At 37.8% G+C, this 72,089-nt stretch overlaps 2 protein-coding genes across 2 annotated transcripts; both read right to left on the minus strand.

Annotated features, from left to right (window-relative positions):
• Window positions 1-40,051: 40,051 nt before the first annotated feature.
• Window positions 40,052-43,281, minus strand: LOC145035550 (uncharacterized). The gene is made up of 3 exons (XM_078984076.1): window positions 42,315-43,281; window positions 41,177-41,832; window positions 40,052-40,660 (listed from the first exon to the last, which is right to left on the minus strand). The coding sequence occupies exons 1-3, from the start codon at window positions 43,279-43,281 to the stop codon at window positions 40,052-40,054; spliced, it is 2,232 nt and encodes a 743-aa protein (XP_078840202.1).
• A 17,450-nt stretch (window positions 43,282-60,731) lies between these two features.
• On the minus strand, window positions 60,732-62,781 carry LOC145036593 (zinc finger protein CONSTANS-LIKE 16-like). The gene is made up of 2 exons (XM_078985055.1): window positions 61,566-62,781; window positions 60,732-61,123 (listed from the first exon to the last, which is right to left on the minus strand). The coding sequence occupies exons 1-2, from the start codon at window positions 62,643-62,645 to the stop codon at window positions 60,869-60,871; spliced, it is 1,335 nt and encodes a 444-aa protein (XP_078841181.1). The 5' UTR covers window positions 62,646-62,781; the 3' UTR covers window positions 60,732-60,868.
• Window positions 62,782-72,089: the final 9,308 nt, after the last annotated feature.

Consider the following 72,089-nt stretch of genomic DNA (forward strand, 5'->3'; position numbering starts at 1 on the left):
GAGGCTAGACCAATAAATGGAATTTGTGAACTAAACCTAGATGACACCTTAAACAATAAGTCCTGTAAACACCAAAAGGCTCAAACCAGATTTGAACCAAACATATCTATGGCATTATCGCCTGAGACACATAAACAAGTAAAACATATCTCAACTCCAAAAGAGTGGAGTTTTGGGGGTAAATGACATAGAGTCATTTGACATATGAGAATCTTTTTTATGTGGCAAGATGAAAAAATCCCCTTTGTTTGGTACAAGTGAAAGGGAAAGTGCTTTATTAGGCATCATACACACCGATGTATGTGGACCTTTTAAAACAATGTATAGATATTGGGAGAGATATTATATCACCTTCACTGATGACTATAGTCGTTTTGGCTATGTGTATTTGACGAAACATAAATATGAAGCATTTGAAAAGTTTAAATTGTTTCAAAGTGATGTTGAAAATCAACTCGACAAAAAATCAAAATCCTTCCTTCGGATAGAGGAAATGAGTACTTGAGCCAAGAGTTCCAAGACCATCTACGGAGTCGTGGGATTATCTCACAACTCACTCCACCTAGAACACCACAAATTAATGGTGTTTCTGAGAGGAGAAATCGAACCTTACTTGATATGGTTCGATCTATGATGAGTTAAAGTACCCTTCCTTTATCTTTTTGGAGTTATGATTTACTCACCGGAGTTCGTATCTTGAATATGGCAACAACTAAGAAGGTAGAGGAAACACCTTATGAGATATGGTATGGAAGACCTCCATCCTTATCTTATATGAAAATTTGGGGATGCGAAGCTTATGTTAGACAAGAGACTTCCATCAAAATTGAGCCTACATCTACCAAATGCATCTTTGTAGGATATCCTAAAGATTGTTTAGGATATTACTTCTACATCCCTAGTGAGAATAAGATATTTATTTCATGAAAAGTTGAATTCTTATAAAGCAAGTTTCTAATGGATGAGGCAAGCGGGAGGTGTGTGGAACTTGAAGAAGATCAAGAACCTCAACCCGATGCATCTTTAGTTGGCACTAGTATTGAACAAGAGGTTGCTAAAGATGAAGAGATCATCATCCTTCAACCTACTGAAACACAAGGCGTTTGCAGATCTGGTAGAATTCGTCATCAACCTGAGAGATATGGATTTCTCATTGACGAGTGCTTCATAATGACGAATGCTGATGATCCGATCAGCTACCATTATGCAATAACCGATCCCGAATCAACCAAATGGCCTGAAGCCATGAACGCTAAGATGCAATCCATGATAGAAAATCAAGTATGGGACTTGGTTGACCTTCTCCCAATAGCACGATTGTTGGAAGTAAGTGGGTCTTCAAGAAAAAGATTGACATGGATGGCAACTTACACACATTCAAAGAAAAATTGGTTGTTAAAGGATTCACTCAAACTCATGGGGTTGATTATGATGAAACCTTTTCACCACTCTCTATGATTAAATCAATTAGGATACTATTTGCCATAGCTGCATATTATGACTATGAGATATGGAAAATGGATGTCAAAACCACTTTTCTGAATAGACACTTGGAAGAAGATGTCTATATGGATCAACATGAAGGTTTTGTCGACCAAAAGCAAGCATCTCATAACTAGAATCATCATTTTGATGATGAAATCATAAAGTGTGGTTTTATTAGAAATGAAGATGAATCTTGTGTTTACATGAAAACTAGTGGGAGCTCAGTGACATTTTTGGTCCTATATGTGGATGAAATATTAATCATCAGAAATCATATTCCAACTTTACAAGCTGTAAAATATTAGCTAGGAAAGTGTTTCTCAATGAAAGACCTAGGTGAGGCACAATACATTCTTTGAATCAAAATCTATAGAGATAGATCACAACAATTAATAGGTCTAAGCCAAGGTACATATATTGAGAAAGTATTGAAACGGTTAAATATGGAAAACTCTAAGAGAGGATTTGTACCCATGGCACATGGCACTGTACTAAGTTCATCTCAATGTCCTAGCACAAAGGCTGAGCTAGACAAGATGAAAGATATTCCATATGATTCTGCAATTAGATCCATCATGTATGCTATGAATTGTACAAGACCTGATCTTGCTTATGCTATGAGCATGGTAAGCAAGTTCCAACAAAATCCAGGGGAGAGTCATTGGAGAGCTGTGAAGAACATCCTAAAGTATTTACGAATAACTAAGGAATTTTTCCTCATCTATGGAGGCATGGAAGAAAGCTTAAGTGTAAAGTGCTACACTAATGCTTCCTTCACAACTGATCGAGATGATTGCTGATAGCTTCATTTTATTTACTTATTTTTATAGTTTATTTTAGTACATTTCATTCGCATTTTAGTTAACTTTCATGCATATTTTCCCTTTTGTTATTTTTATGACCATTTCGGGGTACTTTCTAGTTTCTTGAGCATTATTGCAGATTTTCTTGGAAACTAGCGGGGCGGCACTCTTGCGAGGCGATTGGGCTTGAAGGGAATTGGAGATTTCATGCTTGATGGCTATGAAGGTGATTCATGGGGTGGACTTGTCAATTGCTTGAAGGCTTGGAAGAATTGAGCTTTAAATTTGAAAGATGCGGGGGAACATTCAAGCGTATGAAAATTATTAATCGGGCGAGTTCACGAGCTTTGGAGGATTTAGAGAGGTCAAATTGGGCTTTAAATGAAGAAAAACTTGAAGAAAATGGGCTAGGAGGTGATTGGATTCGATCTGGGCTAGTGGGATATGCTTTAGAGGCCCAAAATCTCAAAGGAGCCCATGTCAGGTACCACCCGCGCAACCCACCCGCGCAGCAGCACGCGGGTCGCGCAAGGCCCTGCAGGGGCAATTTCGGAAATCCTTCTTTTGAGCTATTTGAGGAAGGTTGGTGCCCATCTTTTGCATACTCTTGAACCCCCGATTTTTGAAGATTCTCTCTGGAGTTTTGGGGACTTTTGAAGGCCAAGAACCCTTGAAGAACATCATATTTTTACCTCTTGATTCTTGCTTAATGTTTGGTACAAATTTCTCTAACCTTGTTTCTTTGTGTTTAGCCATGCTTGGCTAAACTAATCTTGGTTGACTTTTGTTCAATCCTTTGAACTTTTGTTGAATGTTGAAGAGTCCATGAACATGTTCTTGAATCCGTATGGAAATGTTTTGTGTTTTAACATCTTATCATTACTTGTATGTTTTAGTTCATGAGTTTAAATGTGTTTGTGGTGATTAGTTGGCTAATTTCTTGATTAAGTAAAGGATCCTCAAATTAGCAAGCAACAAATGATTTTTGTGTTGATTTTACTTCACACAATCATAAAAACATTTCCTCCAACATGGTGGTGAAAGTATTTGACCCCTCTTGGATTTGGTGACTTTTTGGTTCTTAATGCTAGTTGACTTTCACTAATTACATGCTATTTGGAATTAGTGACTTTGACTAAGGAAATTGTTATGAGCTTCTCTAGCCATTTCAACAATTAAGAAAAGTCTAGGTAATCTCAAGCTCCTTGGATTACTATAGCCAAATTGAGGATTTAAAACAAGTATTGCACCATTGAATTCTAATGATATGTTCATCAAAAGTCAAAGTGAGAAAACTTTAAGTCAACCATCTTTCCCTTATTGATTTTACATCAAATTCTTATTTTTGTTGCAATTGTCTATTTAAATCATAGTTAATTCTAGTTTGTTTCAAGTATTTCAAAACATCAAAACCCCCATTTTTAATTTATTGTCATATTCCAAGTATTTTACAAAGAGATTTTTCATAGAGTTATCAAATTGAACCAGTCTCCGTGGATTCGATCCCTTTACCACTATACACTATTTTAGTGTGTAATATTTAGGGTTATTATTTGTGTTGGCCTCGACAACCACCAAATTTTTGGCGCCGTTGCCGGGGATTGGTTTATTTTTAATCAATTTGTTTCTCTATGCCTAGATCTCATTGTGCAGGTACTCAAATTTAAATTCTTGAAATTAAAAAAAAAAAAAAAAGAAGTATGGTTCGGAGATGAACACTCCTTGCACCGAAGAGCGACTTTCTGAGCTAGCTCAGTTAGTTATGATGATTGAAAGTGACCAAAGTGTGCAGCCCACACCTCTTCTTTGCGATTTTTGTGCCCAAAATGGACATCATTCCGACATGTGTTCATATTTACAAGGAGAATGGGGAGACGTGCAAGAGAAGGGAAGCTACTATTTGTCAAACCAATCGAGTTATGATCAACCTCAACATGATCAATGGTGGGACAACAACCAAGTTTGGGGAAATAACCATTACCAAAATCCATACCAAACATGGGGAAATAACCAATATCAACCAACTCCACTGTTCCTGGAACCCTATCCTTACCCTCCTCAACAAACTGAAACGCCAAGCATGTCCTTAGAGGACATTGTGAAAAGCATTGCCACTTCTACCCAAATTTTCCAAGAAACAACTCAAGCTAGCCTCAAAAGCTTAGAGCAACAAATAACACAAATTGCTCAATCATTGAGTATAGTGGAAGCTCAACACAAATTACCATCTGAAGAGAGCCCATGTCATAACGCATGTTGCATTCCTTTGAAAGATGAGAAAACTTTTGATGGCTCAAGAGTGTTATATGAAGAAGAGGAAGAAGAAGTAGAAGTGGAAGAAGTTGTCAAAGAGGAAGAAGAAATTGAGAATGTTGTCAATGAAACTATAAACGAAGTAATAAGGGTTAACGAAAGAGAGATTGAGCCACCCACTACCAATGAGAAACTAACTCTAGTGGTAGAACAACCACAAGATCCGGAAACGATAAATCTGCCGGACCCTTCAAAGGATACCTATCCCGAGAAAGAAGACGCCCAACCGGTCACCTACTCAACCACCATGTCAAAGAGGGAAGAGTTGGTCACCTTACTAAAAAAGTACAAGAAAGAATATGGTTGGATGATTGCTATTATCAAAGGTCTGAGTCCGGTATGGTTCTCCCGTAAAAAGAAATTCAAATACAAGAAAAGAGTCCCAATGGAGGTGCGGAAATTAAAAAATGTCGACACGGGGAAAACTTACAAGGTTAATGGACATCGATTGAAGCCATTCAATGAATTTTTTGATTCAAATGTCCAAGATGTTGTCCATTTGGACCCCCCAAAGTGTTAAAGTGAAGTTTGGAGGCGTCTCGCCAAAGACGTTAAAGAAGGGCATTTTTGGAAAGCATTGTGTTTTCGTGTTTTTAATTTGAATAAATGAGTTTGGAAGATATTTTTGGGATTCAAAAGAGTTGTTTTTGAAGAAATCAAGAGTTTCTAGGTGTTTGGGGCCTTCCAAAGCAAGAACGGGTGAAAAACGAAGAAAAATGAAGCAAAAATGAAGATCAGGATCAGGGGGTTGCGCGACCCGCGTGATGTTGCGCGGGTGGGTTGCGCGGCCAGGTGTGATGAAGCGACATTGGCCCAAGACTTAACTGCAAGGTCTGCGCGACCCGCGTGCTACACTGCGCGACCCGCGCACTGTGCTGGGCAATTTGGGCTATTTTTGGCTATTATTTGACCAGGTGTTGACCAAAGGTTTTAATGAGTTGACCTTTTGACTTTTCTTGACCAACATTGACCGAAATTGACCCTTTTTGACCCATAGATTAAAATGTTCAGCTTCTCTTCTTCTTCATTTAATCATCTTGACCTCCTACTCCATTCCTCTCATATAACCTTCCAGCACCCACCTCGCTTGAAAATTCAAGATTGGGGGAGTTCTACCGGTCGTAATTTCACGAAAACACCGCCACAGGCATTTCCCGCCGCCCGACCCCCCGATCTAGGTCCTTTCTGCCCTTTCCTTAAGCATTGAGGACAATGCTTGTTCTTAAGCTTGGGGTGGGGCATTTCCCTTTTTTTTTCTTACTCTTTTTCATGCATTTTTAGTTAGGTTGCATAACATATTAGTTTAAGTTAATTTGCATTCATTTTTTTTTATTTTATTAAATTTTAAAAAGATTTTATTTTCTTCTTTTCTACTTTTTATTTTTTGCATAACATTTAGCTTAAGACATTAGCATTCATGCATTTTTGTTGTCTGTTTATTCTCACCTCTCTTGGATGCCATGGAACAGGTTCATAGTTATTGTATCATTATTGGTCCAGGATCTTGTTGCTATCTCACCCATCGAACCGGGACCACTAGCTGCAGTTTGGGATTTCATACTTGGGATCAGATGCTAGTAGCTTAAAGGGGTAAGTGATCATGGACAGGTAGTTTTCATGAAGAATTATGCATACAATACTAACAACTGTAGGATATACTATAGCAATGGGTGTTCTTAGCCTTGCGGTCACTACCGCGGAGAGGATCACACTTGATCATGTTTGAACTGTTAGGATGAAGCATTGGTGCTTGTCCCCGAGTAGAATCCATATCCGGTCTCTTTACATCACCATATCTTTTTGCGATTTTCTTAGAATTTAGAGTCTTTTAGTCCACATTTGGACATCTTCATTATCTTTGAAAAACCACAAGTTTGAAAAGGAGCCTACATTACATCTTTATGCTCCACACATGGTCATTTCCACACTTAGGCCATTCGGATTATATCATTACCCTTTCGGTTCCACCTACACACCTTTGGGAACCAAATTTTGAGTCAAAGGGTTTTATCATTACAAATCACAAAAAAAAAAAATACAAAAAAAAACATACAAAAAAAAACAAAAAAAAAAAAACAAAATGAAGCATGCAAATTTTCAGTCGCAACTATCTTAGATAGGTGGCCGGTTCAATTATTGAACAAATTTCCCAACATCTTGGTCACCCGACGTTTGATATTCATTTATATAGATTTGTTTTATGGTATATAGATCGAGTTATATTTTTTTTTCTTTCTCACAAATTGGTGATGTTGGAGAGACTGTCGAGTCGGATACTACGGGAGGTTTGGGCCAACACTAAGTGAACTGATTCCTACAACGGTGCCCGAGCGATTAAACCTAGTTACACATGAGAGAAACCGGCAAACGGGAGATCAGAGTGTACACTTAAAGAAGAGCTCCACACGAGCCCATCCAGTTGCTTTCTCCCTACTACAGATGCTCTTCATTGTATACATGTTCCATTGAGGCTGCGACTGCTCATCCCTCCTTACTCACCTAAAGGAGTTGTCCTGGCTGTGGTTTATGGTTCCATTGTCATCGGATGAAAAAGTTGTGAGATAGCAACGAAATCAATTCTGACCATGTTGACTAACGTCGAACAGGTTCCACGGTTCTATCCATTCTTTTTATTTCTAGGGTAGTTCATCCCAAGTTCATTTAGTCTTGTCTTACTTGAGGACAAGTAAGGTTTAAGCTTGGGGTGATTTGATAGCTTCATTTTATTTACTTATTTTTATAGTTTATTTTAGTACATTTCATTCGCATTTTAGTTAACTTTCATGCATATTTTCCCTTTTGTTATTTTTATGACCATTTCGGGGTACTTTCTAGTTTCTTGAGCATTATTGCAGATTTTCTTGGAAACTAGCGGGGCGGCACTCTTGCGAGGAGATTGGGTTTGAAGGGAATTGGAGATTTCATGCTTGATGGCTATGAAGGTGATTCATGGGGTGGACTTGTCAATTGCTTGAAGGCTTGGAAGAATTGAGCTTTAAATTTGAAAGATGCGGGGGAACATTCAAGCGTATGAAAATTATTAATCGGGCGAGTTCACGAGCTTTGGAGGATTTAGAGAGGTCAAATTGGGCTTTAAATGAAGAAAAACTTGAAGAAAATGGGCTAGGAGGTGATTGGATTCGATCTGGGCTAGTGGGATATGCTTTAGAGGCCCAAAATCTCAAAGGAGCCCATGTCAGGTACCACCCGCGCAACCCACCCGCGCAGCAGCACGCGGGTCGCACAAGGCCCTGCAGGGGCAATTTCGGAAATCCTTCTTTTGAGCTATTTGAGGAAGGTTGGTGCCCATCTTTTGCATACTCTTGAACCCCCGATTTTTGAAGATTCTCTCTGGAGTTTTGGGGACTTTTGAAGGCCAAGAACCCTTGAAGAACATCATATTTTTACCTCTTGATTCTTGCTTAATGTTTGGTACAAATTTCTCTAACCTTGTTTCTTTGTGTTTAGCCATGCTTGGCTAAACTAATCTTGGTTGACTTTTGTTCAATCCTTTGAACTTTTGTTGAATGTTGAAGAGTCCATGAACATGTTCTTGAATCCGTATGGAAATGTTTTGTGTTTTAACATCTTATCATTACTTGTATGTTTTAGTTCATGAGTTTAAATGTGTTTGTGGTGATTAGTTGGCTAATTTCTTGATTAAGTAAAGGATCCTCAAATTAGCAAGCAACAAATGATTTTTGTGTTGATTTTACTTCACACAATCATAAAAACATTTCCTCCAACATGGTGGTGAAAGCATTTGACCCCTCTTGGATTTGGTGACTTTTTGGTTCTTAATGCTAGTTGACTTTCACTAATTACATGCTATTTGGAATTAGTGACTTTGACTAAGGAAATTGTTATGAGCTTCTCTAGCCATTTCAACAATTAAGAAAAGTCTAGGTAATCTCAAGCTCCTTGGATTACTATAGCCAAAGTGAGGATTTAAAACAAGTATTGCACCATTGAATTCTAATGATATGTTCATCAAAAGTCAAAGTGAGAAAACTTTAAGTCAACCATCTTTCCCTTATTGATTTTACATCAAATTCTTATTTTTGTTGCAATTGTCTATTTAAATCATAGTTAATTCTAGTTTGTTTCAAGTATTTCAAAACATCAAAACCCCCATTTTTAATTTATTGTCATATTCCAAGTATTTTACAAAGAGATTTTTCATAGAGTTATCAAATTGAACCAGTCTCCGTGGATTCGATCCCTTTACCACTATACACTATTTTAGTGTGTAATATTTAGGGTTATTATTTGTGTTGGCCTCGACAACCACCAATTGCAAATTGCAATCAGAATATGTGTTCATTATCGATGAGGGTACGGTATCTTGGAAATTCTCCAAGCAAATTGTTGTTCAACAATCCCCTATAGAGTCAGAATACATTGCTGCTTCTAAACCTACACAAGAGGTTCCCTGGATGAAGAAATTCATTGGGGATCTAGGGGTAGTCCCTACCATTTAGGACCCTCTAGACGTTTTATGTGAAAATGAGGGTGCTATTGCTTTGGCAAAAGAACCCCAAGCACACAAGAAGACCAGACATATTAGCCTTAGATTCAACTTCATCCAATATAAAGTTGAATAAGGAGAAATTAGTATTCACAAAGTTCACACTGATCAAAATTCTTTCACGAAGCCTCTTCCTCAAGCAAATTTGAGGGACATGCTTGAGGAATAGGACTTCGCTATTCTAGTGATTGGATTTGATCTATGTATTAGTATTGAATATTGGAACATTATATAACATAATCTATTGTAATGACTATGATATATATGGCATATGATCTTTTCATTAAATATTTATTGTGTTCTTTATTATCATGTTTGATCCTTGAGTGAATTTATTCACTTTAAAACTCCATAGTCAGTTGTTATTGTGGGAGAAATAATGAAATAAGACTAATATGAAATAGGATGGTTGACAAAGCATAGTAACCAGTTTCATAGATACTTACTAGAGAGTAAATATTGGAGTGACCCATTCAAGATCACTTCATGGATCGTTGTCATGAATTATACTTGATAAAAGGTAGTATATGTATATCCTTAACACCTAAGATACATATTTGGGACTTGAGTATGGGGAACGTTATGCTTTGATGTAGTCAAAAGCTGTTCTTTTATTAGGCAGTTATAAAAGCTATTATCAAGTGTGATGTAAACCATGCAAGAGGCGTATGTACTCAAAATGAGATGATTTTTCCTCTTATTCGTTGAGAGTTAGCCATATAAGGCTTGATGTACAGTTGAACACTTAAATGAGATTGACTGCGATCCATATCTCATATTCAACATGATGTCTGTAGCATTATATCATATGTTGTTGGGGGCAGTGAAATGTTGCTAGGCATTCACCACTGTCCATATCACTTTGATACGAGTCTTACGCAAGTAGGAGATTGAAATATCTAATATGCTTAAGAGTCATATTAAAATGATATTGCTAAATAACATATGATCCTAAGGGTCACACTAACAACTTGATACAAATGATTATTTATTAGAAATTGAGTTTAATAAATATTCATAAACTCTTATACTAGTTGCGAAAATATTTATTTCAAGGAAATAATTATTTTACAATACAAGTAACATATTATTTAATATGGTATGAGTATAATATGTCATGTACATCTTTTTGGACTTAATAAGCCTTTTGTCTTTTAGCAAGAAGACAAAGTTTAAAGTCTATAAATATAAACTCTTTATTTGTCTTTTCCTTCTTGGAAATATGGGATAAAGAGAAAAGGCATTTGCATTGGTATAATGAAAAAGAATCAAATCTAGGGTGATATGTTCATGACATAGGGGGACAAAGTTGTCTAAAAGTACTTAATGGTTAATGACTCTTGGACCATAATTCCATATAAATAAGAGGTGAGTGTTCTCATTTTTCTCCACCTTTCTTTCCTTGGTGTAGGACACTTCTTCCCTCTCCATATTCTTTCTAAAGTCTTGAATTTTGAAGATTTTGTTGCTTGCATTCTCTATTTAAGTCATAATCTTGCTTTGGCTTAAAAGCTTAAGAGTTGTAACTAGCATTACATAAAGTTGTCACATTGTTGGTGTCTAAAGGGTTCATCCTTACTCCATCAACTTCCAAGCCTTTCCTAGAGGACTCACAGTGCTTCAAAGGTTGCTACCACTTTTTCCTTCTATGGTTGCGTTTTAAATCTTTCCTTTACTTACAAGATACTCCTTGGTGAGTGATAAAATGTTTATGTTATTTTGTAAAACTCAAGTCTTCTATATACCATTATTTATAGTTTTTTAAACTAGTTTTTTAAATAAAACCCAACAAATTTAACATAAGAATGTATATGATGCTTATGAAGTCTCGAAATTACTTAACAAAGTCTAAGAATAGTACTTGAAGATACAAACCCCTTTAAAGCTTGGAAGCTGACTTCTTGAGAGGAAATGGAGTTTTTACAGTAAGTGAAACAAAATTGGTGGTGTTTAAGGGAATGATTTCGGCCTTAATAAGGGAAGGAAATGATGTGAAGTTTAATTGGTAATCTGTTGGGTAATACATGGATATTTGGTTGTTAATTGCATGGGATACTGTTAACTTATTGGAAATGGGTGAAGTATCCTATCATTAAGTCAACTATCCTTATTCTTTCCTTCTCCATACCAAAATCTCTTAGAAAAGGAGTCAAATGGGTGTTTTCGGCCATACATGACCGAAATCACCTTGTTCTATTGGTGATTTCGGTCTTACACCCACACTAAGTGTTGTTTTCGGCCTTAAAAGATAATTGGTATGTGTTTTCGGCCTTAGTGGGCTTGTAGGGTGTTGATTTCGGTCTTAATGTTTCCTAGGCATTGTGATTTGGGTCTTAGGTGTCCTTAAGTTGAGATTTCGGCCTCTTCACAACCGAAATACCAAGTTAGTTGGGGTACGAAGCCATAAACTACAAAGTAGTGTTCCTAATTCTATGTTTTGTACCAATTAATTTGCTTGTTAAACCTTTATGTGTTTACTACCATCAATGATTTTCAAAGTATACATAAATACATGTATGTTTTAATCATACCATGATGCCTTCTTGGTTTTCAAATGATTGTTATTGCATCAAAGTTACATAGATATACATTGTGAGTAAACTTACACACAAGACCCCTTAGACTTGTTTGCCCCAAAATTTTCTAGTTGTCACACCACCACCACCTACCTCCAACAACCCCCGCTACAAACAACATCCTCCCACCACCAACCACCACGGCCACCACCCACCCTTACTACTATCACCACCACCACCCCACCCCCATACATCATCCACCTACCATTCATCACCACTACCAACTACCCACCACCCCTACGACCATCCACCACCACTACTTATCACCCACCACTGCCACCGATTAACCACCTACCATCACTAGTAGTTATCACCACCAAACAAGACCCTCCACCACCACCTGCCACAACCATTCTTATCACCGTATGTCACCCCCGCTATCCACCATCACCGCCCACCACCACCCACAACCGTTATCCACCATCCACCACCTACCATCTATGATTCCTATCAACCACCACCATCCACCATCCTACCCGTTACCACAACCCACCCACCCATCACCACCCATTTCCAATACTACTCACCACTCACTACCAAGAACCACCACCTCTATATGTGATTAAATACACGAGAACAAAAATATTAAATCAAGAAAGATAAAAGGTATCTTGTCCATATCAATCAAATGCGCTTATATATATATATATATATATATATATATATATATATATATATATAATCGCATGAGATTAAATACAACAACTATTGAGTCGAGAAATCGAAAATGAAACTTGACCATGTAAATCATATGTGGTTATATATATATATATATATATATATATATATATATATATATATATATATATATATATAATCACATGTGAGCATCCATCTACATATGATTTATGTGGGGAAAAAAATTCATTTTTGCAGTTTCGATTTAATAGTTATGCTCATGTACTTAATCTGTAACATCCCACTTTATTAATTCATTAATTAATAAAGTTGTACTCAGTTCGATTTAATAGTTGTGCTCAGTTCGATTTCATTTTTATTAAGGTAAAGCTTCCCACTTTATTAATTCATTAATTAAGAAAACCAATTATTCCAAATTACATTTATTAAAATCAGAGTATTGTAGAAACGTGGAATCTTTAATGTTGCTGATGAGTGTGTACAGTCCTGCCTTCGCCTTCCAGCAATAATCGATGCTATCTGAAACCATAAACAACTGGGTAAGCTTAAAGCATGGTGATTTGGGAAATCTCTAGAAAAGTCCTAAAAAGTGATTTGGGAAATCTCTAGAAAAGTCCTAAAATTTTGGTCCAGATTATGAAAAAGTCCCAAACTAAATTCTATTTATAGAAAAGCACAAAATACCGGTTAAAACTTCAAAAAACCCTTTTCGGCCGATTTTGCTGGTATTCTGTATTTTTCATTAGTTTGCTCAAAATATTGGGACTTTTCTAAAAATTACATAATAACCAAAATATTCGGACTTTTTTTTGGAAATTACCATGAAATTAATGGATATTATTATTACCAAATCATTTATAAACATAAAAAATATTTTTATTATAAAAAAGGAAATACATTTGTTGCTAATTTCTAGGAATAAATTGGTGGTCTAAGTACTTTATTGCTTCCTAACCACTCAAACTGTCTACGCTCTTCCTATGCATTGTTGTGAGTATGATGGTGAGATTAATTTAGATAGCATTCCTCTAATGTTGGTGTCCCTCTTATGTTGTTTAACCTAACTACAAACCAACATTTATACCTTACATGTTAACAACCATCAACTAACACACATCTATAAAATGTGAAAAGTGAACCGTGAATGATAATTTATATGGAAACAAGTGAAGGGTTATTATCTATTTAAATTGTCATTCAAAATATACTTTTCACTCTCGATAGATGTGTGTAATTTTATGGTTGTTACCGGGTAATGTTTGGAGGTTAGGTGATAGTTAGGTTAAAGAACATAATGAAAGATCTATATGTTCGTGTAATGATATTTTCTAATAACACGTGATCATATAGCATCATGCCTAATAGTAAGTAGACACTTATTGATTATGTATTAATAAATATTATCAACTATTGTATTGATCACGCCTAACAGAGTACTTCTCACTATGACATCCACAACGACACATAGGAAGAACATACAGACTTTGAAGTGGTCAACAAACAATAGAGAAGTACATAGTCAACCATTATATTCCTAGAAATTAGTAACAAATGTATTTCATTTATTTATAATTAAAAAAATTAAGTTTATAAATGATTTGTTAATAATAATATCCATTAATTCCATAGTGATTTTCAAAAAAGTCTCAATATTTTGGTTATCGGGTAATTTTCAAAAAATCCTAACATTTTGAGCAAACTAACGAAAAAGGACAGAATACTAGCTAAATCTCGAAACCGGCCGAAAAGGGTTTTTTCGAAGTTTTTGCCGGTATTCTGTGCTTTTCTGTTAAGAAAAATTAGTTCGGGACTTTTTCATAAATTAGACTAAAATTTTAGGAATTTTCTGGAGATTTCCCTAGTGAGTTTCCCCCAAAATACGATCATATAAACAAATCACATATACAATCAATCATTTCAGGTCCACTCAACTATCGGGTTAGAATACCCTAGGCCCAGTCAACCTCCAGGTCCAGTCATCCTTTGGATGGAATACGCTAGGTTGGGATACCAATATACAATAGGTCCAATCAAACATCGAGCTGGAATACCCAAGGTTTGTTATCCTACTGACTAAATCACACCTCTCTGCCCGAGCCTCCGTGCCTATGACTTATAGCCGACCCACACCGGGTATCTTGTGCTACCGCATAAACCAGGACCGCCTCAGTCCAAACCGAACACAATATGTCAACATATAAACAATCAGGATCACGTAGGCACATAATACAGGCAAACAACAATAATACATATCATTACTGCCTACTAATCCTCTCAGCTAACCCCTATAGAATGGTAGCCATAAGTAACCAGAGGAGATATAGCCACCCGAACAGATGGTCCTACTTTAGAGCCACAACCAAACAAGGAACATGCAAGAGAGCCTAGACCAAGAGTTCTCAGGCTATCCTGCACCACCACTGACAGTCCCTAAGGGCACTCCATAGATGATAACCAACAAGCATAGATAACATACAGTTCTACATGTTATTACCATAAAACAACATACTCTATACCAAGAAACAAATGTAACTGATCACTACAACATAACAACATACTCGATACCAAAAAACAAATCTAACAGATCACTATAGCATATCTGCATACTTAATACCAGAACATAGATCTAACATATCACCACAACATAGCAGCATACTAAATATCAACGATCCAAGGAATGCATGGCCGTATATACTCAGAGGTGATATAGTCACCTCGACAGGTGACCATACTCTAGAACCACAACCAAACAAGGAACAGGTAAAAGAGCTAAGATCAAGAGTCCTCAGTCTATCCTACATTATATATAGTCCTTAGGTAACCCCTCTACTAACAGATAACCAAAACTAGTGGGCTGGCATTGGTGCCTTCGATCCACGAGTATAGTGAGGCTAAACTCACCTTGATATGCGTATAGATAACCATTGTACTAATGAAGAACTCTAACAGCTTCAACTCACTTCCAAACACTTACAGGAAGATACTTGAGTCAATACCCGATCACAGATCATAGTTACTTGCAACAGTGACGACCTCACATGAAATGATGATTAGGGATAAGTAAGAAGACTTAACCCATTAAGGACTTAATTGCCTAAGGTTAGGACTAATTATGGTTTGACTTAGTCATTCTCGTGTGTAATAATTATCCAATCCATAGTCCAAATAGGCGCTCGATTATTGTGTAAAATAGAGCTTCTTGATTATAGGATTTTTCACATAAAATGATAACTAGGGTTGGTGTTCCACACTTAACCCCATAAGGACATCATCCATTAAGTCAAATATTTCATTAAGTTGATTGTACGGGCATTATTAATTATTATTTAACTTTCATTAATAGTTTTAATATGGGTCCCTACCAACTCCAAAATTAGGGTTTCATGACATTAGGGTTTTCTAAACCCTAATTAGGGGTTCCTCCTAAAATTGGATTATTAGTTAATTATATATATATATATATATATATATATATATATATATATATATATTAGCTGATCACTCCACATAGAGGGACCAGCTAGGGTTTGAGATTGGAGTTCTCCGACAACAGGGTTTTCCTTCTCCTTGATTTCGTCGACCAATCTTACTCCTCCTGTTTCTTCCTCTCACTCTCCTCCTACCACCCCAGATGCCCCTCGACCTTCGGATTCCCAGTCCATTAGTGCCCATCCTATGGTTACTTGTAGTAAATGGGGCATCCATAAACTTGTTGATCGTCTCAATATTCATTTTCAAACCATATCTTGCTTTCCTATTCCTTGAAACTACTCTCAACTGTAACTCCCTATTTGAAATTACTTGGTTGGAGGCTCAGAAACCAAAGGCGTATGGGAGATTTGGTATTTTGTGGATCCCAGGATTTATTTGAAAGGTTTTAGGCTTGGAGGTGTCGAGGGGAGCGTAGGGCTTCTCGTCACTTTCTCGTGAATATAAAGTTCATCGGAAATGGACTTGGAATAAAGGATCTTTGACACTTTGTATTTATTGGTGATTTTTTCCCCAAATGGAAAATTAGTGACAAGATGATCCCATGCGTGCAAGGTGGCTAGCTCGATAGTACGCCCAACGTTGATGGAGTAAATGATCGCGGGTGATTGGATACGTACGCCCAGAGTCATAAAACCCTAATTTTTAGGGGGTGACAATATATAAAGAACATTACACCCTCAAGGGTCAGCCTCCTTATCATCCTTTAACCACTCTTCGAAACCCTAACCCTAATAGTGAGACTGTCAGCTTTTAAGGCCATCTGGGAGTGTATTTTGGTGTTTTTGAAGAGGAGTGATCATCTTGGAGTATCATTGATCAAGGAAGAGCTTTTGGATCCAAGTTCTCCAGCTCATTTTCCAGTCTTAAAAGGTATAAAGTTTCTACCTTGTTTTCTCATAGCTTGGGATCCAGATTAGGGCTTGTTTGGTGTTTTTATGAGCAACTCCAGAGCTTAGAGAGAGTAAATCGGAGGTCCTTTGGTCTATATACTTCATACAAAGGCAACCTTCATGAGTATTCTAACCTCATGCATGGATCAAAACCCTTGGAAAGGTCTTAATGGGTTGTTGGGAGCATATGGAGCATGCAAAGTCATAAAGTTGCCAACTTTATGCCTTAAGACGTCTTAATGAACCTAGATCTGAAGGTTGATGTTGAAATCCTGAGTATTAAACACTTAATGGAAAAGTAGCTTAACAGTGGAGTACGCTTGGCATACATGCAAGTACGCGCCGCGTACACTACATCCAATTAGTACGCTTAGTGTACATAAGAGTACGCGCCACGTACTCATCAGTTTTGGGCCTGTAGTGTTTTAGGCCTCGGGTTTGGCCAAGTAATGGAATTTTGTCTTTGGGCTTCAGTGGGCCATCATTAGTCACATGTTTTGGGCCAGGACTATGTTTAGGCTTAGGGTAAGACCCATTAAAGGGATTGGGCCCAATTGAGCAAGTTAGGCCAATGGTGGACCACTAGTGGGCTTGGAAAGCCTACCAAGTGTTGGGTTTTGATTTGAGGATTGGGCCTTAGTTTAGATCATATTAGGCAAGGGGTAAAATGGTCATTTTACCCTATGCATGGACTAAGGATTATGGTATGGACCCTAGTTGCTAATTGGGTATATTGTTTCCGTATTGATGGTCAGGAAGTGGTCAGGGCAACAACTAAGGATTTCTTTAGGAAGCTTTTACATTCGAGGCGAGTCTTCTCACCATACCAATGGGTCTAAGGCACCAAGGGCGGCCCATTTTATGATAGTCGGTATACTTGTTGTGTAGAGGCGTGTGGCATTTTTTTTCATTGATATGTGGTAGAGATAGCTTTTACAGTTAATGGTAGAGATAACCTGTATGGATAATGGTAGAGATAGCCTGTAAGGCTAATGGCGGAGAAAGCATGTATGACTAATGGTATAGATAGCTTGTATGGCTAAGGGTAAACATAGACTTGTGGCTAATGGAAGATATAGCTTTATAGCTAATTGATATGCGTTATGTGGTATAGGTAGCTTTATGGCTAATTGATATGTGTTATGTGGTAGAGTTAGCTTTGTAGCTGATTGATATGTGTATGTGGTAGAGGTAGCTTTTATAGCTAGCATGTTATGTGGTTTGTGTATTGGGTATGCTCTGGGGAACTCACTAAGCTTCATTCTTACAGGTTTGTTTATGGTTTCAGGTACTTCAGATTCCAAGGGCAAGGTGTGATGGTGTGGCGTGCACTCTCTCACAAACTTTTTGGGACACTCTGATGTTTGGAATAAAAGTTGTATTTGACTTATGTTTTGATAACAATTATAACCGGATTTCTTAATGTATGACATCATGTTTGCTTATTCTAAAATGAAAATTTTACTTTGAAAATTGGGTCGTTACAAGTTGGTATCAGAGCCTTGGTTTGAGGGATCCGGGCATACCCTTGGGTGTGTCAGGACTCAAACTAAGGAAATGGTAAAAACTGTTTTAAAAAAATAACATAAAAACATTTTGAAAGAAAGGAAAAGATGAGAGTGCAATGCACGTGATCAGCTGAGTCGAGTAAGTAATTCCCCAATTTTCTATCCATGTTATTCTCATATTTGAGCCATGTTGATTATATGGAACTTGCTATGTGTATTCTTTTTAAATTTTATATGGTTAGGAGCTTATAGCCTAAGAATGATTTATTTGGCCTTATTTCTTGTTCCTCGTATGGTTGTGGTCCTAGGGTAGAATCTTTTATTTGAAAGTCTATTTGATCCTTTTTCTATGTACAATTTGCATGCGTAAGGGCAACCTATCATGCTTGGATTGAATTATATGGGTAGAGTGGATCTTAGGGCAGCCTGAGATTGATGTATGCAATAGTTTATGGAATATGGTTTGGTTTTGGGATGAATTGGGGTTATCAGGTAGAGCATTGGGGAAAGGTACAGGTTGGTGTGGAAGCTAGTATTGGGCCTGTACTACTGAAAGCAAAAGATTTGTACCTGAACCAATGTTAGATCTAACGACTTCAAGGAGGACCAGTGTGGGGAGATCCCTTTATAGAGATCATGATCATTATGATTTATGATATCTCAATCCAGCATGGTGGTGACACGATTTAGAGCAGGGGGATCAGGATCGGGACCTGGAACTGGGGCAGGACCAAGCAACACTACTGATGTGATTGATGAGAGGCTGCGCGAGCTCATTGCAGCCGAGGTTACCAGGGGCATCCTTGATGTTACTCCAGTCATTTTTAGGACGGTCAAGGAGGGCATTATGGAGATCATGGAGGAGAGACTCGGATTATTAAGAGTTGAGATTGCTGCGGGCCAGATTGGGGCCCGAACTCCCTCGTTCCGGGAGTTCAAGGCATGTGGGGCGCCAGAGTTTTTTAGGGCCAGGGACCCCATTGTTAGCCGATGTTGGGTAGTGGATATCGAGAATGCCCAGCATACGATTTCTTGCCCAAATGTGGAAAAGGTGGGATTTACTTCTTGTTTGCTGAGAGACAGGGTCTGAGATTGATGGGGTGAGGTTACGAGTCAAGTGGGAGCAACCGGTGTGGTTGAAATAACCTGGGCCGAGGTTGTTCGGTGATTCGACTTGGAGATTGTACCAACCATTGAGGTGCAATGGCTTGTGAGGAGTTTCATGACCTTCAACAGACCACCGAGACTATGGCGGAGATCACCGACAAGTTTCAAGAACGAGCCTTGTTGATTTCGTAGTATGCTACTGATGAGGAGATGCAAAGGACGAGATATCATTCTATACTGAGGGATGATATCTCGGAGTTTGTGAGCTTTACAGGGTGCAAAACCCTGAACGAGATGGTAGAGAAGGCCCGGGAATGGGATATGGAGTTGAATTTCCGCACCAAGCAGAAGCCAGAGCAGACGCAGGTAGCGAGGGATCAGGCTAAGAAGCCGAAAACCTCAGACATTTCCAACTGGGGTCAGTAAGTTCAGGTTCGGTGTGTCAAGTGCAGTAGGGTGCACGGTGGAGCTTGTCGTATCACAAGCACGGGACGCTATGCATGTGGCCAGTAGGGCCACTTGAGCAGGGACTGCCCCACGAAGGGTTTGATTTGTTTTCACTGCAACCAGACCGGCCATAAGTGGGTCAATTGTCCAAGGTTGCAAGGAGGGGGAGCGGTGGCGGCGCCTGCACCCGCCACGATGAGGATTACCGATGGCCGCCCTTCAAAGGCGGACACTCCAGCGGTGAAGAGTCATGCATTTTAGTTGATCACTGAGGAGGCTCAGGAAGTAATGGACGTTGTGGCCGGTACGTGTCTATTATTCACTGCTCTTTATTATTCATATGTATGATTGGTATGTTATGCTCTTATAAGGACGTTTTTGGTCGATGGTATGTCGGTGCATGTTTTGTTGATTCAGGTGCTACCCAATCGTTCGTGTCTCTTGCGCTTAGCAAGAAGTCTCGTGATGCGTTGGGAACCTTGGTTGCCGCTCGAGGTAGAGATTGTAAATGACCGTGCGTCAAGTGTCTCAAGAGTGGTGTCAGGTCTAGAAGATAGAGTTATTGGCATGGTTGGGATTCAAGAAGTGATACCTGGTTTTCAGTAGTCATGATGTCTGGAAGGGTTATTCATGGAGCTGTAGCCCTGTTAGTCGTCAGCCTTCGGCAGACTGTCAATTAGATGGGAGAGGGTTTGGGAAATCCTTCACTTCTCGTGGTTCGATCGGATCTAGTTAAATCTAAGTGAGAGAGAATCATTCAGATATCCAGGATGGAAGCGAGTGTGAGACGAGGATGTGTTTCACATCCCCATTGGGGGAGGAAAGGCGGTCTTAGGGGGCCAACTAAATATACATGATAGTGAGGGATGGGAGTTCGGGAAAATCCCCAACTTTTAGATCGAATCTTCTTGACGTCATATAGTAGGATTTGGAGGAGGGTACCTGGTTGGGTCCAATCAGTAGTTGAGTTCGGCTGGGAGTGTTGTATGTCCACGGGTGCAGCTGTAGCATTAACGGATTTGTTCCGATGGTTTAGACCAGGGTAGACTAGTTCGGAAGGTCATGGGGAATCCATAGCTTAGGTGGAATTAGGGTAGGTAATGATGATTAGATCGGATTTATGTGGTCGATCCCGGATGTTATGGGATTTCAGAGTGGAATTGGTAGAGATTGTTGAGGCAAGGGTTTGAACCCTGAGTTGCAGGACCTTTTGGATAATTGGTGCAGGATGCAGAAAGGCTACGACTGGGTGGTCCTCATATTTGATCTTTTGGAAACTTGGTGGTTGGACCGGGTGCAAGGCTAGTAATCTCGGAAATCGGCTAAGGATGCCTGATTACCATTCGGGTAAGGGTAATCGGAAGTTATGATGCATAATGGATCCTGAAGGAGTGGCAGAGTATCGGCCCATTTTAGAAAGGCATCGGAATCAGGGTTCGCGTGGATTCAGTTCAGGATTTTGGTTCCGTGAGATGGGATTCGGGAGTGTAAGGATGCCAAGGGCATCATATGCAGTATACCAAGGTAACGAATGGGTATGGTTTGATGGTGGCATAAGCCAACACGATGTACCTCGAGTGGTTCCATCAGTAATGGGACCATGGCATGTTGAATCTAAGAAAAGTCAGATTAAGGGAGGTCGGGTGTGATGTCAGTCTATAGTTGTTCTAGTAGCATTAGTTGTTGTGTCGGATTTAGTAACGACGGGTTGTCAGCTAGTCATGATCGGATAGATCAAGGATTGAAGGAGTCGAGAGAGGAGGCATCGTCAGGGCAGTTATTTTCGGTTGGGGTGTAATTCAGAGGTCATGCGAGACTGTTAAGCGTGTATCTCTGGCTCAGCAATCGGGAAGGTGTTTGGTGTTTCAGAAAGTTGGCAGGAAAGTTGGGACCAGGAAGGTCCCGATCGTTCTTCAGGAAAGCAGTCATATGGCAACAATAGGAATGGGAGTGAATTCAATGATTTGGAGCCTGTGAATAAGATTATGGGTTATTCAGTAGTCGCAATAGTCAGTGACTTTTGTTCTTTAAGAAGCCTCATGGTATCACGGGTGGGAAGTATTCTATCTAGGCCGGTTTCTCGAGGCTTTGGGTTACAAATGTAATAGATGTGATCAGGTTGCAAAGAAATCGTTCATATTCGGATTCTAGAACCCACGAGGGTTAGTTTTGATTGCCTTGGGAAGATTGGAGTATCCCCGGGTTTGTGGATGTGGTAGTCAGGTAGTCTGGTATGTTGGGGATGGTGATGCATGAATTCGAGAATGAAGTCTAGTTTAAGTGGGGGAGAGTTGTAACGCCCTATTTGAAATTACTCGGTTGGGGCCTCGGAAACCAAAGGGGTAGGACGATTCGGTTTTTTATGGGTCCCGGGATTTATCCAAAAGGGTTTAGGCTTGGAGGTGTCGGAAACGGACTTGGAATAAAGGAACTTTGACACTTTGTATTTATTGTTCATTTTAGCCCCTAATGGAAAATTATTGACAAGATGATCCCATGCATGCAAGGTGGCCAACTCGAGAGTACACCCATCGTAATCTTGGGTACACCCAACGTAGAAGGAGTAAATGATCGCGGGTGAATGGATACGTACGCCCATAGTCGCTAAACCCTAATTTTTAGGGTGTGACACTATATAAAGAACATTACACCCTCTAGGGTCAGCCTCCTTCTTATCCTTTAACCCCTCTTCGAAAACTTATCCCTAATAGTGAGAGTGTAAGCTTGTAAGTCCATCTTGGAGTGCATTTTGGTGTTCTTGAAGAGGAGTGATCATCTTGGAGTATCATTGACCAGGGAAGAGCTTTTGGATCCATGTTCGCTAGATCATTTGCAAGACTCAGAAGGTATAAAGTTTCTACCTTGCTATCTTATAACTTGGGGCGTAGATTAGGGCTTGTTTGTTGTTTTTATGAGCTTTTGTACTATCTCTTGGGAGTTGAGCAACTCCAGAGCTTAGAGAGAGTAAATCTGAGGTCCTTTGGTCTATATACTTCATAAAAATGTAACCTTCATGAGTATTCTAACCTCATGCATGGATCAAAACCCTTGGAAAGGTCTTAATGGGTTGCTGGGAGCATATGGAGGATGCAAAGTCATAAAGTTGCCAACTTTATGCCTTAAGACGTCTTAATGAACCTAGATATGAAGTTTGATGTTGAAATCCTAAGTATTAAACACTTAATGGAAAAGTAGCTGAACAGTGGAGTACGCTTGGCGTACATGCAAGTACACGCCGCGTACACTACATCGAGTCAGTACGCTTAGTGTACATAAGAGTACGCCCCGCGTACTCATCAGTTTTGGGCCTGTAATGTTTTAGGCCTCGGGTTGGGCCAAGCAATGGACTTTTGTCTTTGGGCTTCAGTGGGCCATCATTAGTCACATGTTTTGGGCCAGGATTATGTTTAGGCTTAGGGTAAGACCCATTAAAGGGATTGGGCCCAATTGAGCAAGTTAGGCCAGTGGTGGACTGCTAGTGGGCTTGGAAAGCCTACCAAGTGTTGAGTTCTGATTTGAGGATTGGGCCTTAGTTTTGGACCATATTGGGTCAGGGGTAAAATGGTCATTTTACCCCATACATGGAATAAGGATTATGGTATGGGCCCTAGTTGCTAATTGTGTATATTGTTACAGTATTGATGGTCAGGAAGTGGCCAGGGAAACATCTAAGGAGTTCTTCAGGAAGCTTCTGCATTCGAGGTGAGTCTTCTCACCATATCAATGGGTCTAAGGCACCAAGGCTGACCCATTTTATGATAGTCAGTATACTTGTTTTGTAGAGGTGTGTGGCATAGTTGTTCATTGATATGTGGTACAGATAGTTTTTACAGCTAATGGTAGAGATAAAATGTATGGCTAATGGTAGAGATAGCTTGTAAGGCTAATGGTAGAGATAGCATGTATGGCTAATGGTAGAGATAGCATGTATGGATAAGGGTAGAGATAGCCTTGTCGCTAATGGTAGAGATAGCTTTATAGCTAATTGATATGAGTTATGTGGTAGAGGTAGCTTTATAGCTAATTGATATGTGTTATGTCGTAGAGGTATCTATATAGTTCATTGATATGTGTATGTGGTAGAGGTAGTATTTTTCGGTAGCTCTGGAAGATCTTCACAAAAACCTGACTCCTCGCGGGCAGAGCTTCAGCTCGGGAATCTTACTTCTCGGGATCTTCAAGGATTCGGGACTTGCTTTGGGTCTTGGGATTAATACTGGGGCTTCAGGATACTTCTGCACGAAAAACGAGGTAAATGGGAGAGAGAGAGAGAGAGAGAGAAAGAGAAGAGGAATTGAGCAAAGAAACTCGGAAGCCTTGACTCCCTTTTATAGGGTCTGGATCCTCGATTTATGCTGGGTGTAAATCTAGGTACGCTGGGCGTAACCTGGATCAGGCCACTGACTACCCCCATTTGGATAATATCGTATATTTTATAATTAAATTTAATATCGAAATTATTTAATAAATTTCAAAAATTCTTATCTTCCTCATACGAACTCCTTTTTCGACATTCTTTATATCCCCGCGTAGGTGAGACTATGCTCTATAACTTTCGTTTAGACTCTGTCGACTAATTTTGAATTTATTTTTATTATTTATTTTTAGTAGGCCGGGACAGGAAAACTCCGTTATAAATTCATAACTTCTTCATCCGATGTCCATTTTCGCCTATCTTTTTATTGTTTCACTACTATTAACGAGATCTTCGATTCTTGTTTAGATTGTTTCAGCTAAAAACTGCTCGGTCTCAAATCGAGTATTCGGGATGTATACCGCTAACTCGAAACTTAGAAAAATCATAACTTCCTCATACGAAGTCAGATTCGGACGTTCTTTTTATGCACGCTCATGGTTTAATGAACTCTATAACTTTTGTTTAGATCACTAAGGCTAAATATCACTCTAACGTGAATTCACTTTTTACGTCATTCAACGCCGTGCCGGTTCTGTCGCGAAACTTCGACAGGTCATAACTTCTTCGTTATAACTCGGATTTTGGCGTTCTTTATATGTACGGAATCCTTGTAACATATACTACAACTTAGTTAAGATTATTCCTTCAAAATAATCTTCCATAAAAAAGTCATTTTTGACGCTTAACTTCTCTAAATTTACTAGCCCTGATCTACGAGCGTTACAATTATCTCCTCTTTTGGATGATTACGTCCTGGAATCATCAACGAAACAGGGCTTGAACAATGATTCCGTATGTTACCTCTTCATCCTAGGTAATGTAACTTCTATGTTTCCTCGAAAGAGTATTTAAATGTAGGGCTTCTTGACTGCAGACTATGCTCAATCTTGCATCTGCTTTTCGTACTATGTTGTACTTTCAATCATAACCTTCGAGTTACCAAATAAGTCCTTATTGTGGACTCCTTCTTCTTCTTAGAATAAATACATTCCTTTATCTATTGTAACAGACCGATGGGTCGTGCTCCATGACCTCTCATCGCATGATGCAATGCTTACACTCAGGTCTTTTAGAGTTAAATTCCAGAATGAATATACCTTCCTTCATATTCTAATGTGATATAATCACATTTTAGCATGTAGCATTTCTAGCTATAAACTTCATTAACAACGAGCGCGATACATTCGATCGTATTAATTTCAACCTTCTGACTTACGTCAGATGTTACCTAGAACTTGGTTCTCTTAACCACGTAACATATTCACCGTAGTCGGACTTAATTTGATATGACCACTAGGGTCGGAATAACAACCATCTTACTAGTCACTACCGAAACAAGGGTAATGACACACTTGAACAAAACAAAATCAATTACTGGCTTCTTGGTAACCTTGTGACTTTCCCTGATCCAAGTGCGAGTCCTGTGCTTCCGGTAGTATATGCATCTACTACCTTTCACACCTACTCATACTCGTCCCAAGTATTATCTCGTAGTCGACCAAGTCACCATAAAAGAAAATCATACAATCATTCAACACACCAGATAACAAAACTAGGGTTTATATTACTTTCTTAAAACTATTACACAAAAGTTCAAGTTCACCCTATACTATGCCTCTAATAGGCTACACCATAAGTTACTGTTCACATTGCTACTTCATAACTTGATCTTCGGATATAAAATCTTCATTTCTGATTCCTTGCATTGCCATCTGCTTCATCAAGGATCATCTGAAATGCTCTTGCCTTTAGCTTGGGTGGCGCCTCTAGCCTTGTTGCTTGATTTTTCCTTGGGCAGTCTTGCTTGAAGTGCCCCTCTTTGTTACATTTGTAACACACCTTTTTGTTGAAAATACATTCATCGGCGTAGTGCCCATGCTTTCCACACTTGAAACATGTCACCTCCGTGCCACATTTTCCTGAGTGCTTTTTTTTGCACTTATCGCACCACCTTGCCTCATCCCTTCCTCCTCCTCCAGACTTCAAGAATTTTCTTTTCTTATTAGAACCTGAAGTTCCTTCTAACTTTCTCTTCTCACCAACTTCAACCTTACTGGCGGTCCTCCCCTAGATCATATTCTCAACATACTTGGCAGCCCAAATAGCTGCCTCTAGAGTAGGTGTCTGACGCACTGGCACCGCATACTCCTAAGGGAGTTCCTTTGCGTACTGGTCGACTTTTGTCAGTTCTTCTGGGACGATGCACAAAGCAAACTCCATCTTGTCTGTGAAGGCATTAGTGTATTCATCCACTGACATGCTGCCTTTCTTCAATATCAGAAATTTGTTTTACAACTCTAGCAGGTTTTGGGCCGAGCAGAACTTACGCTTGAATTACACTAAGAACTCTGCCCAGGTCAGTTGAGTGGCTCATTAGGGCTTAGGATCTTCCACAGAGTATTCTACCAACGAACAGCCCCACCCCTGAATTGACGTACTACGAAAGTGGTCTGCATCTTGCCTCCGTAACCACATGTCATGAAGGCTAGCTCCATTTCTGATATCCAATCCATAACTCAGATCGGATCCTCCTTTCTAGTGAAGGTCGATGGTTTGCAAGTCAAAAAATCCTTATACTTGCATCCCATTCCATCATTCCTTCCATTCTGGTTGTTTTGCCTAACTATCGATGGGTTGGTTTGACCAACAGATCCACTGAAGTTTCCTCCTTCTGAGTGCCCTTCATTTAATTCAGGCTTTTCCACTTGAATTGACAGTTCTTCACGCTTCTGTTGAAGCAACCGCCTGGTCTCTTCCATGTGACAATCCAACATCATTTGAATCATCATTTGTACACCAGCCATCGTTATTGGCTCGAGTGCAGTAGCTACAACAGGTATTTGTTCAATCACTCTTGGTTGATTCCTGCTTTCATTTGCATTTCCAACTCCACTTCTGGTTCTTACCATTTTTCATCTACACACTGAATATGGTGAATTTAAATCCTCAATCACGATAGATAATTAAGTCATCCTTATCACTCCGAAACGTTTACATGCTAGTTCTAATATCGTAATCAAACACTTAGAATCCTACACACATAATGTTTTCAGATCCGGTTGGCAACAGACCATAGATCCGAATAAATAATATCATATATGGAAAACATATTACATTTAGCACATAAAAGCATTTTAGGCATCATTCCTAAAATATACTAGTGCTCGTGTCAATTTAGGTGTACTACCTAACATATTTTTGACACACTCCTCACGATCATTACTTAGCATTCTAAGTTTAAGTCTAGAAATTTCCTACAAAATTCCTAGTTCGTTTAAACTAATGCTCTGATACCAACTGTGACATCCCCAATTTCTCGGCCAGAAAAGACCGATTTGTTTATGCTTTGTTTTTAAAATCAGAGTAATCTTTTAAAGAAAACAGTTGCGGAATTTGTTCCCAAAATATGATAAAGATTTATCAAAACATTTCTTTAAAGAAATGTATTTTCATTATATAACAAAATCTCGGGATGTCATGTTCCGATACAGACACATAAGCATAAACAGAACTTACATTATTTACACTAAACATTTTACATCTCTTTTAATCTCTCAATGAAATATATCTTTGTATCGATACCTGTGATACAAAGAAAACTGAGTGGCTCAGGCTTGGGAGCCTGGTGAGCATATAGGGTTTTCAACCCACAATAATATAATTATTATATTCAACCATCAAACAATTAACCCAATTACCCATCTCCATTATCTTCTTTATTTCTTAGGATTTTACCCTAAGAATTCAACTACCTGTCATTCATTCATTCCTAAGGATTGGCCTAAGGAATTAGCACAAAATCTATTGCTACATAAGGCGCATCTACCACCATCATCCTTTAAGCGCCTCTGTCAGGATTACGTCATACACTATGAGGCGTGACTGCCAGGTTTATGACATTCTCTTTTAGGCTCATCTACCAACATTATCCTATAAGCGCACCTGCCAGGATTATCCTATAAGCGTATCTGCTAGTATTATAACATTCTCTATTTGGCGCATCTGCCGACATTATCCTATAAGCGCATCTGCCAGGATTACGACATTCACTACTTGGTGCATCTACCGATATTATTCTTAAGCGCATCTTTCATACCTCATCATTTTATCACACACCAACTATCTCATCTACCCATGTTCTACCCAACATATTTGTAGATATAAAATACATATACATTTTAACTCATTTAAAAACTATATAAAACATCCATTCCACACTCATCTCAAATAAACAACAATATATAAACACATAGCACGTATTTTATAACAATTACTTCATATTTAGGTGTTAGAAGAAAGTAACCGCACAGTCACCCAAACATATACTTGATACATTCAAACAATACTTGTATTATACTCGTGTTTATGAAAAGGACTATACACCCACACATATGAAAAACTTTATATTATACACATAGCACGTATTTCATAGCAAATACTTAATATTTATGCGTTAGAAGAAAGTAACCACACACTCAGGTGCTGTTTGTTTTTTCGAAGCGAAAATTCATGAAGTCTGCAGACCACCTCTGCAATCCTCTGTAGCAGAAGAGGTGGAACAAACGGCTGCAGCCTATAATAAGAAGCATGTTTGTTTTTTAACATCTGCAGACTGCTGCGGTAAACTAAAATTTAAATAAACTAATTTTATAAACTGAAATAATTCTCAACATTGAAATTTAATAATTCTAGTCTTAAAACATTGAAATAATAATAACAATAACATGTAAAAAACAAAAATATAAAACTTTTTTTTAAAAAAAAACATTAAAAAATGTAAAAGAAGCTAATAGTTTTATTCTAGAAAACAAAAAACTAATTTAAAAAAAGCATTAAAAAAGAAAATAATAAAAAATTTAAGAAAGTATTGCAAACGTTGTCTACAAAGTTCGTAAAAAATTACACACATTAAAAAAAATGTAACTGAAATTGAAAATATAACGGTAAAAAAAAACAAATTAAAAAAATCGTGGAAATTATAAAAATAAATTGTATCACATCCGTAAATAAAAATTTAAGAAAATCAAAGTTTAAAAAAAAAGAGATTAAAAAAAAAGTTATACAAAAATTCTTAAAAAAACACTTAGAAAAAATGAAAGCTGAAGATGTTAGAAGAGGCAAGTCAAGTGCTGCGCCACGCAGCACACGCGCAGAGGTTTTGTAGTCTGAAGTCTTCCAAAAAACAAACTGCTGCGAGAGGGAAAGTGCTGCGCGTGTGCTGCGCCGCGCAGCAATAAGTGGTTTGAAGAGGTTTTTTTAGAAAAATAAATAGCACCTCACTTGATCAGAAGATGATCGGACAGCACTACGGCTTGTAGAAGTAGTATTCTTCGGTAGATCTGGAAGATTTTCACAAAAACCAGACTCCTCGCGGGCAGAGCTTCGGCTCGGGAATCTTACTTCTCGGTATCTTCAGGGCTTCGGGATTTGCTTCGGGTCTCATGATTAATATCGGGGCTTCGGGATAATTCTTGCACGAAAAACGAAGTAAAACGGGAGAGAGAAGAGGAATTGAGCAAAGAAACTCGGAAGCCTCAACTCCCTTTTATAGGGTTTGGATCCTCGATTTACGTTGGGCGTAAATCTAGGTACGCTGGGCATAACCTGGATCAGGCCGCTAACTCCCCCCCCCCCCCCCCCCCCCGGTTGGATAATATCGGATATTTTATAATTAAATTTAATATCGAAATTATTTAATAAACTTCAGAAATTCATATCTTCCTCATACGAACCCCGTTTTCGACATTCTTTATATCCCCGCGTAGGTGAGACTACGCTCTACGACCTTTGTTTAGACTTCGTCAGCTATTTTTGACTTTATTTTTATTATTTATTTTTAGTAGGCTGGGATAGGAAAACTCCGTTATAAATTCATAACTTCTTTATCCGATGTCTGTTTTCGCCTATCTTTATATCATTTCACTACTATTAACGAGATATTCGATTCTCGTTTAGATTGTTTCGGCTAAAAACCGCTTAGTCTCAAATCGAGTATTCGGGCTGCAAACCGCTAAGTTGAAACTTAGAAAAATCATAACTTCCTCATATGAAGTCAGATTCGGACGTTCTTTTTATGCACACTCATGGTTTAAAGAACTCTACAACTTTCGTTTATATTGCTACGGCTAAATATCAATCTAACGTAAATTCACTTTTTACGTCATTCAGCATCTTGCCGGTTCTGTCGCGAAACTTCGATAGGTCATAACTTCTTCGTTATAACTCGGATATTGGCGTTCTTTATATGTATAGAATCCTTGTAACATATAATACAACTTATCTAAGATTATTCCTTCAAAAATAATCTTCCATCAAAAAGTCATTTTTGACGCTTAACGTCTCTAAATTGACTAACACTGATCTATGGGCGTTACATTGTCACTAGAGGTCATCATTAAATGTTTATAGCTTAAAAAAGATATGCTACAGAGATTGTATCTTGAGTAAAGATGTCTAATTGCAAACTATCTCTTACCCCTTCACAAACTACTGCACAATTTGATGGTACAAGCCCCCGAGTTGAGGATCCGACTCAATATCGCAGTCTCGCAGGTGCTCTTCAATATTTGACATTCACTCGCCCAAACATTTTATATGTTGCTCAACAAGTCTGCATCTACATGAATAACACAAGAGAGCTCCATTTTATTTCTCTTAAACAGATTCTCGTGATCTTATTGCATAATCGGATGTTGATTAGGCTAGTTGCCGTACTTCCAGGCGCTATACTTCTGGATACTGTGTTTTTCTCGATCAAAGTTTACTCTCATGGTCTTCTAAAAGACAAGGCACCATTTCGAGATCTGGTGTTGAGTCAGGGTACCGCATAGTTGCAAATGTGGTGGTTGAAACAAGATGGCTTCACAATTTATTATAGGAATTATATTACCCTCCTCTTGCTGCTACTCTGGTTTTCTATAATATTATTACTGCAGTTTGTAATGCCCACAAAATAGGGCTAGATAATTACAAAATAAAAGGATAATTATTCATCATAATGGCAAATATATGTTTTTAATAGAAGCTTATTTAAGATAAATAATCTAAATAAAAGTCATAATATGCGTTAAATCGAGAGCGTGAATATAGCGAACTCCTAAATCCGACTTTACATGAGGAAGTTATGATTTTTCGAAGTTTCAACGTAGTAGTATACGACTTAGAAACCTAAATTCAAATCAGTCTATTTTTAGAAAAAACAAACTAAACGAGAGTTGAAAATCTCGTCAATATCTATCCTTCAATATAAATATAGCTGAGAACGGATATTGTATGAAAAAGTTATGATTTTTATATGGACTTTAACAACCTAAGGCAGTTAAAAATATAGCTTTAAAAGTAAAGTGAGAATTAGCCGATGGGGTCTTAATGAATGTTTTATAAATGTAACACTACGACTCCTAGGTATAAATTTTAAAGCTTTATATTCATAATTATAGACCTACTCGACGAGTTGGCTGCCCCAACTCATCGTGTAGAGACTGATCATGTCGTATGGTTTATGGAACCTACTCAACGAGTTGGTGGACCCCAACTCGACGAGTAGAGGTTGTGCATGAAAACCATAATTTTTTGGGTTTGCACCCTATTTAAAGGACCTTAAGTTCTCCTTCCAACCTCCTTACCACCTTTTCACATCCAGAAGCAAAACCTAATCGAGCTAACCCCTATTTTGAGTGTGTATGAGGCTAAAAGTGTATGTTTGGTGCATTACTTGAAGAAACATGAAGATTTAGAAGCATGACACGAGAAGGGGCTTGTAGATCCAACATCTACATCGTTTTGGCATTCATTTGAAGGTAAAAAGTCATTACCTTAATCATTTTATTGTTAGATATCTTCATTCAAGAGTTTAGGGCCATTTCTAGCATATCCTTGAAGCATTTATGGTTTTGAGCATGATTTGAAGTTGTAACTTCAGATTTGGACTCCTCTAGGCCCTCATTGACATAAAGTCCCAAGCTTTATGAAGCTTTGGTCCTTTTCCATGCCCTAAACCTCTTCCTAAGGCTAGTTTTGAGTGTTTTAGCTTCTTGAAGCCTTACATGCACATAAAGGTAGCAACTTTATGTGGTAAATACACGATAGGTGGCTAGATCTATAGTATGGAGCCTTGGTTTTGCATAAAACCATCTGAATGAGAAAAGAACTGAAGGAACTCGAAGAGTTGCATAGTTAGCTCGACAAGTTGGATGAGGGTTTCTCGTTTTCTGGATTCTACATGAACTCGGCGAGTTAATGAGATGAATCGATGAGTTGGTTAGGGATTTCCCGATATTCTGGATGATGCATGGACTCGACGAGTTGCTTGGTAACTCGGCGAGTTGATTGGGGTTTTCGCGATTTTTGAGTTCTGAAGGAACTCGATAAGTCTATAAGTTTCACTAGACTAGTTGGGTCAACAAGGACTGTTGACTTTGACTTGGACCAAGGGTTGACGAGTTTGACTTTTGAGGGTATTTTGGTAATTCGGGAATTTATGAAAATTGATCAATGGTGGTTGTAGGTGTTGGTGTTTGGAGTCGTGTTTCGGGAGTTTGATTTTTCAGTTCCATTGAACATTGTGAGGTGAGTTCTTCTCACTATATCAACAGGGTCGAAGGCATCAACGCTGAGCCTTCTTTTGGATTGTTATCCTTGTTATCGCATGATGATATGCTTAGTGACCTGTTAGGTCGGTATCTTGGTATATAGGATGATGATATGTTTAGTGACATGTTAGGTCGGTATCCTGGTATATAGGATGATGCTATGATTAGTGATATGTTAGATCGATTTGACTTTTTATACATGCTAGCATTGTTATCTATGTGTTGATTGTATGCTTCGGAGTGGGTTGAGGCGGACCTGCTTTGTGTTGTAGGCCAACATACCAGGGCTGCCCGGATACACTACATCCCCAATGGGGCATATCAGTCAGGCTAAAGGCCCGCAGAACGGTCCAGACATGTTGAAGGCTCAGTAGGGCGGACCAAACACGCTGAAGGTTCTGAGAGTGGGCCAGACAGACTGAAGCCCGGTGAGGGCGGTCCAGTCAAACTGTAGAATCTATATGCATGTTCTTTGTTATGATATGGTCATGGTTCGTATGACATTGGTATTTTAGGGGAACTCACTAAGCTTTGTGCTTACAATTTTGGATTTTGTTTCAGGTACTTCGGATGATCGCAGAAAGACGAAGGCGTGATCGTGCACCTTCTCACATTTTATGATTTTGATTTCTAGGATACACTGATATAAAACTGTGACATCCCCATTTTCACAACCAGAAAAGACCGATTTTGTTGGGTCAAAATATGGTTTATACTTTGCTTTTATTGGCAATTGTATTTTTCTATAATATTTTTGGAGTTTATGGTCATGTTTACGGCTGAGTTTACGGCCGTAAACACCTTGCGGCCGTAAACTCATTTATGACCCATTTGTTTCCGGCCCATGTTCCCTTAGTATAAATATAGGTGTTAGGGTGAGGAGTAAATACGGATGAACCCTAGAGAGTTTATGACCAGAGAAATAGAAGAACTATTGTGTGTTAGTGTGTGTGTGTGAATCTCTTGTATCGGGATCATCATTCTATTCATTAATACATTGAGATTCATCTTATTCCTGTTCTTCTTCTCTTCTATTTTATCTAACATCATCCGTTTGATTGGGATTCCGCACCATCAAATGGATCTGATTGATAAACAGACAGATTAGGGACTTTACAATTGATATCAGAGCCAAGTTGTATCAGTCAAGTTTGTCAGATTTGGAGCATTATTTGATCTTATTTTCAAAATATTCTTGCGTTTTTAGATAGATCTCTGAAAAATAAGGGGGGTTTGTTCTTTGTGTTTTTCATAAAAAAGGGTTTTTGATTGAGTTTTGGAGCAAAAAATGGCAAAATTTTCGCACTTAAGAAAAATACGACGCAAGTTTTGGAGGCTGCGAGAGTCGAACTCGAAACCTCCCATCCATCATCCAGTGCCTCAACCAACTCCTCTATCATCAACTTTGTTCCTTTCCTCCGCATTCTATACTCAAAAACACTCCTTTTCGGTTCCAAGTTTTGCAAAATTGTCATTTTTACCCCAAAAATTAAATTTCTTTTATTTTTAAATTCTTTTTTCATCAAAATAATAATAATAATAATAATAATAATAATAAAATAATAAAAAAAATTATTTATTTCTGACTTTTATTTTTTAACTTTTGACCTTAAATTTTGACTTTAACTTTCAAGTTTGACCTTTGATTTTAAACTTTGACTTTTTCGTTTAACTATGAAATTTTCAAATTTAACTTTTCAGTTTGACTTTTAAATTTGACTTTTCAAGTTTGACTTTTGAGTTTAACTTTTTAAATTTCACTTTTAAGGTTGACTTTTATAATCAAAGGGTTTGACTTTTAAGTTTGATTTTGGCTTCTAGTTGTGTTTTTAAATTGATTTTAAGGTCTACGAGGGAGTTGAAACATGAAAGAGAGTCGTCAGGATATGTTAAGACAAATTTCAACATTTTCGATTATATCCCTGGAGAAGCCCTCGAAACTTATTTGCAGCGTGTTAGGCGTGTCAAACCCAACAAATAAAGGGGTACGATATACTCCAAAATAATCTCACTATATTGCACTAAAAGGTAGCACAAGGCAAGCAGGGTCGATCCACCGAGACACGGGACAATTGGTCTATACCTATTTGCACAAGGTACTATGGTCACCAATAGTAAAGAGAGGGGGGTTTAGAATGTAATGATTAAACAAACAATTAATAACATAAGCAATCAAATAAATGCGTGAATTAAATTCAGAATTTGTAAGGACTCCAACCCCGTGTATGATAATTTAGCAATGTGACTCAAATATGACACAATATTCGTTCAATTCTATCTAAGTTGGTACTTGAAAGTTCTAATAAGCTCTAACACTTCCCATTCACCATATTAATTAATCAAAACAAGCTTTTTGATTAACCCTAACCTTATTAACCTAATCTAAACAAGCTCTTAGAATTAGATTATAAGATTGCATGAAGCTTTATGTGAATGTTCCCAACAACACCCAATACTCCTCATATGCTCGGGAGTGTAAAAGTGTATGAATAAGATATACACTAAATTCATTCAATAGAGATCAATTAAATGCTTGTTACTTGTTCAATTTCACAAAACAATTACGGATTTTGTGAAAGAGATAACTTGAATGACCTAACCCTAATTAAAATGGCCAATAAGAATCATAATTAGAATCAAACATTCAATTGAAGCAAAATCAAATTCATTAGATAGAAATTAAAAACAAATATCATGTCATATGACTGAAGTCACTACCAAGAAGTCAAAACATGAAATTGGAGAAATTAGGGTTCTAGCCACACATGGCTAGAACAAGTTCACAAGTCTAAAAGATGAAATTAAGTGTAATTACAACTTACAAAAACAAGAATTAATGTTTCCAAATGATTAACGGACAAACCCTTGCAAAAACCTTGGAATTCTCCTCTCCAATGGTGCTCTGATATGTTCTGTCTATATAAAAATGACCCTCAACCCGTAATATGAAAGATAGGAAAAACTGTCAAAAGTTGGTTTCTGGGTCGAACATGGCCCGTGTTAAAATAGACTAAACTGACACGGGTCGTGTTCAGCAACACGCCTAGTGTTGATTTGCCCTAAACTAACACGCCCCGTGTTCAGGATGGTCAACAGCTCCCATTTTGGTCAAACACGCCCCGTGCGCAACTTTCAGTGTAAATTCAACACGCCCCGTGTACCTCTCTGACTCCAATTCCAAACTTGATTTTTCCAACTTTTTCGTTCTTCGCCCGATCATCCCGAAATCTTCACCAATGCTTCCCGACACTTCCCAAAGCGCGTTCCAACCTCTGGTTTACTTGAAAAAAATATAAAAGTGTGCAAATAAGGTTGTTCTAGAGACTAACATGAATATGATAAAATGCAAGGAAAAGGAAGAACAATTGTGCTAAATATATGCATAAAATGGGACTAAAAGGTGCGCAAAAAGGTGCACAAATAGCACCTAACAAATCTCCCCAAGCTTAGACCCTTCTTGTCCTCAAGAAAGAACAAGAACCGGACAAACAGGACGATTTCTAGATTGCAAAATGAAAAACTTAGAACGAAAAGGGGATGAAGGATCCTAAAGGTTAAGAATGAATGTATGCAATGTAATGCCATGAAAATTAAGGTATGTACAAAATGCACTTGAGAAACAAAATGAAGCAAAAGAAAAGAAGATTAAGAACAAACACAAAATATGTACTTTTGTAACTAAATAAAGGTACGATCAGACTTTACATCGATAGGGCTCCGATCATTGATACCTTGGTAAGTATCCTGTTTCCTTCCACATATCACATACTCTCAATGTGAGGAAGACCCGAAACGGTGTAACCCAATAATCCAACCAAATTTTTATTTAATCTTTATACCTTACTAAGCTTTATGGGCGAAAATAACATAGTCCGGATTTCATGTCCTTAAGACTAGATGGCCAAGAATCAGAATCGACGCATCCTTAAGAACCCGTCATGGCGAATCAGATTTCGCTGAAACAGTGAGCCCACCCGAAGGGGCTCAACTCCTATGCTTTCACTTTTTTGAGAGCCACAAGTATCATATCACATAGTTCTCCATTCGCCATATTTGACTTGAATTGGCTTTTGATTTGATTGAACTTTGATTTGTACTGCGTTTTGAATTTGGATTCTTCAATCTTCATTTTTGGAATTTCTTTAGATTTCTTCGTTTTGGCATTTGAAATTCTGATTAGGGTACTAGATATGACAGTTTTACCCTTCCTTCTTTCTTGACTGTGTGGGTCTGATACTTAAGCTCTCTGTTACCGCGGGGGTGACGCGTATCAACAAATAGGTCCGTGTTCTGTGGGTTCAGAGTTGCCGATAAAGATTCTTTTTAAACATTCAAAAGCAAATCTTCCTAAAGCTGTTATTATCGCCCAAAAAATGTTTCAATATAAATTCTTTTTATTATCTAAGGCTAGGGTCTCGAATTACGGTATTTGGGTCCCCTAGTTATGACAACTGATTCTACACTTCCGGTAACTACCCGATCGCCTCGGAATTCTTTCGTTTCATGGAGCAATTGTATGTAAAGAGTGTCATCATCTCGTACATTTTTTTTGGAAGCAAATATAGAATGCAAGGAAAATATAAATAAGAAAATAAAATAGAAAAGAGAAAATAAGTTTTTTTTTTAGATGAAATAAAAAAAATTGAAAATAAGAAAATGCATGCATGAGTATGAGTGAACCTAATATACAAGTCTACCCCTCCCCAAGCTTAAAGATAAGCATTGTCCCCAATGCCTGGAGAGGGTGGAACAACCTAAAACGGAGGTGGAGGAGGAGGATAGTAGCTAGGGTTTCGGGTCGAAGCCCATAAGTCCTCCTCATGTTTGCGTTGACGCTCTTGATCCCAAGCGTACTGGGTGGTGAAGGTGGAAAAATTCTGGGTCAGGCTGGTAATATCCTGCTGGTAGGTGTCGAGGCGGGTATGGATTGATTGGAATTCATCCATATATTGTTGATGATAAGGCGGGGGTGCAGCAAAATGGGATGAGCTGCCACCACCAATGGGAGAAGCATGGTGAGGCTCCTCCCCTTCTTCATCATCATCACCATCTTCCTCGTTTTCTTCATTTTGCTCATCTACCTCGGTGGAGTATGATTGGGGGAAGATGTATGGAATGATTTGCCAATCGTTCATGCGAATGGGATTTCGGAAATCAAGAATGCCTTTATTTTCTGGTGTGATGAGGAGCTTTGGATCATGATTTTGACCCACGATCCAATGGTGTGTGCCATCGCCTGCCGAATGGAAGAGTCGCATGGACTCAAGGACAGTAGTGGTGAGATAAGGCTCACCTGGTAGTGGCTGATGGGGACCGGGGTATGGGGCTCGGATGTGGGCGCTCTTGGCGAGCATGCTGACAATACCCTCGCAAACAATCTTTCACGATCGGGATGTGCTAAGGCGGATGAGCTTGTGGCATAGAAACCGACCATAATGAGGAATGAGGTTATTCTCGGGATGGGTCATTACATAAAGGATTTTGAGTTCCAGCGCATTGATGGTGCTGCGCTCCTCTCTAGGGGCGACGAGCGAAGCAATGATTCTGTGGGCTACCTTAATCACAGGATGGATAAGTGATGAGGATTTAGCAGCGCTAGAGACATATGGGTGTAATTGGGTGAGTTGGGACCACCAAGTCATGTCAAAGTATCCTTGGATTGGGTCAGTGGGGCCAAATGTGTTTTCCGTTGGGGCCCCCACAATGGCATTGATTTGATCCAAGGAGATCTCATAGTCTTGATTCATTAGATGGAAGTAGAGGATCCCATGGTCTAAATAAACTGAGGATAGAAACTCAGCTGTTGGGACTTTATAGATCAATTCATGGACCCTCAACAAGCCGTGCCACCCTATGTTGCGAAACAGGGTTTTGACTTGATTGTAAACATGCAACTCTTTTAGGGTTGGAACATGCGCGAATTTTTGGATGGCATGACCCCGTTTAAGGAATGACTCAAGTTTGCCCTGTTGAACTGGGCCAAGACATACGACACCACAATGAGACGGGTCGGCCGGGGGTGTTGGGGACCTAAATGGAGGTGATGGAGATCTGGATGGAGGTGATGGAGTCCTAGGCTTCCGACGGCGGGCGGATGATTTGGTTTGTCTTGGTCTTTGGAAGATGTAGCTTCCATAGTCAAGTTTGGGACAGATTGAAAGTCAATAGGTTAAAATGTCAAAAGTCAACTATTGACGGGTCCAGTCAACTTCGAATTTGGCCACCAAAATTTCGCGGGAAATTTGGTTTTCAAAGATGTCCTACTAAGAATCAAGTCCAAATAGACCACAATTTTAAATAATTTGATTCAAGAACACAAAATCCAAAAGCTAAGAGTTGGGAGGGATTTACCGAATCGTGTGTGGGATTGTGTTGTTCTTGATGAAAAAGATCTTCCTTAACCTCCCCAAGCTTGCCCTCTTTAAGATTAAGATACTAAAACACCAAAACCACATGAGATTTTCGGATCTAGGGTTTGCCAAAAACCCCCCAAATCCACCATTAAAATGCAAGAAAATGGTGTTTAAGATGGAGAAGATGAAGTGTAGATGATGAAAATCAAACCTTTTTGTAGATGAAAGTTAAAATCTTGAAGAAATTGAAAGGTATTTGATGAAAATCGGACCTAAGGTTTTTGTTGGGTGAGAGGGGCTGTTAGGAAGTGAAAGTGGGGATAAATGAGGTCAAGTCCCAATTTTTTTTCTTTAAAAAGGGCCTGAACTGCTGCGCGAACATGACCCGTGTCTCCCCAGGCTAAATTGACACGCCCCGTGTTGGGGGGTTTATGATGAGTTATGGACGAACACGACCCGTGTTGGGTCAAGGCCAAAACCAACACGACCCGTGTTGCTCTCTGGAAGAATTTGGGACTTTTTTGGACGAACACGACCCGTGTTGGGTCAAGGCCAAAACCAACACGATCCGTGTTGCTCTCTGGAAGAATTTGGGACTTTTTTGGATGAACACGACTCGTTTTGGGTCAAGGACAAAACCAACATGACCCGTGTTGGTCCCTGGATGCTAATCCTCACTTTTTGAACTTGAAAATTTTCCTCTCTTATAAATGAAATACTTTTGCATTCCTAGGTCCGTTTGGTATTTTAAATCATGATTGAATTCATTTGGAACATTGAAAACCAAAAACTCAAAGAAATGGAAATTGTTTTTAAGTAAAAGATAGAAATACCCCCGGGTTGCCTCCCGGTTAGCTGCCTTTATTTCAAGTCATTGGCTCGACTTTGCCCCTGCATATGCTTCAGTCTTGGTACGTGGGGTTCTCCAACTCTTCAACCTCTTCATTCTTCACCTCAAATCCTTCATAAAACGGCTTCAGCCTGTGACCATTGACTTTGAATGTTTTACCCGTTTGCTTGCTCGTGATTTCCACCGCACCATGGTCAAACACCCTTGTGACCACGAAAGGACCAATCCATCTGGATCGCAACTTTCCTGAGATTAACTTGAATCTTGAGTGGTATAGCAACACCTTTTTTCCTTGTAAAAAAGTCTTTCGGGAGATCGCCCTATCATGGTATGCTTTTGTTTTCTCCTTATAGATCATGTTGCTTTCGTATGCATCTTTCCGAATCTCCTCTAGCTCTTGGATATCAAGTTTCCTTTTATTTCCCACTTCATCTTCACGCATGTTGAATTTCTTTACCGACCAAAAAGCTTTATGCTCAAGCTCAACTGGAAGATGGCATGCTTTACCAAACACAAGCCTATATGGGGACATACCAATGGGAGTTTTGAAGGCGGTACAGTATGCCCATAAAACATCATCTAGCCTTAAGCTCCAATCTTTGCGGTTTGGGTTGACCGTTTTCTCCAGGATGCTTTTGATTTGCCTGTTTGAGACCTCTGTCTGTCAATTCGTTTGGGGATGATAAGTTGTTGAGACTTTGTGTGTCACTCCATATTTCTTCAAAACAGCTTCTAGCATCCGATTGCAGAAATGGGTCCCGCAGTCACTTATGAGCACCTTTGGTGTGCCAAACCGTGAGAAAATCTATACCTTAAGGAAATCGACCACAACTTTGGAATCATTAGTATGGGTGGCCTTAGCCTCCACCCATTTGGACACATAGTCCACCGCTAACAAAATATAAGAACAACCAAAAGAGGGCGGAAATGGTCCCATAAAGTCAATACCCCATACATCAAAAATCTCACATACTAGAATAGGGGTAAGGGGCATTTGATTCCTGGAGCTTAAAGATCCGGATTTTTGGCACTTTTCACAATGTGCACAAAGCAGGTAGGAATCATGGAAAATAGAAGGCCAAAAGAATCCGCTATCTAAAACTTTCCTAGCTGTCCTTTGGGGTCCAAAGTGACCACCACAAGCATAAAAATGGAAAAAATTAAGGATAGATTGTACCTCTTTTTGCTCAACACACCTACGAATTACTTGGTCCGCACAGTACTTCCAAGGGTAAGGCTCGTCGCATATATATCGTTTGGCTTCCTTCTTGATTTTGTCTCTTTGCCAACGGGATGAATCTGGGGGAAATTGACTTGTGACCAAGTAATTGACGATATCTGCATACCATGGTGCTTCTTTGGCTGCAAATAGAAGTTCATCTAGAAATGTGTCACAAATTGGTATACCATCTTCGGGCTGTACAATGCGACTTAGGTGATCCGCAACTAGATTTTCCTTTCCACTCTTATCTTTTATCTCAGTATCAAACTCTTGCAAAAGCAGCATCCACCGTATTAACCTCGGCTTTGAGTCTTTCTTTGTAAGCAAGTGTTTTATGGCTGCATGGTCCGAATATATGACCACCTTAGTTCCAAGGAGGTATTGTCGGAACTTCTCTAGAGCAAAGACAATAACAAGCAACACTTTCTCCGTTGTGGTGTAGTTGCCTTGTGCACTATCAAGGGTCTTTGATGCATAGTAGATGACATGATGTGCTCGATCAACCTTTTGTCCCAAAACCGCCCCAACTGCGGTATTGCTACCATCGCACATGATCTCGAATGGAAGATCCCAATTTGGCGGTTGAATGATGGGGGCGGATGTCAACAATTCTTTCAAAAAATCAAATGCATTCTTACATTAATCACCAAACTCAAAATCAGCCTCCTTTTGTAGGAGTTGACTCATTGGCACCGTGATCTTGGAAAAATCCTTTATAAACCGCCGATAAAAACCTGCATGGCCAAGAAAATAACGTACTTCCCGAACATTTGTCGGGTATGGTAAGCTCTTAATAACATTTGTATTGGCCTTATCAACTTCTAAACCTTTTTGGGACACCACATGTCCAAGTATCAAGCCCTTGTCAACCATAAAATGTCATTTTTCATAGTTAAGGACTAAGTTCGTGTCAATGCACCTTTGTAGAATTTTGGTGAGATTTTGCAAGCATTCATTAAAAGAATTTCCATAAACAGTGAAATCATCCATGAAAACCTCTATGACATTTTTGACATATTCTGAAAATATGCTCACCATACATCTTTGGAAGGTCGCGGGTGCATTGCACAAGCCGAAGGGCATGCGTGTATACGCAAAGGTGCCGAAGGGACATGTGAATGTGGTTTTCTTTGGTCTTCCAGGGCAACCGGAATTTGATGAAAACCAGAGAAACCATCAAGGCACCAATAGTGGGATTTCCCGTCCAATCGTTCTAACATCTGATCGATGAATGGCAAAGGGAAGTGGTCTTTGCAGGTGGAAGCATTCAAATTCCTATAATCGATACAAACTCTCCACTCGTTTTGCACATGGGTGGGTACCAATTCCCCTTCGGAGTTTTTGACAACGGTGACTCCGGATTTTTTCGGGAGTACTTGCACAGGACTTACCCACTTACTATCAGAAATGGGGTAGATTATACCTGCATCCAAGAGCTTCATGATCTCCTTTTTAACCACCTCCATCATAGGTGGATTCAACCTCCTTTGGGCTTCACGGGATGGCTTGAAGTCCTCTTCCATCAGTATTTTGTGCATGCATAACGATGGGCTCAACCCTTTTATATCCGCAATGGTCCAACCAATAACTTCCTTGTATTTCTTCAAAATTCCAACTAACTCTTTTTCTTCTTCTCGTGCCAGCTTGGTCAAAATTATCACTGGTAATGTCTCTTCCTCTCCAAGATAGGCATACTTGAGATGGTCGGGAAGAGTCTTCAACTCAAGAGTCGGTGGTTGCACTATGGATGGGAGAAGTTTCAGATTAGAACTTTTTAGCTTCATGCGGGGTGGTTCAACTCTCATGGGTTGTGCTTTCTCCAAGGAATCAATTACTTCAATCAATTCATCTTCCAATGTGTACTTGTCAGCCAACTCCTTAATCCTTGTCTCATCAAAGTGTTTGCTCAAGATGGTGGTTAGCACATCTTCGCTTGACATCTCAAAGCAATCATTAGTACATGAATCAATAAAATATCTGAAGTTTAAAGAATGAATATTTCTAGGATAACGCATGGCTTCAAAGATATTAAAGTTGATCACCTCACCATCGAACTCCATTGACAAAGTACCATTGGCTACATCTATTTTTGTTTATGCGATACTCATAAAAGGGTCTCCCCAAAAGGATGGAGCTCAATTGTGGGGTGTTTTCATCACCCATGTCTAAAACATAAAAGTCAGCGGGAAAAACAAGCTCATTAACTTGCACTAACACGTCCTCCAATACACCTTTCGGGTGTACCAAAGACCGGTCAGCAAGTTGAATAATGACTTCGGTTTTTTATAAAGGTCCAATTCCCATTGACTTATAACTTGAATAGGGTAAGACATTAATTGATGCTCCCAGATCAAGCATGGAATGTGGTACAAAAAGGTTACCCATTTTGCAAGGAACCGTGAAAACACCCGGATCCTTGCATTTTTTTGGTAGCCGCTTTTGTAACACGGCTGAGACATTTTCACCAACCTTCACAGTTTGATTTTCTTTAAGCTGTTTCTTAGATGTGCAAAGTTCCTTAAGGAACTTAGCATATCTAGGAATCTGTGTAATGGCATCTAAAAGAGGGATATTGATTTCAACCTTTCGAAACATGGCCATGATTTTGTCATCTTCCCTATCTTTTTTGGTGCTTGCCATCCTTGAAGGAAATGGAGCTGGTGTGACTTTCACTTCGGATTCTATTAGCTTCATGGACTTTGGAGTACTCTTCCTTTCCTCTTCTTTGACGGCTTCTTCCACCTCAATCTCTTTCTCTTCTTCTTCTTCATCCGGCATTCTTGGACTTTCATAGCTTTTCCCACATCTTAGAGTAATTGCACACGCATTATGTATTGGGTTCTTCTCCGTTTGAGAGGGTAGCTTGCCTTGCGACTCTATCTTACTCACGGATTGAGCAAGTTGTGATACTTGTTGCTCCAAGCTTTTTATACTTTCCTTGGTTTCTTGTTGAAAGCTTTGAGTGCTTGTGGCAAGGCTTTTCACTATGTCCTCTAAGGACATACTTGGAGAAATCGCTTGTGGAGGGGGTTGTTGTGGGTGCCTTGGTTGGTAATTTTGAGGTTGGAAGGGTGGTCGTTGTTGATTTTGAGGGAATGGTGGTCTTGGTTGATATTGATGCGATTGATTTTGCTGATAATTCCCTTGTTGATTGCCTCGCCACCCTTGATTATTGTTCCATCACGGGTCACCTCTTGGTTGCTCATAACCTCTCTGATTTGCCCCAGAATAGCCTCCCATGACTTTTTCTTCTTCATAATCTTCCTCTTGGAGTTGTGGGCACATATCGGTTGGATGGCCCACTTGGGTGCAAATACCGCATAGGCGGGGTGTGGGTTGCACACCTTTGTCTTTGGCCAACATCATGACTACTTTCGTGAGCTCGGACAATTGAGCTTCAATCTGAGGAGTTTGAGCTTCTTTTACACCCCGGGGTGCATCCGTGTACCATTCTTCATCATGGCTTGAATGTTTGGAATCTTCAGCCATGTTCTTGATTAGATTGCGGATTTCAGTACGAGTCTTGTCGGGTAAACATCCGCCGCTGGAGGCATTAAGAAGCCTTCTTTCCATTGGAGTCGTTCCCTCAATGAAATATTGGAGGAGCTAGTATTCGGTAATTCCATGCTTTAGGCATCGGGCACAAAGTTTCTTGAATCGATCCCAATATGTGTGAAAAGCTTCTCTCTTGTGCTGCTTGATTCCAATGATCTCCCTCCGTAGGGCGGAAGCTTTCATCTCAGGAAAATACTTGTCCAAGAACAATCTCCCAAGATCTACCCAAGTAGTTACCATCCCCGGTGGAAGGTCATAAAGCCAATCTTTGGCCACGTCTTGCACCGCAAAGGGGAATGCCCTAAGCTTGATTTGGTCCTCCGTGACATTGTGTATAAGCCCTAAGCTTGATTTCATACCTACACATACTACATGGAACTCGGTGAGGAACTTGTGAGGATCTTCATTCTCCAAACCTCTAAAAGTTGGGAGTAAGTGGATAAGCCCAGATTTTAGTTCCAAATTGGTGGCAGCTGGGTATGTGATAAAAAAGAGGTTGTTGAGTCACCTCTTGTCTTGACCACTGACGGAGAGTTTGTTCAGGTGGTGGGTTTGGAGGAGCTTGATTCCCTCTAGGATTATCTGCCATGGCTTGAAAATTTGGTGATGTTTCTGTAGGTGAACTGTTTAGGATATTATGAATAGGTGAAGAAGGTGGAGTGATATTTATGGGTGAGGCTAGTTGTGGTGAGAGTGATGGGCTTTCTGTTTCTGATGCGGATACACTTGAGAGGGGTATGTCCTCCCAAATGTTGATGACTGGGGGATTGGATGATGAAGAAGTACTGGAAACCGGTTGCCTCTTACGAAGCTTGGCTTGCTTCCTTAACTTCTTTGCAGTCTTCTCTATCTCCGAATCAATTGGCAATGGCGTACCTATACGAAAAGATCTAGGCATAAACAATTAGTAACACCGTGTCCCCGGTAACGGCGCCAATTTGTTAGGCGTGTCGAACCCGACAAATAAAGGGGTACGATATACTCCAAAATAATCTCACTATATTGCACTAAAAGGTAGTACAAGGCAAGCAAGGTCGATCCACCGAGACACGGGACAATTGGTCTATACCTATTTGCACAAGGTACTATGGTCACCAATAGTAAAGAGAGGGGGGTTTAGAATGTAATGATTAAACAAACAATTAATAACATAAGCAATCAACTAAATGCGTGAATTAAATTCAGAATTTATAAGGACTCCAACCCCGTGTATGACAATTTAGCAATGTGACTCAAATATGACACAATATTCGTTCAATTCTATCTAAGTTGGTACTTGAAAGTGCTAATAAGCTCTAATACTTCCCATTCACCATATTAATTAATCAAAACAAGCTTTTTGATTAACCCGAACCTTATTAACCTAATCTAAACAAGCTCTTAGAATTAGATTATAATATTGCATGAAGCTTTATGTGAATGTTCCCAACAACACCGAATACTCCTCATAAGCTCGGGAGTGTAAAAGTGTATGAATAAGATATACACTAAATTCATTCAATAGAGATCACTTAAATGCTTGTTACTTGTTCAATTTCATATAACAATTACGGATTTTGTGAAAGAGATAACTTGAATGACCTAACCCTAATTCAAATGGCCAATAAGAATCATAATTAGAATCAAACATTCGATTGAAGCAAAATCAAATTCATTAGATAGAAATTAAGAACAAATATCATGTCATATGATTGAAGTCACTACCAAGAAGTCAAAACATGAAATTGGAGAAATTAGGGTTCTAGCCACACATGGCTAGAACAAGATCACAAGTCTAAAAGATGAAATTAAGTGTAATTACAACTTACAAAAACAAGAATTAATGTTTCCAAATAATTAACGGACAAACCCTTGCAAAAACCTTGGAATTCTCCTCTCCAATGGTGCTCTGATATGTTCTGTGTATATAAAAATGACCCTCAACCCGTAATATGAAAGATAGGAAAAACTATCAAAAGTTGGTTTCTGGGTCGAACATGGCCCGTGTTAAAATAGACTAAACTGACACGGGTCGTGTTCAGCAACACGCCTAGTGTTGATTTGCCCTAAACTAACACGCCCCGTGTTCAGGATTGTCAACAGCTCCCATTTTGGTCAAACACGCCCCGTGCGCAACTTTCAGTGTAAATTCAACACGCCCCGTGTACCTCTCTGACTCCAATTCCAAACTTGATTTTTCCAACTTTTTCGTTCTTCGCCCAATCATCCCGAAATCTTCACCAATGCTTCCCGAAACTTCCCAAAGCGCGTTCCAACCTATGGTTTACTTGAAAAAAATATAAAAGTGTGCAAATAAGGTTGTTCTAGAGACCAACATGAATATGATAAAATGCAAGGAAAAAGAAGAACAATTGTGCTAAATATATGCATAAAATGGGACTAAAAGGTGCACAAATAGCACCTAACACAGCGATTTACTACACTTATTACCGAGATGAATATAGCTGGGAGCTTCTTGTCTAAATCTGAGATAAACAAAAAGCTATTGAATTCACTTCCAAAATCGTGGGATATGAACGTGGCCATCATCAAGAAGACAAAAGATCTCAATCATCTTAGTCTTGCTGATGTTATTCAAGAACTTGATGCTTTGAAGTGTAGAGAAACAATGAGTTCTGAAAACATTCCGGTCTGTGAAGTTGCATGTACTCCAGCTTGTGAAGCCACGATTAAATTTCTTCGCGAACAAATTGATTTATTTAAAAGAGAAGTTGAGGACCTGAGATATGAAGGATATCAACTCAGGAAAGGACAGAAACCCCTGAAGGCTGAATTAGAAGCAAAAACCAAGGACTTTAGGAAACTTCAGGAAGAGTATAGCAACAAGTGTGAAAATTATGATTATACTAAGAGACAACTTGCTACTGTAACTGAAGAACTTGACGCTTTAAAAATTAAGTGTGGAAAAACAGATGTCAGTTTCAAAAATTATACTGCGTCAAGTCAAACAGTCGAGTCCTTATATGAAACCCAATTAAAATTCAAAGAAAATCAAAACAAGGTTCTAGGGTATGATAGTGTACCTCCTACTTATAATCATAACTACACATCCATCCCTATGACACAGGACGAAACTGACAGGGAGCCACATCTTCGATATGGCAAACGAGCTGGATTTGTGTCAGGAGGAGTTATTAATTTTGAAGATACTAATGTTGCTACTTCATGTGCAGGTAAAGTAGTAGAAGATGAGATCAATGAGAACACTATTGAACAAACCGATGACTCCTTGAACTCTAAGTCTGTTGCTTCTAACTCAGCTGCTTCTGATAAACCTGCCGTTGAGAAATACAGGCCTCCAATTCCAGCGCAACAGAGTGCCTATCGCAAGTGTGCATGTGGGAACAACAAGAAACGAGGCAAGGATACGCCACCAGGGGTAGGAAGAAACAATTTCCCAGTGAAGAAAAGGACTTGTTTTCACCGTGGAAAACCTGGACACATTGCCAGAAACTGTCCAAATCGTGCATATGTTCCTTACTATGCACAAGGCTGATAGAACGCACCAAGAGGGAGATACTCCAAAAGAAACCCCTCAAGGTCACGTTCAGACCATGATGAATGGAATGCGCACAAGGCCAAGCATCCAACTCCCAAGGCCAATCATCCAACTCCCAAGAACAAGAAGGGAATGCTGGCCCAGAAGTCTAGTTCAAGAGATGCTCCTGTGAAACCAAGACCGGTTAGGTCAAAGTCATCTAGGCAGACGGCTTCAAGTTCCAAAGCAAGTGTCGAGGCACCCATCGGATAGAACAAGAAATGGGTTAAACCCGAATATAGATGGGTACCAAAGGTGAAAACTCCCAAATCTCCTAATGCTTCTACTGTTTCTACATCTTCTGTTTGTGATAAGCAGGACATGTCATGGGAGAGAGTACTGTGCAACGATGACAAAGGTCGACCCAGTTTCAAATGGATTGGGTTCCAAAGACCAACTGATCCCGCTCTGTGGCGGAGCAGCCATGGAGGCATATCATCATACTTCGGTTTGTTGGTAGTGGCTGTTCCTGGCATATGATTGGGGACATCTCTCAAGTGTACAACATTCAGACATTTGTTTGAGAGTATGTGTCCTTTGCAGGAAGAAAAGAAAGGAAAGTGATCACTCACGGGGTTAGTGCTTAATGATATGAAGAATTTTCAGATATGTTCTGAGATTATGCTTGCTGTTCTCAGACCTTCTGAATGCAGATTCAATCTGTGAATTACGGTTTGCGTTTTCTTCTCTATACTCATGCATTTTTCTTAAGCTGATTCGCTTTAAAGAATAATTTTTGTTTTACGATAGTTTAAATTTGCGCATTTATTTTCGTTTCTCTCCTATGCACAAATTTAGGGGGAGAATTAAAAATTAAAAATAATGAAAATAAAAAAATCAGAAAAATTCAAAAATCAAAGAAATATCAAAAAAATTAAAAATCCAAAAATAGTGTTATTTCTATTTTATTTCTTGTTTAGAAAAATCAAAAATCCAAAAATATTTTTGTTTCTGTTTTAATTTGTGTGCTAAGTTTTCTTTTAGTTTTGTTTTGTCTTGAAAAGTGATTTCAGGTATAGATAAGACTCATGGAGTTTGTGTAGAAGATTTCTGAGCCAAAGCCTCGTCCGTGAGCATCGAAGAATTCACATTCGAAGGAGCAAGAAATGAAGATTATTATTTCGACATTCAATCCTTCAACCCCAAAAGCAAGGTGAAGCTGAAATTGAAGATTATGTGACGGATTGCATTGAAGCCTCCTTAATCAGTCTGCTGCTATTGTTGTACCTACTAAAGTGATCTAGAAGATTTGTTCTCTCTGATGTTCTCTCTGAAGATTCTCAAGCTGAAAGCACTATCTTTCAAGAATCAGTACGTAAAGCCTCCTCACCTAACGTGCGTTCAATGCCAAATTATGAAGAAATGTCCAACTGCTCAAGATGAAGTCAATTATTGAAGATTCATCAAGTTCATCTTGAAGTCGTGAAGAATTTGAAGATTTATGTTGAAGTCAAGCTCTCAATGAAGATTAACAAGAAGAGCCAGCTACTTTTTAGGGGGAGCTTGTTGGGTCAATTAAGAAAAGAAAGTTATAAACCAAGGGGGAGATTGTTGGGTCAAAATATGGTTTATACTTTGCTTTTCTGGGTAATTGTATTTTTCTGTAATATTTTTGGAGTTTATGGTCATGTTTACGGCTGAGTTTACGGCCGTAAACACCTTACGGTCGTAAACTCATTTACGACCCATTTGTTTCCGGCCCATGTTCCCTTAGTATAAATATAGGTGTTAGGGTGAGGAGTAAAGACGGATGAACCCTAGAGAGTTTACGGCCAGAGAAATAGAAGAACTATTGTGTGTTAGTGTGTGTGTGAATCTCTTGTATCGGGATCATCATTCTATTCATTAATACATTGAGATTCATCTTATTCCTCTTCTTCTTCTCTTCTATTTTATTTGACATCATCCGTTTGATTGGGATTTCGCACCATCAAACGGATCTGATTGATAAACAGGCAGATTAGGGACTTTACAGATTTTGTTTATGCTTTATAAAAATCAGAGTTCTTCTTTTAATAAAAATGTTGCGGAATTTGTTCCCAGAAAAACACGATAAATACGTTATTAAAACATTTTCGAAGAAACGTATTTTATTCATTTTAAAACGTTTGGGATGTCATCCTCAATACAGGAACATAAGCATAAACAGAACTTACATTTATTTACACTAGTGATCTACATCTCTTTAATCTCTCAATGTAATGTGAGTTCATATCAACACCTATGATATAAATAAACTGAGTGGGTCAGGTTGGGAAACCTGGTGAGTACATAGGGTTTTAAACCCACAATAATATAATTATTATGTTTAAACAATCAAACAATCAACCCAATTACCCATCCTCATTATCTTCTTTACTCTTAAGGATTTATCCTAAGAGTCATCTATTCTGCGTTTGTTTATTCCGAAGTCCCTTACTTCTAGGGTTATAGGACTGGCACTAAATCCATAGCTGCCAATGTTCGTTCATAAAGCACTAATTCCATAGCTGCGATAGTCTATTCATCGGGTACTAAATCCATAGCTACCAGTGTTTATCTAATAGGTACTAAGTCCATAGCTACCAATTCCTTAACATGTACTAAATCCATAGCTACCGGTGTTTGTCCAATAGGCACTAAGTCCATAACTGCCGATGTTTATTTGTTAGGCACTAAGTCTATAGCTGCCAATGTTTACTCACATCATCTTTTATCTCTCATCATTCATCTACACGTATCATACCCAACATATTCGTGTATATAAAATACGTATACAATTTAAATCATCTAAAACATGTATAAAAACGTTCATCCAACATAGACAGCAAGTATACAGATAATATGCACACATAGCACGTAGTTTATATAAAATACTTCATATCTATGTGTAAGATGAAAGTAACTATGCACTCACTTGAAAAGGTGGTGATTCCGAACTCAGACAACGCTTCACTTCTTGAAAAAAATAATTTCCTTCAACGAAACCTAGTATTATTAACACTAGAGTTTAGTCTATTATTCACCGAGACTAATTAATAGTATAGCTATTATTACTATTATATAACCGTTAAATAATACTTATATAACCAATAATAATAGCCCAATTACTTATTATATGTTCTTAATAACGTTAATATAATTAAATAAAAACTATATTAAAAATAGCGTAGGTGTAACTCATTTACAGCGGGTTTTATAGAAAATCAGGCTTTGCTTGGAACAGCATTCCCGTGCAGAAAAGCTCTTCTTCTTGGAGCCGTCGAGCACTTAGGGGCTTCCGCCTCGTGTTAGGGAGGTTCCCTAGGCTTTTCAGGGCTAGAGAGAGGTTCTAGAGAGAGAGTAAAGAGAAGAAAGAATGAGAAAGGTGTGAAGAAAATGAGGGTGGGAGAGGTTCTATTTATAGGGTGAAAATGGCTTAACTTGGTGCCACATATCACCATCTAGTGGCAAGACTTGGGGAGAAAGCAATGGCCAAGATTGTGCCATATCACCCATTTTCGCATAGCACACTTCCGACTTCTAAAATACGTAACTTTCACATACGTCCTCCGTTTTTGACGTTCTTTATATCCACGCGTAGGTAAAAATAATATCTACAACTTTCATTTTGACCCCGTCGGCTAATTCTCGACCGATCTTAAAATTAACAATACGAGGAGATTATATTGTTAAACGTCCGCGTAAAATTCATAACTTCTACATACGGACTCTGTTTTCATCTATCTTTTCAACTCTCATTTAGGTTGCGTAAGCCAAAATCCGCTCGAACTAAAATTCGAGTTTCGGGTCGTGCACTGCTAAGCCGAATCCTAGAAAAATCATAACTTCCTCATACGAAGTTAGATTTGAGCGTTCTTTTAGGGATGTTCTCGGTTTAACATATACTACAACTTTGGTTTAGATCACTAAGCCTAAAAATTCCTCCATCGTAAAATCACTATTTACGCTTCCCGGTGTCGTGCCGGTTCCGTCGCGAAACTTCGACGGGTCATAACTTCTTCGTTATAACTCCGATTTCGACGCTCTTTATATGTACGGAAACCTTGTGACATATTCTAAAACTTGGTGAAGATCATTTATTCTAAAAAATCTTTTGTCGAAAAGTCATTTTCGACCCCTATTATCTCTAAATTGACTAGCCCGGATCTACGGGCGTTACAATTATCTCCCCCTTAGGATGATTACGTCCCGGAATCATCAACGAAACAGGGCTCGTATAATGACTCCATATGTCATCTCTTCATCCTAGGTAATAATTGTAACTTCTATATTCCTTCAAGTCTATTTCTTAGACTCATTGACTGCAAGCGGTACTCGATCGTGCACCTGCTCTCTACCTCAGGCTAGACTCCATATTATGACCTTCAAGTCACAATCTTGATCCTTACGAGATACGAACTTGAGATAAGTTCTTTTATTACTACTATGGATCTATGTTTCATATTCTAATGACCTATCATCGTATGTTGCAACGCTTTAGACTTAGGTCTCTTAGAGTCAAACTCCAAAATAAAGTATACCTTCCTTCATGTTCTAATGTGATACAATCACATTTTAATATGTAGCATTTCTAGCTACCAACTTCTTTAACAATCATCGCGATACTTCTACTGATCGCCCTGGGTTAGCTTTCATTTCAATCTTTTTTGTTTAAGTTAGATGCTACATCGAACTTGGTTCTATGAACCACGTAACATACTCATCGTATTCGGACTCAATTTGATATGACCACTAGGGTCAGAAAAACAACAATCTTCTTAGTCATTACCGAAACGATGGTAACTACATGATTGAATAAAACAGACTCAATTATTGGCTTCTTAGTAACCTTGTGACTTTCCCTGATCCAAGCGTGAGTCATGTGCTTCCGGTAGTATATGCATCTACTACGTTTCACACCTACTCATACTCATCCCAAGTATTGTCTCGCAGTTTTCCAAGTCACCATACAGGAAAAATCACATAACAGTTTAACACATCAGATAACAAAACAAGGGCATTATTATTTCTCGAAACTATTACATAGGTGTTCAAGTTCACCCTAGACTATGCCTCTAAGAGGCTACATTATGTGGTTTTATCTATTAGGTTACCTTGTAACTCGATCTTCGGGTATAGATTCCTTATCCTTGGTTTCTCGCATTGTTTTCCGCTTCGTTGACGATCATGTGGAATGCCCTTAGCCTTGGTGGCATTTATGGTCTTGCTGCTTTATTTTTCCTCGGGCAGTCTTTGGACATGTGCCCCTTGCCTCCACATCCGTAGCATACTTTATCATTATGTGTGCAATGCTTGGAATAGTGACCAGTCCTTCCACACTTGTAAAAAGTCACTTCTTCGTTGCACTTCCCACAATGCTTCTTCTTGCATTTATCACACCATCTCGCTTCACCTCCATTTCCTCCTCAAAGCTTTGAGAATTTGGTTTCCTTGTTGGACCTTGAAGGTCCTTCAAACTCAAGACCCTTTTCTCTCCTACCTTATCCTTTTCTAGACCCTTTTCTCTTATCTGGGCCTCTACGTTCTTAGCTACCCTAATAAGTGTTTTCAAGGTAGTTGCCATTTTGACCATTGGGCCAAAGTCTGTGGGTAATCCGTTAGCAAACATATCAATCTTGGAGAGTTCAGTAGGCACCAAGTAGGGGAATAGCTTCATCCTCTCGGTGAATGCGGTGACATACTCATCAACAATCACCTTCCCTTTCTTCAGGTTCTGAAACTCGTTGTTTAGGTCTATCAAATCTATCTCCGAGCAGTACTGCATTTTCAACTGTTCCAAGAACTCTTCCCATGACATCCTTAAGGCTTCTCCTTGTGGCATCGTATCTGCCAATAGCTTCCACCAGCTCAAGACTCCAGTTTTTAGTTGTCTTATAGCGAAGACGATTTTCTGTTTCTCGCTACAGTCGCAACTCTCAAACACCATCTCCATCTCGGAGATCCAATCCATAATCTCAACCGGATTCGGGCTTCCTGAGAGACTCGGTGGTTTCGCACCCAGGAAATTCTTGTACATTCATCCATCCTTGTCGTTTCTCCCCTCTGGGCCTTCCCTTCATTCGCCTTGAGTCCCCACTTGACTCGCTTGGCGGCTGTAGTACCCTTCCTTAGATTGTTCGGGAATTGGCTCGGTCGGCTCAACATGTATGGTAGGTTCATCCCTATTTTCGTGGAACATCTGTCTCATTTCTTCCCTTTGTTCAGCTAGCATAGCCCAAATCATGGCTTGAACTCTATCCATGGTGACTGGCTCAGGTGCAACTTCTTCTACAACAGGTATTTGCTGAACCACTGGGGTTGAGGGGGTTGGTTCCTATTTCCATTTACGTTTATGTTTCCACTACGGGTCCTTGCCATCTTAATCTATACACCGAATAAGGTGAATCTAGATCTTTATTTAGGATTGACGTTTAAATCATCCTTATCACTCCGAAACGTTTATATGCTAGTTCTAATATTGTATTCGTACGTTTAGAATCCTAAACACATAAGGTTTCCAGATCCGGTCGGCAACAGACCATAGATCTGATCAAACTATAGCATAACAAATCATTTAGCACATAAAAGCAATTTAGGCATCATTCCTAAATTAAGCTAGTGCTCACACCTCACAATCATCGCTTAGCATTCTAAGTTTAAGTCTAGAAATAAATCCATATTCCTAGTTCGCTTAAACTAATGCTCTGATACCAACTGTGACATCCCCATTTTCACGGCCAGAAAAGACCGATTTTGTTTATGCTTTATAAAAATCAGAGTTCTTCTTTTAATAAAAATGTTGCGGAATTCGTTCCCAGAAAAACACGATAAATACGTTATTAAAACATTTTCAAAGAAACGTATTTTATTCATTTTAAAACGTTTGGGATGTCATCCTCAATACAGGAACATAAGCATAAACAGAACTTACATTTATTTACACTAGTGATCTACATCTCCTTAATCTTTCAATGTAATGTGAGTTCATATCAACACTTGTGATATAAATAAACTGAGTAGGCCAGGTTGGGAAACCTGGTGAGTACATAGGGCTTTCAACCCACAATAATATAATTATTATGTTTAAACAATCAAACAATCAACCCAATTACCCATCCCCATTATCTTCTTTACTCTTAAGGATTTATCCTAAGAGTCATCTATTCTACATTCGTTTATTCCGAAGTCCCTTACTTCCAGGGTTATAGGACTGACACTAAATCCATAGCTGCCAATGTTCGTTCATAAAGCACTAATTCCATAGTTGCTATAGTCTATTCATTGGGTACTAAATCCATTGCTACCAGTGTTTATCTAATAGGTACTAAGTCCATAGCTACCAATTCCTTAACATGTACTAAATCCATAGCTACCAGTGTTTGTCCAATAGGCACTAAGTCCATAGTTGCCGATGTTTATTAGTTAGGCACTAAGTCTATAGCTGCCAATGTTTACTCACATCATCTTTTATCTCTCATCATTCATCTACCCATATCATACCCAACATATTCGTGTATATAAAATACGTATACAATTTAAATCATCTAAAACATGTATAAAAACGTTCATCCAACATAGACAACAAGTATACAAATAATATGCACACATAGCATGTAGTTTATATAAAATACTTCATATCTATGTGTAAGATGAAAGTAACTATGCACTCACTTGAAAAGGTGGTGATTTTGAACTCTGACAACGCTTCACTTCTTGAAAAAAATAATTTCCTCCGACGAAACCTAGTATTATTACCACTAGAGTTTAGTCTATTATTCACCGAGACTAATTAATAGTATAGCTATTATTACTATTATATAACCGTTAAATAATACTTATATAACCCATAATAATAGCCCAATTACTTATTATATGTTCTTAATAACGTTAATATAATTAAATAAAAACTATATTAAAAATAGCGTAGGCGTAGCTCATTTACAGCGGGTTTTATAGAAAATCAGGCTTTGCTTGGAGCAGCATTCCCGTGCTGAAAAGCTCTTCTTCTCGAAGCCGTCGAGCACTTAGGGGCTTCCGCCTCGTGCTAGGGAGGTTCCCTAGGCTTTTCAGGGCTAGAGAGAGGTTCTAGAGACAGAGTAAAGAGAAGAAAGAATGAAAAACGTGTGAAGAAAATGAGGGTGGGAGAGGTTCTATTTATAGGGTGAAAATGGCTTAACTTGGTGCCACATGTCACCATCTAGTGGCAAGACTTGGGGAGAAAGCAATGGCCAAGTTTGTGCCATATCACTCATTTTCGCATAGCACACTTCCGACTTCTAAAATCCGTAAGTTTCACATACGTCCTCCATTTTTGATGTTCTTTATATCCACGCGTAGGTAAAAATAATATCTACAACTTTCATTTTGACCTCGTCGGCTAATTCTCGACCGATCTTAAACTTAACAGTACAAGGAGATTATATTGTTAAACGTCCGCGTAAAATTCATAACTTCTACATACGGACTCTGTTTTCATCTGTCTTTTTACCGTTGATTTCCTATTAATGAGATCTTCAACTTTCATTTAGGTTGCGTAAGCCAAAAACCGCTCGAACTAAAATTCGAGTTTCGGGTCGTGCACTGCTAAACCGAATCTTAGAAAAATCATAACTTCCTCATACGAAGTCAGATTTGGGCGTTTGTTTTATGGATTTTCTCGGTTTAACATATAATACAACTTTGGTTTAGATCACTAAGGCTAAAAAGTCCTCCATCGTAAAATCACTATTTACGCTTCCTGGTGCCGTGCCGGTTCCGTCGCGAAACTTCGACGGGTCATAACTTCTTCGTTATAACTCCGATTTTGACGCTCTTTATATGTACGGAAACCTTGTGACATATTCTAAAACTTGGTTAAGATTATTTATTCTAAATAATCTTTTGTCGAAAAGTCATGTTCGACCCCTATTACCTCTAAATTGACTAGCCCGGATCTACGAGGGTTACAATTACTATTTCGAAACATTTTGTAATAAATAATGTTTTTTGAATGCTTGAAAAAGTTTTAAATATTTAAGAATTTTATGGATGTTACAATAAATTTCGTCTATAGCTATGTGTGGATATAAAATACGTCGAAAACAGAGCTCATATGACGACAATATGAATTTTTAAAGAAATCAGAGTTTTCGTGCGCACAAACCAGAAGCATGGCGCACTTCTGACCCACCATAGGATTTCGACACCTGTCACCACCCAGACGATGCCATATCAGCGTCTGAAAATTTTCACGGCGCGCCCCGACAAAGTGTACGAGGCACTTATGTTTTTCAATCTTATATAAACTGCGTTTTGCAACTTCATTACTTATCCCTTTCATCCAGATTCTATCTGGAATTCTCTTGTATCTCTAGCCCTTTACTCTCTAGTTCCTAACCACTTCGGCGAAATCCTGTAGTGTCAAATAGCTGGTGAATAGAAGCTCCCAGATCAGTGTTCTGACCGCATAATTCCCGGTTTTCTCTAAAAGCTCTGTAAGTTAAGTTATACTTATTATATTCAAGTGTAACTGTAACTATAGTCATAGTCATTATTATGAACATATAATTAAGATTTATCACTGATTCCAAGTCATTATACTAACTGATCTACTTACGGAGATGATATATACACTGGATTTAGTGAGGTGTTTAAAGTGAGATTTCCAAACAGTACTCTATATACCAAACTCCCTCCGGTATGATCCTATCTAGTTGTTCCTTACTTTATAGATCTTGATGTAGACATTGGGATTAGTGAAGAATCTAGATTATCATTAGTTATCAGGAATATAACACTAAGAGTAAATTACTGAAATCGTCCCTATGCTTTGATTAAAATTGCACGTTTGGTCCCTAACTTTTATTTTGCACTCGGATCGTCCCTATGGTTTGATTTTGTTGCGTTTTTCGTCTCTATGGTTTAGTCAAAATTGCACATTTGGTCTCTAACTTTATGTATGCAAGGGACGAAAAATGCAACAAAATCAAACCATAGGGACGATCCGAATGCAAAAGAAAAATTAAGGACCAAACGTGTAATTTTAACCAAACCATAGGGACGGTTTTAGTAATTTACTCTAATACTAACACTAAGCAATATGAACCAAGGTCACGTCAGAGAAAAAGATAAGTATCAAGGCGAAGTTCTACTGAAATTTTAAGGCATCCACTTTTATCAAATGAGTACATATTTACTTTCGTCTTACCCATATATATGAAGAATTTAGATAATTTAATGCTATATGTGCTTATGTGTAGAGGTGTTATGTGTTAGATGAAATGTTATAAAGATAAATTTATATGATTTATACCGTATATGTATTTTCATGAAAATAATACATTGGGTAAAGAAAGGTAAAAATGATAAGATGTCAGAGTATGATGAAAGATAAAAATAATAATAGGATGTCACGACATAAATAGTGCTATTATACTACCAATTTAAGAACTAATGCTATATTGTAGTAACGATGTAGGAACTAGTATTATTGTACTAAGAATGTAAAAAACTAGTACTATTGTACTAATGATGTAGTAACTAGTACAATTATACTAACGACGTAAAAAATAGTATTATTGTACTACAGATTTAGGATATAGTACTATTGTAATAACGATATAAGAACTAGTACTATTGTACTAATAATGTAGTTATCTAATTGAATATAGATGTAACCAACGACGACCCTTAAGATAGGACTCTATAGATGAATAAATATGATAATGGAGATGGATAATTGAGTAAATTTTTTGATAGATAATTAAACATACTAATTATATTAACGTGAGTTTAAAACCCTATGTATTCAGTAGGTTTCCCAACCTGATCCATTCAGCTTCTTTATATCATAGGTAACGGTATAAATGTACATGAATGATGAGAGATTCAGGGAGATGTGGACTATTAGTCTAAGATACTTTAAGGCCTATATGCTTATGTTTCTTGTATCAATTATGACATCTTAAGTTTTATTTTAAAGATATTAATGTAAAATGTTTCTTTGGAAATGTTTGATGTTAATATTATCTCACACTGAAATAATATTTTCAGGACAAATTCATCACTAATAAACACTCTATTTTTAAATAAACATAAATTTAAAGTTTTAAAATGGAAGTAAATTTCGGGATGTCACAAAATATACCTATCTACTAATCTCGTTCAACACCAACACACCAAACGCATCTACAAATTGACCATCATCTAAAATATTCGAGATACATGCACCACCCTCATAGTATGAGCACGACATCCATTGGTTTTACAAAGGAACAACAAATATTTGTATTGTGTCAAGCGTTAGGTTTCAATTGGTTTAGATTTCCGTTTGCTAATCTGATGTTTTTAGTACTTCAAAACATATAGATGTTGTAGTATGGAGATTGCCAAATATAAACACTACATATAACCAGGGGCGGATCTAAAGAGATCCTGGGGTAGCCCGGGATGTCCCTCAAATTTTTTCGATAGTGTAATTTTCTTAAGAACAATTAGTTTTAATTTTGCAGGTATTCACATATTAAATAAACTGCAAAAGATTAAAATCAAGATAGTTATACATCAAGTGGTAAGGTGCACATGTCTTCCAGACCTTTTTTTCTTAACAACTTATAAGAATCGTATATTGGTATATTGGAAAGAAGGGTAGTATCCCATTTCAAATGATAATTTACATCTTTTTTCTCTGAACTTTTCAGATTATTTCATATTCTACCATGGTTTTCATTTTATGTTTTATATAAGAAAATTATTTAAATAAATGCCATACACAACATATATTGATATTATCTACTCCAGTTGGGTACATATTTAATTCATTAAAGTGTGTGTTCAAGTTTATTATTGACATATAGTTTTCAAATTTTAATTTAAACTTGTGGGAATTAGTTTATATATACATTTTTTCACGGCCATGCGATTAAGATTTGGGTTTAAAACCGAATTCTGAAAACCCAAGTACCTCCTAAAAAAATTGGACTACCCTACAAAAATTAGGATACTCCTTTACCTTGATCTTCACTCCTTCACTGCCTATAACATATAACTCGATATCGTTTTGTAAAAAAAAACATATTGTTTTCTCATAGTATTTACAGTAACCGTCGTATGAATATGTGTGCTAAGAGACAAGCGGTGACGATAAAAAGTGAGTATCATCTTTTATTGTGTTAATTAGAAGATAGTAGAGATGACTGAGGAGCATATTCGGTAGAGACCAAGAAACAAGAAAGAATGGTACATGTGGGTCACCTAGGCTTGGAAGTTATATTAGAATAAAGTTCGATCCATGATGCCAAATGACTTTGCTAGATCTAATTTGTGTCCACCAGGTAGTGCAAATTTGCGTCAACTCCTTTCTTTTACTAGAGAACAGTTTAATCGATGCAATTGATGGATAAATAATGGATGGAATCCAGTCTCCCTTATAAAGCAACAAAGCTGAAGCAATCCATCATCATTAAAAGAACACACAAATTGGAAAACACGATTATTTTTCTTCTATTCCTTATTAAATTTGTATGAACATTCTTAATTAGAAAGACCTAATTAAGCATAGAACTTACCTTACAAAATTGTAAGATGGATATGTTAGCAATATATGTTATAGTTAATTATTTGCTAAGCAATGGAAACCCGGAAGAAGATGACCTTTTCACAAATCTTCCTTTCATTCTAGGCCTCTTCTCTGCATTCAGTTTTCGTACCTCGTATCTTATTTTTTTCGAAAACAACCTTGTTCGCCTCTTTTCTCTATACCTTGACACCCTTGCCTCTCTCCCTCCATCTAAAATTGCCGGATTCCCCGTTATCATTCCCATATCTCCATAAGGATGATGATGCTGATGATGCATTATCCCACATCCACCCTAAGAAATCAAAAGAGCCAAAATATTAGTCCTATTGTTAATCCGACGTCGAACAACACCAAATGATAATTTGATTTTCATAAAAGACGTTAAGAAAAAGTTGGTTATATAAATATACGATTTGTCAAAGTGTCATTAAGGTTGCATAAAGGTCTACTTGACAATATGTCAAATCATGCACTGAAATGCACCGCAAAAGGCATGACTTTTACGCAGGTAACACTTTTTTTATCACAACTATATTTTACTTTTCTCCTAAAAAATAACATTTGATTAAATATATAGTTTAATAACATATGTTGATTATTAATCCAATGTCAAAAAGATTTCTTTATGAAATACAAATAGGAAAAACTTGTGATTCTTAAAAGAGTGTGATTTTAGTGTGAAAGAAAGACAACATATACATAGTTAAAAAGTAAAAAGAGTATAGTAGACCTACCAGGCACTCAGGCCAACAATCATCGGGATCCAACTCCGGCCGATCTCCGGTTGTCCATGGTGATCTTTGCTCATCCCAAGCGGCAATGATTCCTTCATAATCTAGCTTTAATATTCTTTTTTGCTTCTTATTTTCATCATCATATCTTTCTATATTGATAACCACATGATAATCTTCATCCTCTTTCACCACACCCATACCATCTCCGACACCACCTTCCACCGTCAACTTCTCGTCTTTTTCCTCCCATAACGGTGAATCGTAATCAAAGCTCAACTGAAATGGCTCTCTCATCATCTCCATCTCATTCTCCACCGTTTCACACTGCATCTGATCTTCTTCAACCTTCACTCTCTCTAAGCTTTCGCCACCCGAATCCTTCTCTCTACAATCCAACAACCCTAATCCTTCCATAGCAAACGATTCCTCATCAAGACCTTTTCCCAGTAAACTTTCTACATCAGCGGCGAACTCCGCCAGCTCCATATCGGAGGGAAGTATCAACCCATTGAAACTATTCAAATCGAACGTCACTTTCGATCCATTATTATGATCTGCGTCCACCGGAGTTGTCGCCTCCGTGTCTTTCACAGGCGTTGCCACCTCGTTTGAATTCCCGGAAAGACAAAGTTCCGCGGCAAAGGGGTCAAAGATCGGAACCTGATACAAAAGTTGCTCATCGGATGTCACGGCGGTGGTCTCATCACTACCGATCTCCGGAACTAAGTGAAGTGGATTGAAACTCATACTGCTTTCTTCAGATTTTGGCGTCCGTCGAGACGCCTGCTTGTGGTGGTTCCCACCACGAGGAGTTCTTGGTTTTTTGGTAAAACCATGGTGCCATGGCGGTGGTGCTGGTTTCTCCAAAGAAGAAAGCTTCAAAGAAGCCACCTTTAGACGAACCCTTTCGTGACGACGAGCCAACGGGTTGGCCGAATGAACCGAAGCATCACACGATTGGCACAAGAAAGCGTCATCGGCAGCACAATACCACCGAGCACGCTTTCTTATACAATTATCACAAGCTCTTGCCGTTTTTCCTCCTACTACGTTAGCCAATTTCTTGTCCGATGAGACCATTTGGTAGGGGTATCGACTGTAGGAACTTTTTGTTTAAAAATTATGGAGTTTGTTGAAGAAATGTATGATGGGATTGTAGGTTTTGTGTTGTGAGTGTGACCCACTGTATGCACTTTTTACAGAGAACAGTGTGGTCATATTGAAGAGATTTATAAAGAAGGTGAGTAGATGCACTTGCCTAGCTTCAGAAGGTCCCACAAAATGCCTTATCTTCATTTAATTGGCTAATATATGAACTCCATCCGTGATTTTGTTTCGCTATTGGCTGCCTTTCCCATCAATGGATTTCTTGTGGGGTCCAAGAAATTTAAGCCCTGGTTCCCCATATCATTTTTATTGAATAATGTTTGTACCAAAGAATGAGTGTTTAATAAGCGCAATTGTGTTTTTCTATTATTTTCTACTGATTATTGGTAAAAGTTAGAGGTAAATATATAAATTAGATAGATAGAAAGTGTATATATCATCAAATGATATATATTTGTTTGTGTATATATCATCTAGTAGTTTTGTTGTTATAAAGTTTCATATATTATGGTATTTCTTGAACTATTATTTTTAGTACACTTGTATTGCATTGATCTATATGGTTAATTTTTGGATTCTTTACCATGTTTGTTAGAAGTAACCATTGCCGGTCCAAGACGATTTGAGGCCCGGGGCAAAATATAATTTGAGGTCTTTCACTGCGGCATCTCGGAAAATATTGTTAAATTTAAAATTTTAATACAATATTTTAAAATTATCTTTGATCCCTTACAAATTTTGTTTTTATAGTTTTCATTTTTATTAATATAATTTCTTAATTATTATTTACTCCCTCATACATAATTGTTTGGACCAAAACTTTGTTTTTATAAATTGTAGTCCACTTTGCAAATGAGTTCTTCGTTGCATCGTGTGTTGTATTAAATACTAATCGTATAAAAGATAAAGTTAATACGATGAAACAAAATAAATTAAAAAAATCTCGTAAAAATCACTTTATAGAATAAAACCTAAACCTAGCATAATCTAATTTATTAAATCAACCACGCGCAAAGGTTCACAAAAAATAATGTTTTGTTATTGAATCAGAATTTAATCTCCTTTCAGAAGCTATCGACATGAACTAATAATACTCCCTTCATTATTTTTTATCAACTTTCCATTTGAATTTGTATAACATAATAGGAAATTTTGTTGTTGAATTGAAAGTTTTGAGATGATATATTTGTAGAGTGCACTTTTGAGAAAAAAATATGCTTACACACATAGAATTTCAACAATAACAATTTTTGATGTGCGTGATTTCTTCCCAGTGGAGGCTCCATGTATTTTAAGAGGGGTCTTAACATTTATATATATATATATATATATATATATATATATATATATATATATATATATATATATATATATATCATTGTTGTAAAAATCCCGATTAGGTCTCGATTAATCTCCGATTAATCCATAGGCGCTACTCGACCGATTAGAGGGCGCCTAGCAATTAATCCTTGCATACATAATGAGTGAAATATTATAAAACGAAGAAATTTTAACATTTTGAAGAAGTTTATATTAATGGAAATTATTTGAGGCATGATTAGTGTTGTATTAATCATATTAACCTATTTTGTTATCATATTACTGGTATTTACGAACTTTGGTATGATATTAGTCATATTTATTTTTTTAAAATTCAGAAAATTAGCAATTAATGGTACCCGATTAATCCCCCAATTAATCTCCGGCTATCCGATTAATCCCTTGACCCCAGTCCATCGACTAGTTAACATCGAGCGTTTTTTGCAACCTTGATATATATATATATATATATATATATATATATATATATATATATATATATATATATATATATATATATATATATATATATATATATATATATAAAGGACCTCTCTTAGGAATAGTGAGGTTCGAACACGGATCAACAACCACAACCATTTTTGCGCTTCAAACTGAATGAACTACAAGCACCTTTGGTTATTTTTGGGATACGTATAGTATTTATCATTTTAAAACTATATATATAATATTAATCCCTATTTGGGGTCCCGAGATTTGGCGAGGCCCAGGGCGGTCACCCAGCTTGCCCATCCTCTAGGGTCGGCCCTGAAGTAACTATTACATTACAAAAACCAAGCTTTAGCGATGACTTGTAGTCGTCGTAGTAGAGAACCTACAATAACATATCTTAGCTTTTGATTGAAAAATATTCAAAAAGTTTCTACTTTCATCAAAGACATATCTTATAAGGTAAATATGAAATTTATCTCTCATGATTTTCTTACAGAAATTTTTTGGAGGATTAACAATGAAAACATGCAACACACTAACCTTTCGTCTCTACAAGATTAATTAAAAATAATCTACAAATATGCTTTAGTTTTTATTTAAAATAAAAATTAAGTTAAAATATTTTGTATGAGTGAATACCAAAACCTCATTAGTGTGTAATCATTGTAGCCCTATTTCTCCCAAGATGTTGTCATTTTAGGTTCTAATATATATGCCTTGGAATAGAGATCTTATTCTATCTAGCTTTATCAACGCAAAATTAGATAGCTAGCCTTAACATTTCCTCTCATATGTGATACATCTCAATGGAACTCGATCATGCCCTTCCTCACCCGTTCTCATATCAGTCCCAACATACTCTTCCATGCTGGCCTATCCTATTTGGCCCAACGAATCAACAAAAAAAAATATTAAAATTTATATCACCTCAGACCAATAAATTTCTTTAGAATCACAGTCAGAGTTGAACATTAAAATACGATATGAAAGTTATTTCTTTTCATTGATTAAAATGTATATTCAAGATATCTACACTCTAAGACTTAACTGTCATCCTCTCAAATCTAAAGAAAATTTAGTCTAACACGATGTGAAAAGTGTATATTGTATTAACAACTATTTGTTGCGTTATCAAGATTCATTTAAGTTGGCATTTTTTATCAAGAAAGCTTTGTTGTCCTAACAACTATTTGGTGTCTTATTGTATTTGATATTTTACATTCATATCATATATGTTTACCAGAGTAGAGAGGTCCAAGTATTTAATTAGATATATACCTTTAGAGTGGGGGTCTTGCTAACTGTAACACCTGATTCCAGATATTCGTGTTTGCAGTGCAGGCCATGTCATTAAGTAGCGGCGCGGTTAGTTGTTGTATGCGGCACAGTGGCTGCCACAGACCAAAACCCGTGGTCCCGGGTTATAAGTTATATTTAAGAAAAGAGGTTTTTATGGTTTTCTTTAGCCTTATTCTCCATATCTAGAGAATGTTTATAGCAAACCCTAGCCCCCTCTCTTGATATTCTAAGCCTTGCATCCTTATGTGTGTGCATTTTGAAGGGAAAAAAGGAGATGTGTAGTGTAAGGAAGTGTGATTCAAGGTAGATCTAGCTTTATGAGCATCTTATGGACCATTGTGAGTATTGAAGTTTAGAATTTGTTGTGCTCAAATGCTTAGATCTTGGTTTTTATGGTGTTTTGGACCTTTTTTTTTTTTTTTGAGATTCTTGTGGAGTTTGGCAAACTCCATGCACAAAGCTTGAATCTTGGGGTCTTCATCACCCATGAGAGTACAAGACTCAAGTTGTTGTCTTTAATTTTGGATCATGCAAGGATTTGGGTGCATTCTAAGCTTAATCTAGTTCTAGGGTTAGAGTTAGGTTGGTTTGATGCATGTAAATAGATAAAGTAGGAAACTATATCCTTTAAGTCCTTATTCAATGTGTTATGGAAGTTTAGAGCTTAGGTCGTAATGGATAAGGACCTTAACGAAAAATTGGTTCTATATGAGCGTTAAATTTTTAACCAATTTGAATTTTAGGTAAACTTGATAGGTTTGCGCTATAGATTGAGGTTTGACATCTGTTTGGTTTAGGCGATTCATATAACTGATTCTACGAGTGTTTGAGTGTTTGTTGAGATATTAGCTCTTCATTCAGGTGAGTGATCCCCTCCTTGATAGTACCAAATTTCACACGAGCCACATCTAAAATACCAAGAGTGATCTCAGACGAAAAGAAATCATGAATTCTCTCATCAATTGGCTCAATAGTTGAGCCTGAAACTGAACATGAAACAGAACCTCCTCTTCGAGTGCTCATCACCAAACTGAAAAGCAAACATACAAAGATTAACACATAACCAAAGAGTCTTCATTCTACAGGCATCTTAGAATCCTCACGACTTTTCTTGATTCGAGTACGGATCATGTGTTTTTAGAAGTACAAGCCCAATACTATCTTCCACACATATCCATAATTTCCTCAAGAATCATCCTAAATCCTATAAGTCACCTTCTAATACTCATACTCCTTATGCCCACTAAACAGCACACCATTCGCACTAAAGATTTTCCTAGGCTCTCTTAGGATCCCCACCCCACCCTACCATTTGCTACTGAAGAACTCCTACTAATGTTAACTAACTACTTCATGAATACAGTTACATGCAACAAAACTTAAATAATCTTTTAACTAAAGGACCCAACCCTAAAATGGTTAGACTCAAACGAGAACTACGCAATAAGGCTAAATCAATTACTCCTATATTATTTAACCTTCACAACATGTAGCTTATGATATTCACTTAATAGTTAACTCATATCAATATGAGCTCTACAAAGCACAAAGCAAGCAACATTCAAACAATAGACCTCTACATGCGACATAACATCAGAAGGTATCCTTCCTAATAGGCATCTCTCCTAATAGGTATCTAGCATGCAACGCTAAACATCACCTTATTCTAACTTTTAGCATGCAAAGTAGATAACACAACAACATGTATGGGTATTTTAGGAATTAATTACTTGAGCTCGGTTGATTGCAAGCATCGCACCCCTTTCTTTGTAAAAGTGTTTTTAGAAAATTTTATTTTCTTTCAAACAGATTACCAATTCCTCAGTTTGAGTTCAAACATAACCCATAGTGTGCTTGAATACCTCAAACCAAGGCTCTAATACCAACTTGTAACGTCCCAAAAATCAAAGTACAATTTTTATTTTTAAAACATCAATTTTGTACAACCATTTGTTTAAAACCAATCAGAGTAATATGTAGTTTTCAAACATCAGAGTAATATAATAACGATCGGTGTGAAAAAGTCATCAGGGGATGTTGTGCAATCAAGTTGGGCTCTTCCCTTTAGGAATGGAAGCACCTGAAAATGTTTAAACCACAAACTGTAAGCACAAAGCTTAGTGAGTTTCCCACAATACCAAATACCATATATATCAATGGGCCTACCCCCACACATTGGGTCCAACCCATTATAACGGTACTTGTATGACAATAGGACCAGCCCAACACCCAATATAAGAGTCACAAAGATAGCTAGCACCCTACACAGTATAGTGAGAAGACTCACCTGTCTACCGAAATCAGCTAAATCTCAACTCAATTCCCCACAATAGATGCTACAACACTCTTATCAAAGCATAAAAGGTCCAACCTTAGTCTACACCCTAAATCCAATATTCTTGACAAAAAGTCAACCTAGGCCAACAAGTCAATGGTCAAAGTCAAAGTCAAGATCCTATAATTTAAACATTAAACCTTACAATGTGACTATCCCTTGGTCATGTTGTGAGAACACACTTAGTCCGATTCCAACTTGTCTCGCACCAACTCATCCAACTCGGTCACGGACAACCCACTCAACAAGCATCACAATGCGAACCCTCCTTGGTCATGTCGTGAACACAACATGATAACATAATCATAGAAAATTTAATTGTCACGTCGTGACATCCTCTATATCACATCGTCACCATAGTATGAGGAAAAAACTTAATGGTTTGAATCCTTAACCCATTAATTCTTCAACTCCCACTTTCTAAAAAGCTTTAAGGAACTCCATATGTTCATAAAAGATACAACTTTATGGACATGCATGCTCCATGCATGTCCTCTACCATATATAGGTCACAAGCCAAGAAAATGACCTAAAACTCAAGTAAGGTTCATAATTCACAACTAACCCTCAGATCCATAAGATATAATGCTCTAGGGATTCAATAGGACCATAAAGTTACCAACTTTCTATTGGATTAGGCGTCTAAGCCCATAACTATAGTTGGAATATACTTAAATTGATAGTAGCACAGTCCTTTTGGGTTGCCCTCAAGACTAGCAACTAGACATGATGATTTTGGAGAAAGAGTTTGATTTATTATTTGATTAATAAATTGAAATAAATACTTTATTAATATATTATGAAAATAATATATTAATTATAAATAGTAATATTTAATTAATATTTAATCGGAAATTAATTGGAATTAGTTTTGGGATTAAAGGAATTAATTAAACATGTAGGGACTGAATTGCAATTGTTCAATAGTTGAGCAATAGGCAATCTAGAACCCTCCATAAAGTATGGACGATTTTCATAGGCCTTAGGGTTTATAGAATAGTCTTTAATGGATAAACATGAAAGAGGATAACTTCCCGATTTACGATTACCTTGGATTAAGGTGTATCTAGTGTTTCCTGATTGCACTATATAAATAGGCTAAGCCTTACAATTTTTGGCCACTTATTCCTTTGAAGAGCTAGCCAAAAATTTGATCATCTCACCTCCTTCTCGATCATCTTCCTTTGCTAGTGTTGGGTGTGAACCACTACAGGCGTGACATTTGTGACGCTTGCTCTCAAGGCTTCAACAACACAAGGATTTGCATTGCTATTACTATATAGCAATCAAGGTATGATTATTCTAACCCTAATTGTGTATTTTGAAAATATGCTAGTATGCTAGGGTTTTCTATTTTGTTCTTCAAGTTGTATGTTCAATTAGAGAAAACATAGATCAACAATTAGGGTTGCATGCACACATATGAATTATATGTTTTGCATAATACACATCAGTGGTATCAAAGTGTAGTTTTAGTTTTCAATGAAATTGATACAATTGTTGAACTTGAACAACAAGAAGGAAACAAAATCTTCACTATTCTACCAACATGACATGGTGTTCTTCTACCATGACGTGTTGACCTACGAAATCGTTCTAACACAGCATGGTGACTGTTTGCCACAGTGTGTTGGATAGTCAGATCCACAAAATACGGTTTTAAAGATATCTCATGAATTGATTAGTATAATTACCTTTAATAATGTTTTAATGGTATAAAACTGAATAATAAAAAAAAGTAATTTGATATCTTTTTCTTGAATTCATGATTGGTTTATTTTTAATTTAATTAATTGACTATTAATTTTGAAAATTTTAAAATATAACCTTAGTATGCCTCATTTACGAAGCCGATCTATAAGGGGAGTTTTAGGAAGCGGCCTATAAAATGATCGCCATTAGGTATCCACTCTTACCAACAACTCCCTTAATTGGTGGAGAGGCGTTAGCCGAACGAGTTTGATAGAACAACCTAATCCTCATTAATAAGTGTAATTAATTATAAAGTAACTATACATAATTTTATAAAAAAATCCCAATCTTAGTTACTTTAGGAAAAATGTGAACTTGTATGCTAATCCAAGAAATTACACATTGCACTTTATGAGTCATTAGTGGAGCGTGTGTGGTTAACCGGCACACTAATAGGGACGAATAAAGAGTGGAAATGGGTGTCTCATAAATTATCATTGATTAATGTAGTGTGCGTGGCTAACCTACACATTAAAATGAGATGATAAATGATATCGAGAGTGCCAAGTTAATTTGCATGGCTATTCACATCTTATTTGTGATCCTCGGTATCTGAGTTACAAATGGAAGAGCACAATCGGGATTAAACATGCCATTGAAAAGTTCAATGATTCTCAAAAAGATCTAGGAATTTCATTTAAAAACCAAATTCATTAAAATTTCATTTTTCGATGTTAAAATTGGTAAATCGTCATTTACCTTCCTTTATGTAATTTACAATTAGATACGACATCCCTTTTCTATGTTATAAATTATTTAGTTGGATCCTATCCTTTATATTTCATTTTGGGTGTTATATTGAGGATTATTCTTATCGAACTAAAGTGGTCCTTTTATTCTTTCAGATGTCTACTCCAACTGATGTTTCTGGTTCCTCCTTCTCCAACAACAACAGCAACAACAACTTCTCTCTATTAAACATCTGCTCAAAGGTGCAATTGGATGGAACGAAATACAACGATTGGAGTGCAACATCAAAATGGACCTTCACTTCGAAGAAAAGGAATACGTGATGGGTTTTAAGTAAAACATCAATCCTATGGTGTGCATGCAAACCCTAATGTTTTGGATCTAATTTGTCTAATGAGCATGCAATAATCATCCAAAGCTCATAAACCCTAGATGTGCCATACAATAATTGAATTGACATATGAATTAAGGTTTAGATCTTACCTTGATTGTTATGTTGCAATAACAATCACAAATCTCCTTGATCTTGATTCTTGAAAGCTTAGTGCCTCAAATGTTGCACCTCTAATGGAATCACAAACACCATGAGCAACAAGATGAATAAAGAGAAGTAGTAGAAAGCACAAAAATTTCCAAGAACCCTTAGGGATCACTTAGCCACGTTTTAGGGCCTTAGGGTTTTCTTATATAGTGAGGCTATTAGGGTTATTAAACAAGGAAACCCTAATTTGACTGCTTAAGCTCTAAGTAGCCCATAGACTCCCTCCTTAGAAGCCTTGGACGAATTCTTATGAGTTTCTCCATAGATTTCATCCACTCAAACTTCTATGGAGTCCATTAGCCCATTTATGTAACTATCTTATAATTATAATATCAGCCCCCTTTATTTAATCAATCTCTTTTAGTCACAAAACTAATTCTTAATGAATTCTTGACTAATATTAATTAAACAATATGATTTATCCTTTAATATATTATTCTTATAATATATTAATAAATCATAATTGATCCTTTTTCTCCTTAGTTCATCCTATCAATTGCTATGGTAAAGGCAACCTAAAAGGATCATGCTCATAATCGGGTCAAGTACATATCAAAGCAGTTATGGGCTTAGATACCTAATACAACAGTCACCTACTTGTATAAGTCTAATAACTATATTGAATATGACTTTAGAACCTGATCAGCAAGCGTAGCTTTCAAAAACCATTGTCAACTCTAATCTTATCAATAACGCATCCTTTAGATAAGGAATCATATATTCCTCCATTCTAGATATCGTATGATCTGAGACATGGATTTTAATCATACTGTCTGTTCATGTGTTGTTTCCCGATTTCCGATTTATGACGACTGATAACATACTACAATTGAACACATCAACTTAGTCCCAGGTTGGCCAAGCACTTAGGTTGTCATCACTAAATCATCGAGGGAACTACAGATATTGCTTTTATCCCACTTTGGGTAAAAGGAATGGATAAACTTCGACTCAAATGCTCGCTTGTAGATACTCACCAAATTACACACAACAATATGTTTTATAACACTAAGTTACTGGTGTGTTT

The sequence above is a fragment of the Lactuca saligna genome, chromosome 3 (assembly GCF_052625555.1).
Source record: "Lactuca saligna cultivar CGN05327 chromosome 3, ASM5262555v1, whole genome shotgun sequence".
Classification (NCBI taxonomy): Eukaryota; Viridiplantae; Streptophyta; class Magnoliopsida; order Asterales; family Asteraceae; genus Lactuca; species Lactuca saligna.

Coding starts and splice junctions, on each gene's coding strand:
- LOC145035550 (XM_078984076.1), bottom strand. CDS start 43,281: ATGGAGTTCGATGGTGAGGTGATCAACTTTAATATCTTTGAAGCCATG. Junction 41,833..42,314: donor TGTCCCTTCGGCACCTTTGC/GTATACACGCAT, acceptor ATTTTTTGAAAG/AATTGTTGACATCCGCCCCC. Junction 40,661..41,176: donor GGTGTGTTGAGCAAAAAGAG/GTACAATCTATC, acceptor ACGAATTGACAG/ACAGAGGTCTCAAACAGGCA.
- LOC145036593 (XM_078985055.1), bottom strand. CDS start 62,645: ATGGTCTCATCGGACAAGAAATTGGCTAACGTAGTAGGAGGAAAAACG. Junction 61,124..61,565: donor ATTGTTGGCCTGAGTGCCTG/GTAGGTCTACTA, acceptor TTGATTTCTTAG/GGTGGATGTGGGATAATGCA.